We start from the raw sequence: 72,089 nt of genomic DNA, 5'->3' as shown, positions 1-72,089 counted from the left end.
GATATGTTTGCGCGTCGGTTTTTAGTTGGAATCGCATTGTTTTCGTATACGGAGGGATTGTTAAAAAATAATATAGTAAAATAATATAATATATAAAATATTTGTTATTTTAAATTTGTGAGAAAAAATTATGCCCGTGATGGTGTATAAAGAAAGCAAACAGAATACCAACCCCTTCATTCGTCTTCACTTTCGAATCTTCAATTAACAGGCAACATTCAGTGACGCCAACCTTTTGGAAAAAATTGGTTTATGATTTTTTATATTTGTAGGTATTGAAATTGTAAAAGGAGGACAAAATCGTTACGCAGCAACTTATTAAAAGTGAAAGGTACAAGAAGAAGAAAAAATGCGTTTTACAGTTGATGACATTACATGGAAATTGGAAATAGTGGAATAATAAACTAATATTTCAAGGCCAGTCGATGCTGTTGATTCTTAATAAATATATTTAATATATTAATAAATCGTGTATTTGATTGAAGAAAAAATTGCATATAAAGATTTGTCCCGATGAATCAAAAAAGTTCAATAAAATCATTCCATATATGAATTCAATTCAGTTAAATTTTTTCATTCTGTAGTATAAGGGTACATAAATATAGGAAAATGTTAACTAATATATGGAATGTATTCTACCTAATTTCAACGAAAAATCACATCGTTCAAAAAAATAAAAATGTCTTTGGCGCTATACGAAGTTCAAATTTCTTCACAATTAGTTCATTTTAACTTTTTTCTGGGTGAAGGTAACAGCTCGGTTAGAGTGCTTCAAACAGAAAAAATCAACCCTTCCATCAACGCACGGATTAACGCATGGTATTAAATTCAACCTTAAGTTGACGCAAATATTATGAATATACTTATATACAAATTTTTTTATTATTATTATTTTTTTAAGAATTAGTTCAAACATTCTCATTTTATTCTAAAAACAAAGAATTATAACACTGTGACGCAAAATTCAAATTTTTGTCTCCAAACAAAAAATCAATTATCCCAGCCAAAAGTACTCGATGAGAAGAGAAAAGTAATTTCTGGATTTTGCCAGATTGGTTGCCGTTTGTCTTTTATGAGCCTCTAAAGTTTTGTCGCCAAATTAGATTTTGAGCACTTTTTGCAATTTTCGTATGCTGTGAATTTTACCGCTAAAATTATTGTTCATTTTAGCGGCAAAAATCGAATATCTAAAAGCAGAATGACATATCTTTTTTGGCAAATTGTATTATAACTTGATGGGGAATGATCCAAAGCATCAATTGAAAAGGTTTATTTTCTTTAAAATGAATTATGAAAGCAAATTAAACGTGAAAACATGGCCATTTTAGGGCGATAATGTCAACTTAATACCGGCCTTAAATGTAAAAATTAAATTAAGTACAAAATTATTCGTTAATAAAAATTCATATTTATTTGTATTTTTAAATACGATAAATTTTAAATGGATTTAAAATGGTGTTAAACAAAGTTTATATCAGAGAAATGCATCTTCTAAGCTAAGTAAAATTAGCATTCGTATTTTAAGGACATGAAATTTGTGACCTCACGACAACATTTTTTCAGTGTAAAATTGGCAGGAATGTAAGTACCAATTTATCATGAATCCATTTACAGCTTTTAAACCAAGTAAAACAATAAATATATTAATATTTTCTACTACTACTACACACAGAGAAGAGATTGGTTCGAAATCGGTTGAAGCAATGCAATTTCTATCAATTATCCCAATCGATCTAACATATATTTGCAATCACATGAAAGTGCACCTGATGGGAAATGAATACACCAAGTGATGTAGTTTCTACAGCGGAACAATTGCCGTAATGAACCTTTGGTTGCAAAAAATAAATTGGATAAATGGACACGGCGATACGATTATCATTTTTTGGTCTTAGAAATTAGAGGCTTTTTTTAGTGAAAGTCACACTATATGATTATTAAATTACTTAATTTACCAATAAATATTATTTCCTACTGTACGAGTATATCAATCCTATTTCAAAGATCTTAACAAAAAAGAATATACTACCAATGACTACATTCAAATGCAATAATTGGTTGCGTTTCATTAATAGAACGTTTGTGTTCATTTATACAACGTTCGCCTTTCATTAATACAATGAAAAAATTGGGTTCATACAATGAATGATTTTCGTTCATACAACGTATAAGCTGCATCAATACAATGAATAAATTTTCGTTAATACTACGAAATATACTCCATAAAGGGTTTCGTAAATATAACGTAAAATTACGTTGTTATAACGAAATGCTACGTTGGCTGACTTTTAATGAAGAAATTCGTTAATACATCGTAGAAATTCATCGTATTAACGAAACTTTTTCTACCAGTGTGGGGACCAATTTTAGCATGTTTATTAGAGACCATATACCAACACCATGTACCAAATTTCAGCCGGATTGGATTAAATTTGCTTCTCTTTGAAGTTCCGCAAGCCAAATCTGGGAATTTGTTTATATGGGGGCTATATATAATAATGGACCGATGTGGACCAATTTTTGCGTGGTTGTTAGAGATCATATACCAACACCATGTACCAAATTTCAGCCGGATCGGATGAAATATGCTTCTCTTAGAGGCTCCGCAAGCCAAATCTTTTATATACGTAAAAGTGGACCGATATGGCCCATTTGCAATACCATCCGACCTACATCAATAACAACTACTTGTGTTTCAAGTCGACAGCTTGTTTTGATCGGAAGTTAGCGTGATTTCAACAGACGGATGGACGGACACACGGACGTGCTTAGATCGACTCAGAATTTCACCACGACCCAGAATATATATACTTTATGGGGTCTTAGAGCAATATTTCGATGTGTTACAAACGGAATGACAATGTTAATATATCCTGCACTGTTTTTAATCTATTTGAAATAAGAAAAGTTAAAATTATATATTAAAAATATGAAAAGAGAGTGATTTCATATTTTTAATTCTACTCCCTGTGCAAAGTCTCACGTAATTCGGTGTAAAACTTTGACCGATATAGGGTCCATATCTAAATCTGAACCGATTTCAACCAAATTTAGAATGTAAATTATACTCCTTGTGCTAAACTTCATTTTGAAAGATTTACGAGACTTACAAAACATTTAAATATTAGTTTAGTTTAGTTTATTTAATCTTTTCTTTTTGATTTTCAGTTATACAATTAAAAAAACTCATATTTCAATTACAATTTCAAATTAACTGGTAGAAAATGCATATAATAATGTACATCTGAAATTTCAAAATAACAGATTAATGTTTATAAGCATGATTTAGAAGTAAACCGTCTGCTTATTTACTCGCTAAAAATCTATATATATTCTAATAATTAAATTCAGCAATACGACTAGATCTATACTTCAGTGCATATTTAATATACTGATATAAGTTATTCCACCTATCTTCTGTACAACCATTTAAAATAAAAATAATTTCTTGATCTGACAAAATATTACTTTGAAAATACTTTATTCGGTATTCATTTAGGACCGGACATCTTCCTAAAAAATGCTGGATAGTTTCCATTTCTCTTAGATTGCACAGGGAACAATTCCTAGATTCTAAATCTCTATAAGTTCGTCCATTCAAATTCAGTACATCTGCTCTGGCTTTCATAATATAAGAGATCTTTTGTTGATTGAAATAGAATAATCCAAGCTGTTGTAAATCCTACTTTGGCTCTGTCTGGCTGAGTTCATATGTTTCTGTGGAGCATTACTCTCTAGATAATTTAAAAGTTGGTTCGTCATTATTTTCCACTCTAGCTTATTCTCACAAGATTGCTCCATACTTAAATTGATATATTCCACTTGTTCCTTTAGATGCTCATACCAAAATACTTTTTTTGCGACAACTTTTTTTGACAAAATCTGTGGGAGTCTATTGCTTCCATAGTCGAATATTGTTTTTTTAATATAACCCAGGTGCAATTCGTACGGGTAAATATATCCTTCCTGTTGATGTGTCTCCAATGCAATAACGTAATTTGGTGTATTTTCAGGGAGTTTGAGGATTCTCTTCGAGAAATACCGATATAGCTTATTTACTTCTTCGAAGCATGTATATCCCCATATCTGAGCTCCATACGTTTGAATCGATCTGCAAACCGCTAGAAACATTTTCCATTTCGCCATCAAAGATACTTCTGACCTAGATATGTAATTTTTCCATGTTATATTAGGGCAAGTTTTCGCCAATCTATTTCTATTGCAAACATGTTTTGAAAAAGCCAATTTAGGTGTTAATGTTATTCCAAGATATTTGTATTCCGAAACTATTCTTAACTGTTCGTTCCTGAAGTACCATTTCTCATTTGCCGTAATTCTCCCTCCTTTCCGGAATATTAGAATCTCCGATTTTGAGAGGTTAACCTCCATGCCCCATTGTGAACAATAACTTTCTAAATTTTGTATCATACTTTGCAATACTTCTGCATCATCTGCTAACAGCACGATGTCATCTGCATACATCAACAATCTTATATTTGTTTCATCTATCGATAATCCACCTCCAAGACTTTCGTTCATATCATTCAGATATAATGTGAATAAAAGAGGGGATAGAAGGCATCCTTGCTTTACACCCGCAAAAGTTTGAAAATACGGTCCAAATTCGACTCCATTCCACACGGCAGATTGTGTATTTTTATAGACATTGTCAATAAAATTTATAATTTTAGTTGATAATCCTAGTAGGTGTAATTTATAAATTAACAGATGTCTAGGAACTCGATCAAAAGCTGCTCGGAAATCCACAAAAAATGCATAAACTCTTTTTATTTCTGCAAATTTTAAGTGGACAATTGCTGCAATATTGTAAACGTTATCGAGGGTGGAGTATCCCTTCCGAAAGCCTGCTTGGTACTCGTTCAATACATTATTTCTGTGGATCCATTCCGATAATCTCTCTGTAATTATACCCATCATAATTTTTGCCACACAATTCATACACGAAACTCCTCTATAGTTGCTTGGTTCGTTTAGATCTCCTTTTTTATGTATAGGGTATATTACCGCTTTCTTAAAAAGATCGAGGTCTTCCATTCTATTAAGAATTTGGGTATAAGTTTCTGCTAAGGTTTTTTAAAAGTCTTCGGTTGCGTTTTGGAAGAACTCATAAGGAATGCGGTCCTCGCCTGGAGCTTTATTCTCCCTCGCCTTTATTAATTGTGATTTTAATTCCTCCAGTGTAACCGGGGCATCAGTGTAGACATCAAAGCACATGTTTGATGCATATGACACATTTGGGACTGAAAATCTTGGGTTCAGCAAGGTACTAAAGTAACCGGTCAATGTATTTGTATCTAAGCTATAACCAATATTATTCTGTTCCTGTCGTATCTCTCTTGCTATTGACCACCACATTTTACTCTCAGTTACATACTCCAATTTTTGCTCAAGATGTCTGTAGTACTCGATTTTCTTTCTCTTGCAAGTCCCATTGTACTCCTTTCTTGCCAGGATATACATCTTTTTGTCAATCGGAAGATTACTTTTCCTAAACTTCTTCAACATATTCATTGTTTTGCTTCTAGCTTTTTCGCACTGTTTGTCAAACCACCTTTGTTTGTATGTTTTGTCATTTTTCTTCCTGTAAGGCCGCTGTTGCGATTTGTGTATTATGTCGTTGAGATCAGCTAATTTTATCTGCCTAACTCCCGCCTTCAGTTCAAGGTTCTCGTTAAATTTGGCTTGAATATCGCTTTTATTCCATTTCAGTTTTGGTAGAAGTTCCATTTTTCGTGTGGATTGATTCCTTCCCTCAATCTTCATCTTCAAACTTATTGGTAAATGGTCAGACCATATTTGGTTTTCCACTGTGAACTCTTTTACACATTTTAACATTTCTATGGACACTGCACATATATCATTAACAGACGAGCCGTTAGCATTCATAAAAGTGAAACTTCCTTCTTCATCTCCCAATGTTCTGCCGTTGAGAATGATTAACCCATAGTCATCGCATAGCTCCAATAGATTTTTGCCATTAGGATTACATATCTTATCCATCGACCTTCTAACATCGAGACCAGAATTAAACTTTAGTCCTTCTACACACTGCTGCATTTCTCCAATTCGGACATTAAAGTCTCCTATTATTATCGGATTTACAATCTCATCATTTCTCATAATTTCTTTCAACTTATCAAATTCTGAACACCAAGCTGCCGGTCTGAGATATATGGGAATAATATCCAACTCCATCATTTCCGTTTTTACTTCTAACACAAGCATATCTCCATATCTCTTACTTCTGTAACTTATACCATTCCCCAATAATTCTTTCTTCACTCCACATAAGTATCCTCCTGTTGCTCTTCCATACCGACTCACTCTCTCTGCTTCTTTCCAGACTATGTTAAAATTTTTAAATTTGTTGTAAAATCTATTGTAGTTTTTAGGTTCTACGTGCGTTTCCGTTAAAATAAAAATGTCAGATTTCTCTATATATTCAAAAAATTGGTTGTGCAGAAGTTTGTTCTCTAAACCGTGAACATTATAAGCAATAATTTGTATTTCTTTCATTACATTTTCAGAATCATTAATATTATGGAAAGCTACGTTATGATCTATTAGTTTTTTGACAAACACTTATAATCTATATTAACGTCCACAAAATTTTCTCCAAAGACATCACTCAATACTTCCATGCCCGTCTTTTTCTGACATGTTAAGATCTTGTTCCGATCCCAATAAATCATTTTTCCATTGACAGCAAGCTTGTCATTTTTGACAAAAATACGCTTTGATTTTTCGATATTCATTAACTCCCTTTTTAGCTGAAGCATCGCCTTCTTATCTTGTAACCTTTTACTGGGGAGATCACGTTCAATATAAATTTTTGTGCCAGCGAGATTTTTAGCATGCCTAAGTATATCAAGCACAACCGAGGCTGACGCAAATTCCACGATCACGGCCATTTTGCTCCCTTTCTCATTTAATTTTCTCGCATACTCAATTACAACTTCTTTCTCCATCTTTAGGTTTTCCGTAATCAACTTTCTAACTGCTCTATATGGAGACTTGTCGGCATTAAGTCCTCTTATAATAATTTTTCTCCTTCATGTTTCTTCTTCCATTTGACTCATCAGGTGTCTATCCTCCTCCCTTTTCTCTTTCAATTGCTTCAATTCCTCTTTTAAAATTTTATTTTCCTTCTCCAAATTGCTCATATCAGATCTAACTTCCTTCAAGCTGTCTTTGATTTCCTGTAAGTCGCTTCTAGTTGGCAGATTCTTTAGCTTTTCATCCAATAAAGTAGACATAATTGCCGTTAAATCCACAATGGACATATTTCCCACTTGATTACTCCGGTTTCGTTTTTCTGGCGAGCGCTCTGTGTAAGTACGCTTCGCTTTTTGTTCAACGTCCCCCACTGTGTCCCCACTGCTAACCGTCGCTTTACTAGGGGTTCGTAGCATACTTTTAGGCGTCTTTTTATATTAATTCTTATTAGAGTACTATGGCAACACCACCCAGTATTTTTGACAGAAAGGGTCAGCTGATGTTACAAATGTTTACCTTTCTCAGTGTTTTGAGTGAATTTTGTAAGTGCTGTCTTTCCAATAAGAATTTTGGTATTTACCAAATAAGTTTAACTTTCAATCACAAATTCATTCCGAAATAGTGCATACACATATGCTTCCTCACTTCGGTTAACGTAGAAGTTATTACTAATTCGCAGCAAAAGTTTTTTTCCGGAGTAGCAGCCTCTTAACTTGCTTTTGATGTCAATTTTCTGGAGCGATATAGAAACACGTATGTACAGCTGGTTTATTGTTCTTGTCATTTTTACATTTAAATATAAAAAATACTTCATTTATGATCAGATCGGATCGACAAAGCCTTTAAATATAATACTCGTAAATACGTCATTTATGATCAGATCGGATCAACTCAATAGGTCCACGGATCGACTCAATATGTCCACTAAGACGATCGGGATTCCATACAAATGCACAAACTTATTATACCCAGTACAACAGTTGTGGTGAAGGGTATAGATGTATGTTTGTAACCTATTTATATAAACGTTTACTCAGCCATCTACACTTTTTTCAGTAGTTATGCTATGTTCCCACCGACTCGTTTTCCTCATCCCTTTTCCAAAACATTTCACCGTTCACACCGGGTTGAGCAGTGATGCCAACTCCCAAAGGGCAAAAAGCACCAAAATACCACATTCCTTCAATGTTCTACTAAAAAAAACAAAAAAACTTCACACTTTTGTGTATTAATTTCACGCAGTTTTAATTTTCCTCAACCTCTATTTTCTGAACCATAATGGTACATAATTTAATAGTTCTTATTGATAAGAAATTTAATTGGTACAAATTTCATGACTAAAGTTTGCGTATTTCGAATTCATATGTAATGCCTTTCAAATTTCACGAAATTTTTTTCAGGCGAGAAAAACATTTGTTCGACATTAAATTTGGAAATATTAATATTTGGAGGGATTCTATTTCTCATGTCAGTTATGAGTGCTTTGTGAATTTAATATAAACGTTTAAATGACATCTTTATCACGTTCAGAAATTCGTCACTCGTCCTTTGACATTTCTAAAGAATACCCTAAAATATAGTTTCTCAAGCTTTTGAAAGTATATTCTGAATTTTTGTTTGAGAAGATATCGTCAATTAAATTTAATACTTTTCAAAAGAACCAAAAGCACTAAATAAAAATGCCAGAAAGCACCAAGTTGGTGCGTTTTTTGAAAAAGCACTAAAAAGACAATTTGGTGCTTTTTGGAAATCAAAAGGCACTAAATTTGGTGCTAAAAGAACCAAATTGGCATCACTGGGGTTGAGATGTTTTAGTTTGACAGTTACCACACGCAAAGAAAAAAAACGTTTGGAAAACGTGTACCGAAAAGAAGTTTTTCTTTTGTTAGAGTTTTTTGAATTGCTTCGAAAAGTATACACTTTTATCACCAAAAATATTCGTTTGTGACAAAATTTTTATTTTTTCAATAAAAAAGTTATTTTTGAACCAACAACACAGTCCATTTCGTTTATATCAAACACTGTTCTTTTCTGACTTTAGGTCTTTAATAAGACACATTTTACAGTTCATAGTAAAAATTTAATATAGTAGAATGTAATGTTGAACATTTTTTCGGAATCTTCCGACCATATCAGGAATATATGTAAAAACAAACAAAAAATTGGTTGAAGCAGGGATCGAACCCACGACCCTTGGCATGCAAGTCGGACGTAGCAACCACTGTTCCACGGTGCCAAACTAAATGTTTGTTTCTGTTAAATAAACTCTGTTTATTCGGTTCTTGGGCGCCGCAAGCTATGCTATATAAATACAACTTATATGGATATTTATCTATTGATGACCATAACAGGTACATAGCTCAGTGGTTAGTGTGTTGGCTTACAAAGTGCATGGTCCGCGGTTCGATTCTCCGTCCAGGCGAAAGGTAAAAAAATTAAAAATTTATAAAATCGTATAATTTCTTCTACATTGTTGGTATTACAGGAAAAGGTGTTAGGAACTAAAAAACCTCGTGGATGTGAGAAAGATGTGAGGGAAACTGCAATTAGCAAGAAAACAATGTTTTTTAGTTTGTCTTTATGAAATTGTTTCTACATCCTGGAAAAGAATAAACGTTTATCACAAAAAGTATATACTTTTCTTCCAAATACACTTCCTTACAGCGAAAAGCAAATGAGAAACGAACTTTTTTTGTCTAAAATTTCGTTTGGGAGGAAAGAATTATTTTTTTGCGTGTGTAGGCAATGAAGATAACCAGTTGAATATGTGGTGTTAGATAAATTGTATCAAGATAGTTCTAGATGGTTGTAGGCCAGACTATCCAGAATTTTCGAAATCGTCAAATCACGGTATATAAGCCCCTGGCGGAGGGAGCAGTCAAGTCAGTCGTAAGCTAAAGACCAAATAAGTGAAACCAATCAGTTAAACAAATAAATTGTAGATTGTCGTTATTTGAAAAGAACTGTGTTTTTATTACCGGGTAATTAAATACGCCTCAATATAAAAACGTAACAATATTATACCCTATCCTCCGTGTAGACCAACATTTTTGTACCATCTCAAATCCTTTATCCATTGCATAAACGTCTAAATTGGAATACAAATGTATTCCCAAAGAAGGAAGCCGACCCATTTTTATCGGCGGAGGCTGATACTAAAATTTTGCCACCGGCGGCGCCGTCTTGACGGCTAAGTCTATAAAAATTTGTATATTCGGCGGCGGACATTTCTGCATTATAAAATCAAATTGAGGTTATCTGAATGGGTATGAAATTAGTTGTACAACCAATCTCACAATCAAATGCACATATCAGAGAACTTCAACCGGTGTTTTTTTTTTCGTATTGCAATCTTACCCACAAAATGTCGGAGGCAGTGAGTAAGACACCAATTACCGTGCGATCTCTTAAGAAAAAAAAACACCACCAGTATATACCTATGTTCGTTTGCAGTGTTTTGCGGTGTTAAACCAAACGGCATCGTAGGAACAACTACCAGCATTGGCATTAGCTTAAGAGAATTGAGGGAGTACCAACACCCAAAAAAATAATACATTTTATGAATTTTCCAAACACGGGATTCATAAATTATGTGAAACCAATTCATAAAATAAATAAAAATACAGGTTTTCATTTACCAAGAATGTATACATAATATGAATGGAGTTTTTAATATTATAAATGAAGTATACATATTTTTCGTCATTGAAAAACATGTACTTTTACGTAATATATACACAGAAAAAAAATTTCACGATAATTTTTCCAATTAAAATTTTAATTGAATTTTAAATAATATTCAATTAAATATTTAATTGATTCAACAAATTTTTTAATTGAAACAAAAATCAATCACAAAATTAATAGTATCAATTAATTTTTTAATTGGATCAATTAATTTTTTAATTGACCTTCAATTAATATTTTAATTGATAGTATCATTTCCGTGATTGAAGACATTTCAATTAAAAAATTAATTGGATCAATTAATTTCGTGCTTGAATCAGAAAAAAATTTTTTGTGTGTACTAAAAACGTCATGCATTACATCTAACTCAAGTCCAGCCAGTAAAGAACATAATTTTATCATATTTTATATTACTTATGATCACCAACGCTTCCATTTAATATTTTTTCTGTTTTACAGCAATAAATAATCTTCGAATCGCGACGGCGACTCAAACTGTACTGAAAAACTCAAACACACGTATTGCCTTCAATCGTTATGTTTCCTTTTTTGTCTCATATTATATGCTTGTATTGTTACATATGAGAGTAACTCTATGTTGTTGCTCTCTCACGCTAAGAGAAAACCAGTATTTTTTTGATATATTAAGTAAAGTTTCATTAATTTTATGCAACCGTCCATATGCACCCAGAAAAAAGTGCCTTCGAAACTAAAGGAAAAAATTTTCATCAATATAGTTTATCCATTTTATTTCCATGAAGGTAAATTTTTGTGAAAAATAATAAAATTTACTCGTTTCAGTAAAAAAATCCTAAACTGTAAGCAGTTAGGAATAGTTCATTAACTAGAATAAGGCATGGAATTTTACTCATACTATTTTCTTCGTTGGGTATAAGAATTTACTACTGAAAAAGAAAATTGTATTCACCGATAACAAAGCATTCGTAAAAATAAACAAAAACCGAACTAAAACCAAGTTTCCTCAAAATTAGTAAAATTTCTTATAAAATGATAATTGCGACTTCCTTTATAATAGAAAGTTTTTCATGCATACGAACAACACTTGGCATAGAAAAATATTTTAGTTCATTCGTACTAAGAAGTATGCAATCCTTTCAAAACTTAAGGAAACACACTTGTTAGAATATAGGAAATTTTCCTAAATTTCTATTGTCTACCTGTAATCGATAACTGTCATCGTAATCGATGTGTTTGCGCGTGGGTGTAATCGATATATTTGCGCGTCGGTTGTTTTTTTAGTTGGAATCGCGTTGTTTTGGTATACGGAGAGATTGTTAAAAAATAATTTGGTAAAATAATATAATAAATAACAAATAAAATATTTGTTATTTTAAATTAGTGAGAAAAATTTTCGTTTTTTTAAATAAATCTATCAATGTTCGTGATAGTGTATAAAGAAAGAAAACACCAGCAGAATAACAACCCTATCATTTGTCTTCATTTTGGAATCTTCAATTATCAGGTAATATTCAGTGACGCTAACCTTTTGCAACAAAAATGTTTTATGATTTTTTATATTTGTAGGTATTGAAATTGTAAAAGGAGGACAAAATCGTTAGGCAGCAACTTATTAAAAGTGAAAAGTACAAGAAGAAGAAAAAGTGCGTTTTACAGTTGATAATATCACACGGAAAATGGAAATAGTGGAATAATAAACTAATATTTCAAAGAGATTCGATGCTGTTGACTCTTAATAAATATATTCAATATATTAATAAAACATGTCTTTTATTGAAGATAAAATTGCTTATAGAAATAAATAAAATTGTATTTAAAAACGAAGGTAAGCAGTTCTAATTATGAAGTAAAAGTTTTACCACAAATGTGTAAGATTTGTCGAAATGAATAAAAAAATTTCAATAAAATCATTCCATATATGAATTCAAATCAGTTAAATTTTTTCATTCTGTAGTATAGTGGTATATAAATATAGGAAAATGTTAACTAATATATGGAATGCATTATTCCTAATTTCTACGAAAATCACATCGTTCAAACAAATAAAAATGTCTTTGGCGCTATACGAAGTTCAACTTTCTTCACAATGAGTTCATTTTAACTTAAAGAAGGGGTCACTTTTTTCTGGGTGTGTATTAATAAAAAATTCACAATTTCACAACAAGTATTTACGAAAACAATATATTATGTAAGTGTACATATTTATTATGAAAAAGTCCATAAATTTAGAAAAATTTTAAAATTTATGTTCAAATTCATAGTTTATTTTTTTGTGTGAAAGAAGAGAATACCAAACTGCTGAGATATGAGGTAACCACCTTGAGTGAAAATTGGCAAACTACAAAAAGGAAAACGAAAGAGAATGTTATTTTCTTCGTTTATTCTTAATCTTCGGAACTGTCAAACATCGTTTGACACCGATGGATCATCTATATATATTATATTGTCTATGCTAACAACCACCGACAGCCGTCGGTTGCGTTGGATATTGGTGGTTGAAACTCATTTTATCAATTGGTGTTTTAAGATTGCAAATATTGGTGTTTACTAAATACACTGGTCGGTCGCGGTAGATCGCAGCCGTTCTCTGGTACATATAATTCAAATCTTTTGAGCAAGATTTTTGCGGAATTATTATAGAAACCTAATAATGAATAATTGTGGATCGAAAGTTCAAAATTTTGGCAGAAAATATAACAATTATTAAAACATTTTTTCTATTTTTAATAAATATTTTTGATTAATTTGAGTCGACATATTCGGCGGCGGCGTCGAGTGGCAAAAAAGAGTCGGTGGCGACAAAAATCAGCGGCGCGACTCGGCGGCTTCATTCTCTGTGTATTATCAAAAAATAATTATATACAATTGAAATTTAAATAGGATAACACCCTCGGACGAAACACAATGTTATTAAAAAAATGTGAGTGTTTAAGCCAATTTTGTTTTCTCATTTCAGCTACTTAGCAATGGCAATTTTATCGCCAAGATAGGTGGTCAATTGTGGGCTTTGAGACAATATTTGTCCGAATCGGGCGACATTTACACTTGTTGGAGCCTTATCTAAATCTCAACCATTCTGTGGAAAATCCAATTGAAAATGGGTATAAAATATGAAATATTCTATCATATTTCCTAAATCAGTCATCCATATATATGCGAGCTATCGTCTAATTCGCAATTTCACGATCTGTACCCCCAACTGAGTTACAATATCGCTCCAGCGTTATCTACCGTATTTTCATGTCGTGCCACTGGTTTAATTATCCGAGCTAGATGTGGTCTTTTAGATCTGAATGCTAGATGTTTTAGAGATAATACTAACGGACTGTGTTCAATATGTAACATGGATGCGTCTGAAAATACGATTCACTTTATCGGCGTATGTCCAATATATCGCAATTTTAGAAGACAATACTTTGGCCGAAATATCCTTACTGAAAATGAAGTATATACGATACTAAATGGCACGAATTTTAATACCTTATATAAATATCTAAAATCATGCATAAAATATAGAACTTTTCTTATAAATGAATTCAACACTTAGAACAAAATGAGGAAACATTTTTTTTCAAGATATTACATATAAACAAAATACTAACAAATGTACAATATACAAGCCAATCAGGCAAACAGCAATTTTGCTACGCCTAGATAGATTTATAATTGAAATTTATATGTATTTAGTTTATTATATGTTTATATGGTACGGAATAAATAAATCTATTAATAAATAAAAATATATATATGAGAGCTATATGAGAATATTAACAGATTTAAACCAAATTTGACACATATTGCTAAAATGCAAGATATACATGGGTGCTATATCTAAATCTGAACCGATTTTGACCAATCTTGGCCGATTTTGACCAATTTAGTTGAAATCTCAACCGATTTCAACTAAATTTAAAATACTTGACAATACTATCAATCGTACTCCTCATGCACAATTTGAAGCAAATCAATACTGGTATGTGGGACCATATAAATACATATTGGGCGAAAGATATATGGTATAGGAGCTATATCTAAATCTGATTGGTTGATATTTTGCAAGTATTATGGGGCTTATAAAACATTGAGATGTACAAAATTTTAACAAGATCGGTTCATAAACACGTCAATTATGATCAAATCGATGATAAATATATATAGCAGCTATATCTAAATCTGAACAGATTTTTGCCAAATTTGAGGATGATCGGACTTAAACTGCGAGCTGCACACAAAATTACATTTATAGACAGACGGACATCGCTAAATCGAATCGGAATTTATTTCTAAGACGATCGGTATACTAAACGAAGGGTCTAAGGGTCCTATACCACAGTAGTGGTGAAGGGTATAAAAAGCTAAAAAATAGCCACAAAAACGCAAAATATTTCTTGCACCCAAAAGCCACATTTTTTGATTGAAATTCTGAAAAAAAACTTTATTTCACTTAAAATTCATAGTAATTAAATTACATTCTTTTCAGTTGTATTTTTGTAAGACTATGACATCATTTAAGTTAACTCCAAAAAAAAAACCAACAAAAACATAAAATATATACCGATCGACTCAGAATCACCTCCTAAGTTGATCTAGCCCTTGGAGTCCGTCCGTATGTCCATGTATTAGTTGTTCACAGGATTCCGGTCGCAATTATGACCTGATTTTGATGAAAGTTGGTACAGAGTGTTTTTTTTTTAACGAACGCTATTAAATTTGGAAATTTTTCATTAAAATCGGTTAAGATTTAAATATAGGTCACGTATACATATATGTGTCGCACGATTTTCCCAAATTTGGCCATAAAACCCTTATTAAGAAGACTTGATCTAGCCAACTTTAGGTAAGATCGGGTAATAAATCTTACCTAAAGTTGGCTAGATCAAGTCTTCTTTAGTACTTACTGTATGTGCAAAATTTCATCGAAAACGGCCCAGATTTAGATGTAGCTCCCATATATATGTATCGCCCGATTTTCCCAAATATAAGTTTATAAATTTAAAATTTTAAGTCTATAGACTTTGTAGAAGTCTAACAAATTTTATATATATCACAGACGGATTTGATATGGTATCGAAAATGTGGATCTACAAAGTGGTGAAGGGTATAATATAATCGGCCCGCCTAACTTTAGACTTTAATTACTTGCGAATAATTTAATAACTTCAAAACATTATAATCACATAAAATAAAATACTAAAGACAAAAACTATTCAAGCTACAACAAGGTATATTTGCTACAATAATGTGTAAATAGCAGCGGGAATCATTGTTATTGTTTGAATTGAGCATTGAAATATGTGGCAAACTTTATTTTGGCAGCAAGAGTTAGATAAAAAAGCATTTTTCCATATTTCAATAGAAAAATGTCGAAAATAGAAAAGGCTTAACACGCTAAAAGGGCCATGAAAAAGATAGGAAACAAATCTAATTGCAATTTCTCCGCGCTAAACGACTTCAAAAAACGCCAAATCCTGCGGGAAAAAGCCAAATTGACAACGCTACCGAAACATACGAGAAACAGCCGAAAAACAGTAGTAAGTTCGGCCGGGCCGAATCTTAAATACCCACCACCATGAATCAAATATAATATTTTCCTTTGAAAATTTCAGGAAATTTTGCATTCAGTTTCAAGCAATTTTCGTGATCAGTGCGCCTTGTATACCCTCAATAAGTGAAATCGGTCTATATGGAGGCCTCACCAAATGGACAAATAAAACTAAATTATATACAGTTTTTATGGGTCTAAAATGCCAGTATATTTTCAATTTGAGGCAAATCCTATAAAAACTACAATTTCTAGAAACCCTAGGAGTTAAGTACGGAGTTCGGTGTAATGGGGGCTATACCAAAACATAGAAGGATACACACAGTATTCAGCAGTTCTAGAATCTAGACCCCAAATCGGAGGGCCGGTTTATAAGGGGGCTATATCAAAAACTGTACCGATACTCAATATATTCGGCACACCTCTTTATGGTCCTAGAATACCTCTAGAAACTACGGAAAACTACGGATTCAAGACGCCCAAGAAGTAAATCTGGAGATCGGTCTATATGGGGGGTATATCGAAACGTGGTCCGATAATCACCATTTTCGGCACATCTTTTTATTTTCCTAGAATACCTCTATATTTCCAATTTCAGGCAAATTGGATAAAAACTACGGTTTCTAGAAGCCCAAGAAGTAAAATCGGGAGATCGGTTTATATGGAGGCTATATCAAAGCATGGTCCGATAATCACAATTTTCGGCACATCTCTTTATTTTCCTAGAATACCACTGGATTTCCAATTACAGGCAAATTGGGTGAAAATTACGGATTCTAGAAGACCAAGAAGTAAAATCGGGAGATCTGTCTATATGGGGGCTATATCAAAACATGAACCGGTACTCACCATTTTCGACACACGTCTTTAAGGTCCTAGAATACCTCTAGATTTCAAATTTCAGGTAAATTGGATTAAAACTACGGATTCAGGAAGCCCAAGAAGTAAAATCGGGAGATCGGTCTATGTGGGGCTATATCAAAACATGGACCGATACAACCCATTTTCGGCACACCTCTTTATGGTCCTAGAATACCTCTAGATTTCCAATTTCAGGCAAATCGGATAGAAATGAGAACGGAGGATGGTGAACGCAGTGGACGCCCGAAAGAGGTGGTTACCGACGAAAACAAAAAAAACACACAAAATGATTTTGAATGACCGTAAAATGAAGTTGATCGAGATAGCAGAGGCCTTAAAGATATCAAAGGAACGTGTTGGTCATATCATTCATCAATATTTGGATATGCGGAAGCTCTGTGCAAAATGGGTGCCGCGCGAGCTCACATTTGATTAAAAACAACAACGAGTTGATGATTCACCCAGAAAAAAGTGACCCCTTCTTTAAGTTAAAATGAACTCATTGTGAAGAAAGTTGAACTTCGTATAGCGCCAAAGACATTTTTATTTGTTTGAACGATGTGATTTTCGTAGAAATTAGGTATAATGCATTCCATATATTAGTTAACATTTTCCTATATTTATGTACCACTATACTACAGAATGAAAAAATTTAACTGATTTGAATTCATATATGGAATGATTTTATTGAATTTTTTTCATTCACATGGACAAATCTTACACATTTGTGGTAAAACTTTTACTTCATAATTAGAACTGCTTACCTTCGTTTTTAAATACAATTTTATTTATTTATATAAGCAATTTTATCTTCAATAAAAAACATGTTTTATTAATATATTGAATATATTTATTAAGAATCAACAGCATCGAATCTCCTTGAAATATTAGTTTATTATTCCGCTGTTTCCAATTTCCATGTGATATTATCAACTGTAAAACGCACATTTTCTTCTTCTTGTACTTTTCACTTTTAATAAGTTGCTGCCTAACGATTTTGTCCTCCTTTTACAATTTCAATACCTACAATTATAAAAAAATCATAAACCATTTTTGTTACAAAAGGTTAGCGTCACTGAATATTACCTGATAATTGAAGATTCCAAAATGAAGACAAATGAAAGGGTTGTTATTCTGCTGGTGTTTTCTTTCTTTATATACCATCACGAACATTGATAGATTTATTTTCAAAAAAAGAAAATTTTTCTCACTAATTTAAAATAATAAATATTTTATATATTTTATTTGTTATTTATTATATTATTTTACCATATTATTTTTTAACAATCTTTCCGTATACCACAACAACGCGATTCCAACTAAAAAAACAACCCACGCGCAAACATATCGATTGCGATGACAGGTATCGATTACAGGTAGACAATAGAAATATAGGAAAATTTCCTATATTCTAAAAAGTGTGTTTCCTTAAGTTTTGAAAGGATTGCATACTTCTTAGTACGAATGAACTAAAATATTTTTCTATGCCAAGTGTTGTTCGTATGTATGAAAAACTTTCTATTATAAAGGAAGTCGCAATTATCATTTTATAAGAAATTTTACTAATTTTGAGGAAACTTGGTTTTAGTTCGGTTTTTGTTTATTTTTACGAGCGGTGTTTGCAGCTGTTAACTCGTAATACACCCGAGTTTTTCTGTCGATGTGTGACAATGGATGAAACATGGCTCCATCAAAGTAATGGCCTCTGTTTTTTGGGATGCGCATGCAATAATTTTTATCGATTATCTTGAGAAGGGAAAAACCATCAACAGTGACTATTATATGGCGTTATTGGAGCGTTTGTATGTCGAAATCGCGGCAAAACGGCCCAATATGAAGAAGAAAAAAGTGTTGTTCCACCAAGACAACGCACCGTGCCACAAGTCATTGAGAACGATGGCAAAAATTCATGAATTGGGCTTCGAATTGCTTCCCCACTCACCGTATTCTCCAGATCTGGCCCCCAGCGATTTTTTTTTAATGATAGTCAGAAATCGATATTTCGATGTGTTACAAACGGAATGACAAACTTATTATACCCCCGTCACCATTCTATGGTGGTGGGTATAAAAATTAAAGCCTATACCTGCTTATTATTGTACGATATATTTTATATATATATAATTACCTGGTGGTTGAGGTATAGTTCTCAAAAGTCTTCCAGCAGCATTGAATTTCAGAATTCTCTGGTTACAATACCCATCAGCAACGAAAAACTGAAATATATAGGTTAATTTCATCTATTGAACTCGTAGTTTGTTTTGCATTAGAGCTATTTTACTATGATTTCATTTATTTGGTATACCTATTAATATAAATATGAGTAGTGCAAATTATTCATAATTCTGATACTATAAGATTTGTCAAATAACACTAGTTTATAAAATAAATTTTTTTCATGTACATTTGATGAGATGTGACTTATGTATTTTGATCTGCTGAATTCGAAAAAAAAATTAAATTTTTTTATGGAACAGTTTTTGAGACTTAAGTGAAAGGTATTGAGATGACGAACAATCGTGCATAATTGGATCTGTAATAAGTTAAGAGGTTCAAAATATATCGGAGGACAAATTTTCAAAAAAAAAAAAAAATATGTTTTACAGAGACCCTTTTCTGCCGGAAAAGTACAAACCATTGAAAAACAAGTATATACAGAAATAAGTTCGGCCGGGCCGAATCTTAAATACCCACCACCATGAACCAAATATTAGGGTTTCCTTTGAAATTTCAGGAGGGCTTGAGGACACTTCCCGAAGATAAATTTAAAGATTTCACCTATGAGGACTATATCAGATTCTGGATTTATAAGAACCATTTTTGTTTGAGTTTTAGAGGAATCATTAACATCTCTTGTAAGTGTGCAAGAAAATTATAAAATAACGTCTTGATTTGAAATCTTAAATCTGTAGAAGTAAAATCTGGAAATTTTACATTGAGTTTCAAGCAATTTTCATGATCAGTGCACCTTCTACACCCTCAAGAAGTGACGTCGGTCTATATGGAGGCATTACCAAATGGACCGATAAAAACTTAATCCGATACAGGTTTTTGTGAGCCTAAAATACCAGAATATTTACAATTTCAGGCAAATCAGATAAAAACTACGGTTTCTAGAAACCCAAGGAGTTAAATCGGGAGATCGTTCTTATGGGGGCTATACTAAAATATGGACCGATACTCACCGTTTTCGGAACACCTCTTTATGACCCTAAAATACCTCTAGATTTCCAATTTCAGGCAAATCAGATAAAAACTTCGGATTCTAGAAGCCCAAGAAGTAAAATCGGGAAATCGGTCTATATGGGGGCTATACCAAAATATGGACCGATACTCACAATTTTTGGCACACCTTTTTATGGTCCTAAAATACCTTTAGATTTCCAATTTCAGACAAATTGGATAAAAACTACGGTTTCTATAAGCCCAAGACCCAAAATCGGGAGGTCGTTTTATATGGGGACCATACCAAAACATAGACCGATACTCACAATTTTTGGCACCCGTATTTCTGGTCCAACAATACCTCTAGATTTCCAATTTCAGGTAAATTGAATAAAAACTGCGGTTTCTATAAGCCCAAGAAGTAAAATCGGGAGATCGGTCTATATGGGGGCCAAGGCCGTATTCAGGGGGGGGGGGTGAGGGGGATCAACCCCCCCCGAAATGAATGAATATTTTTATATAAATAAATATATATTTTTAGCTGCATAGAAAAAGATGTTGAAGAAAAGCTGGAGGTTTTATTTTGAAAAACGCTTACCTATAAAACTTGCACAAATCATAGAATATTAGTTGAAAAGCCCGTCAAACGACGGTCGAAAAAAACAACTTGTTTTTTATTTCTAATGTTCACAAAAATTTATTATTATTTTTTAATGTAGTCTCTATGGAATTAAAATAAGCAAACCTATTTCATGTATCGAAGCTATTCACGTACAAATTAATGCCAGTTTAGAAATACAAATTATAGCATATACATCAAAGTAAACATTTTTTCTTAATTTCAAATTGAAGCAAAGGCACAAAATCTTCAAAATAAGTCTATATTTGAAGTTTTTTATCTTTAATCCAATTCTTATTTAATTATAATTATCATTTCATTTAAAGATTATTTCTTTAAATCGAAAATGTTTTCTTTAATGTATTTATCATCAGTGATACATATTCAAGACTGTTCGTTCAGTGATACATATTCGAGACTGAATAGGACTGAAAAACAAAAACAGCAATGTTTTCTTCTATTTTAGGAAAATATGCCTCACTTCAAAGACATACAACTTCAATGAAAACCTTTTTATGAAAGGATTATGATCTTTTTGTTAATTTAAATTCTTCATTTTAAAGAAATTTGACCTTATTATTGTGTAAATTGAGTGCCTTAAAATTTAGTTTGCTTATTCTTTCGTTTGAGGTCATAATTTACTTACTTCAAAGACATACGTGTCCTAAAAAATTTAGTTTGCATAGTCTTTCGTTTGGGGTCATAATTTTTTTTCAATAAAAGCAAATTTTTCTCAAATTACACAGAAACAAAAATTTTCACATTCAAACACAAAATTAATTGCTTTTTTTATTGAAATTGCTTCAATCATGAAAATGATAGTATCAATCACACAATTAATTAAAAATATTCTTGATTAAAAAAAATAAGAAAGAAAACAAGAAGAAAAAAATTGAATTTTGCCGCAAGACTCAATTACGTTTTTAAATGGGATTATTTATAATATTATTATTTATTTATTAATTATTATATTACCTGCCATTTTAGTTTTCTTGTAATTTTCATACGATTTAGCGATTTTTATGAATTTTCCGATGATAATTATATTTGAATTCTTCTTTGGATGTAAGCCAAAATGTAATGATTATAGTATGTATATAGAAGCTGTTTCCAAGCAAAATTTCCAATTATATTTTTATTTTGGAATTATTTTTTAATTTAATTAAAATCCTAATTGATATAAATAATATTTTAATAAAAAAGTAAAAATTTTCAATTAATTTCTTAAATGCACAGAAAAAAAATCTGATTTAACATGTTTTTTATAGAAATGGCTTCAATCACGAAAATGATAGGGTCAATCACAGAAATAATTAGGAATTATTAAAATAATGTTGATTAAAAAATTAATTGATTCAATTAAATGTTTAGCTGATTTTTGCAACAAAACTCAATAAATTTTTTAAATGTTTATTTGTATTTTGCATATGTTTTTAAGTTACATGTGTATTATTTTTTAGTTTAATTTAAGTTTTAATTGGGATAATTAATATATTAATTAAAAAAAGAAAAAAATCAATCGTTTTTTTAATTTACTTTTGTTAATTTGATTAAAAAGTTAATTGTATTAGTTAATTTTTTATTTGATTACGGTTTCAACGTTATTTTTTTCTGCGTGTATTTATTTTAGTTTCATTGAAAAGCTAATATCTGAAATATCAGTTAATTTTTTAATTGATTACGTTTCAAATTTTTAATTGGAAATATTTTGGTGATATATTTTTCTGTGTGAGGAATAACAGCCTTTAGGAGCTTCGGATATTATAGAACTGAAATATATTAAAAAAATATTGGGTGTCTTAGAAGTAAGTTTGCATAATCTTTCATATTTGGTCAATAATTTTTGTACGCAAAGTTTAATATGTCACAAAAATTCGAGATATGTGTCGCTAATTTGCAACCTAGATTTAACATTGAATTACTACATAAAATTATATTTATTTTAAAATACCTAAGTGAAGTTCAAAATCTTTATGTTCAACAAACTTTGTTGAGTGTAGTCGAACGACATCATAATTTTTGGAACTAAAGTATCTACCCTCAGGAAAAAGACCACGAAAATTTCTGTAACCCATTTGTCTTTAATATAGTTCATGAAAATTACTTGATTTTAGTTAAATTTTCCAAAATTTGAGATTTTTTTATTAAATTATTGTTTTTAAAACTAAAAATGAGAAAAAAAGTTTTATACAAATGAAGTACACAATTTTAAAAAATTCAAAATTAGCCCAAAATAGTTCATATTCGTTCAAAATAAGCGAGTTTTATTTTGCTTAAATTGTGTCTTCCTTGAACTTGGCATCGCGCTAAAGTCATTTTAATAATTTTTAAATCCAATTTTTTTTCCTTCAAAATAAGAAATTTTCTTAAACAACAGAAAAATAATATATGTTCTACAATTTGACAAAATGTTATTTTTTTTGTATCATATTGCAATTAGTTAATTTTTTTTATTTTAAAGTATTCAACCTTTCAATACTTATTGACTTCTTCCTGGGTATCTCGTAAAAATTATCTTCTCAAAATTTACATTTAAATACTCACGAACGGAATGTACAAAAGGTTTTTATACCCTCCACCATAAGGTGTGGGCTATATTAACTTTGTCATTCAGTTTGTAACACATCGAAATATTGCTCTAAGACCCCATAAAGTATATATATATTCTGGGTCGTGATGAAATTCTGAGTCGACCTAGCCTGTCTGTCTGTTGAAATCACGCTAACTTCCGAACGAAACAAGCTATCGACTTGAAACTTGGCAAAAGTAGTTGTTATTGACGTAGGTCGGATGGTAGTGCAAATGGGCCATATCGGTTCACTTTTACGTTAGCCCCCATATAAACTAACCCCCAGATTTGGCTTGCGGAGCCTCTAAGAGAAGCATATTTCATCCGATCTGGCTGAAATTTGGTACATGGTGTTAGTATATGGCCTCTATCCAAGGCCGTATTCAGGGGGGGTGAGGGGGATCAAACCCCCCCGAAATGAATGAATATTTTTATATAAATAAATATATATTTTTAGCTGCATAGAAAAATATGTTGAAGAAAAGCTGGAGGTTTTATTTTGAAAAACGCTTACCTATAAAACTTGCACAAATCATAGAATATTAGTTGAAAAGCCCGTCAAACGACGGTCGAAAAAAAACAACTTGTTTTTGTTCTCGCACCACAAATTTCATTTTTGGAAAATGCATTTCTGCTTTTTATGTGGGTTTGTTGTTCTTTTTGTGAACATGACTTACTATGTTTGGCCATAGCAACAACAACAAAACAGCCAAACACACATGTGTAAATGAAATGGCGCAAAACCTGCATAATTCAGCGATGGAAGCAATAAAGAGATATTTCCAAACGTGCACATTCTTTTAAAAATGTTGGTCACTTTGCCAGTTACTCAGGGATGGAAAATACAATTTTTAAGAAAGTACAAAAATGGTATTTTTTGAGCGGAAAATTTCACTGGAAAATTATTGTCAAGAGACTGAATTTTAAAGAAAGTAAAATTTTGACAAAATTTTCTATATAAATAAAATTTTGCAAAAATTTTCTATAGAAAAAATATTTTGCAAAATTTTTTCTATAGAAATATAATTTTGCAAAAATTTCCTATAGAAATAAAATTTTTACAAAATTTTCAATTGAAATAAAATTTTGACAAAATTTTCTATAAAAATAAAATTTTGCAAAAATTCGATATAGAAATAAAATTTTGACATTTTCTACCGAAATAAAAAATCGATTGACTATGTCTTTTACAAAATCGAGATTTTCTTCCCACATGAACATGTCTGTTTTGCCATATTTGTAAAAGACTATTAGCAAATAAGGTTGATAAAGACTTTCTCAAAATATTAAAATATTTTGTCAAAGCTATTGTACCATAAATCTGATATCGACTCAAAAATGTATACACAAAAGGTACTAAATCATTCGCGGGGGTACTACGGTACTGACCGGGGTGAAAACGTTTTGAAAAAAGTACTATAGTACTGTATTTTCCATCCCTGCAGTTACTACGTGCTCATCCGAACGTTCATTTTCAACAATGAAGAGATTAAAGACGCATCTTAGAAATTCGACTAGCGAGAGTAGACTCAAAGGATTGGCATTAATGTCGGTTCATCGCCGAATAAATGTGCCGACTGAAGAAGTCATTGAATTTATTTGCTGCCCAAAAAGCCCGTCGGCTCAATTTAATATTATAAAAATATTGTATACATACCTATGCATAAATAAAATTTTCTACACATGAGATTATATGAATATTTTTTTTTTAAGTTTTTTTTAAGCAAATTGGATAAAAACTTAGATTTCTATAAGCCCAAGACCCCAAATCGGGAGGTCGGTTTATATGGGGACTATACCAAAACCTGGAACAATATAGCCCATCTTCGAACTTGACCTGCCTGCAGACAAAAGACGAGTTTGTGCAAAATTTCAGCACGATTGCTTCACTATTGAAGACTGTAGCGTGATTACAACAAACAGACAGACGGACATCGTTATATCGTCTTAGAATTTCTCCCTGATCAAGAATATATATACTTTATATAGTCGGAAATCGATATTTCGATGTGTTACAAACGGAATGACAAACTTATTATACCCCCGTCACCATTCTATGGTGATGGGTATAAAAATTCTCTTCATGGTCGTAAACACGGACGAAAAAGACTGTTTTTCATATTTTTCGGTGCAAAAATAATATGTTTGGAACTCTAATTTTTTAACATAATATTTTTAAGTGCAAAAATATAATGTTCATAAACTAACATTACATATTTGGGTCATATATGTTAATATGTTAGAACATATTATGTTTGGGAAATAAAATGTTTGTAAATATAATATGCTTAGATACAAACATATATTAATTTAGAAATAGCCTATAAACATATATGTGTTTAGAAAGAGAGACCTAGAGAGTATGCTGCTAGTAAAATAATGGAAGTATCCAATTGGCGCTTTTAAAATATATCCACACAAAAAAAATTTCATTAAAATTTTTTTCTAACAGTATGAGCCTAAGGTGAAACATAATAATTTTGAACAATATAAACAAGCATATATATTTTCAGGACCAATCCTGAAAATATATATATGCTTGTTTGGGATATATGTTACAGAAGCGATTTTTTTGAGGGTGTATATGATACGCTAACGTATGTAATAAGACCAGCTGGAAGAAAAACGACCGAAAAATGACACACAATCCATCATTTAAATAAAAAATCATCTAGTATAAGTACTACTAAGTATAAGTAGTACTAATCTTTTAAAATTGTATTTTTTTTACTCCTAGTTTTCTTAAAACCAAGAGCGGTATGGGTACGTTGGAAGATTCACCTTCAAGTTGCGAAGTAGCGTTGACTACATTTATTATTGTTGGTTTATTCTTCAATCATTATTGTTGTTTTTGATTTCAGCTTAAAACCATGCATTGACTAAACTACAAGTGTAGCTTAAAAAACAGAGGAAAATAATGTTTGTCAAATTTATTTGGTCAAAGCCCTATAGACTGCAAGATGATTGCATGGACGCACGTTTCGGAATTACCATATTCCTCATCAGCATCCTCTACTTGCAGCAAAACTATCAACCAATTATCAAAATAAATTCTGGCAGTTCAGTAAACCCAAAGTGAACCACCCTTGAACCTTCCGAAAAAAGGTTTACGATAGCCGGCTTATGCCGAAATATATTGTTTGTACGAAAACCAATCACTGTTTTAATTGATTCAATCACACAATTAATTGATTTCGTGACAAAAGTCAATTACATTTTTAATTAAAAATCGTGTTGGTTTTCAATCAAAATGGGGGATTGATACTATCATTTTCGTGATTGAAGACATTACAATTAAAAACATTATTGAATCCGCGAATTTCGTGATTTAAAACAAACAAAAAGTTTGTGTAGTGAATTAATACTGCAATACTGTCCCTTTTCCAGCAATACTTTGTCGAAGTGGAACAATCAGTCTCAAAGAGAGATTGCATTTTTTTAACTGAGGTTCGATGGTATCCACCATCAATTATTCCTTGCGGTCGGAATACAAACATTTTCATAGTTGTCATAGAAACGATATTTAATGCTGCAATAAATGTGACATATTCAAATTACGCTTTACCAAACTAAATTGAATCATAACTGTTGACATATAATAAGAATTAACGGGCGATAGCTGTTTATCGTTGGTGCGCAATATTCATTTTCTGAATAACACATCTCTTTATAGTGATAACTTCCCTTAAAATTTAAACTTTTGAAAAAGTAGCACAAATTATTTGAAATGTGGCACAAAATTGTAAAAAGTATCACATTTAGTGGTACAAAAGTGGCTGCGCCCAAAAAAAGTGGCAAATTTGCCACTAAAGTGGCACAACGGTAACGCTGGCTTTGATATGAACACATTTTAGCTAACGTACATTACACTCCCTTGATGTCGATATATGCATTTGAATAATCGGGCAAACAATTGGTCATATTGGTTCATAAACTGATATATAGGCTTTCAATCAGAACACCAAAATACATTACAACTTAATCTTAAATACCCACTACCATGAATGAAATAATATAATTGTTTCCTTTGGAAACTCTTCGTCGGGTTACTTGAAAATATATACAATTTCAGGTGGATTTGATGACAGATACTCTGCCAAGTAAACATTTATACATGGAAATTGGGGGACTATACTAAAACATGGACCGATCCACACCACTCGATACTCGATACACCTATTTACAAATCTGCAATACCTCTAAGTTTTGAATGTCAGGCAAATAGAATAGAAATTGCAGTATGAGAAGCCCAAGAAGTTAAATCGGGAAATCGGGAGGTTATAACAAACCATGAACCAATACACAACAAAACATATTCGGCCCAATTATATGTGGACTTAAATTACCTATAGATTTTGAATTTCAGGCAAGTCGGACAAGTCGGGAGATAGGCGGAAATATGCAAATGTGGGGCGAATCACACCATATCCACCACACCTATTTACGAACTCAAAGTATCGCAAAATATCGAATTTCAGGCAAATTGGATAAAAAGTGCGGTGTCTAGAAGCCCCAAATCGTCAACCGAATCACACCATATTCGTCACACTTATTTATGCACCCAAAATACCTATAGATTTCGAAATTCTGGCAAATCGGATAAAAATTGGGTTTATAGACACTAAAGACCCAAAATCGGGGGGTTGGTTTGTATGGTGGCTATATCAAAATCTGGACCGATAGCCCATCATCGAACTTGATCTTCAGCACGATAGCATCATTATGGAAGAATGTAGCGTGATTACAACAGCCAGACAGACGGGCATGGTTATATCGTCTTAGAATTTCTCTCTGATCAAGAATATATATACTTTATATAGTCGGAAATCGATATTTCGATGTGTTATAAACAGAAAGACAAACTTATTATATCCCGGTCACCATTCTATGGTGGTGGGTATAAAAAGGCGATTAAATACTCATATAATTCAGTTCTTGACCGGTATGTATAGGGGAGTCGGTTCGTAATTATTTGAACAGATGTGAATTTTTGCACGGTAAGTAGAGAGCCGGAAGTGAAATATGGGGGCTAAATTGTGAAAAATACAAATACACAGAGCAAAAGTAAACTACATTATGGGAAAAATTAACTATATCATGAGAAAATTTAACTAAATTGTATTCCAAATTTTGAGATTCTTTAACTTGACGAAAATTTTCCTACTTTTTTGGATTTTTAATTACCAGTTACGAAATGAATCTTTCTCGAAAAGAAAAAATTAACTAAAAATAAAGAAAGAATTTAAGCGCCACATCATTCCCATTTTAACAACGCTGTAGTTCATTCTTACTATTTTTGAGAAGTGTACGAAAAACTTTTTCTGTTTTAGTTAGAATTGAACTAATTTATATGTCATTGAAATGTTACTGTCATTTAGTTCATAAAATTTTTGAGACATACTTGGAATAAAGAACAAATAGTTGGGCTGGGGACTCCAACACAATGTACAAAATTTCAGCTGAATCGCATGAACTTTGCTCCTCTAAGAGGCTCCGTAAACCAAATCTGGGGGTCGGTTTATATGGGGGATATATATATATATATATATATATATATATATATATATATATATATATATATATATATATATATATATATATATATATATATATATATATATATATATATATATATATATATATATATATATATATATATATATATATATATATATATATATATATATATATATATATATATATATTAAAAATTATCACCGAAATTTTGTCAATTAAACAATTGAATTTGGAAACGGATTCAATTAATATGTTAATTGATTCAATTAATTATTCAATCAAATCCGATTAAAACCCAATTAAAAAATTATTGATATTTGTTACGTTTCCAATTGAAATATTAATTGATTCAATCAATTTGTTAATCAATTCGGAAACAATTTTCAATTACAAACGTGATTGAAATTTTTTTCCGTTTCCAATTACACATGTGATTGATCCAATCACCTTTGTGATTGAAATTGAATAATTTTGAGCGATGGAAAGAGCGAAAAGAGAACAAGAGAATGGGTATTTATTCAACAACGTATGGTGGAGAGATCAGTCTGTGGAAGTAACTCGTAACGAACGGTTGGGTTTTTGTTTTTCGCGTAAATTGAAAAACGTGATTGGCGACATTCTGTCTGCTGTGTTCGAAATGTGAGCATAAATGTTTTGAACGCAAAAACAAATCATAGCAAAGGGTTGAAATAAATAAAGTGTGCAACAACATATATTTATATATATATATATATATATATATATATATATATATATATATATATATATATATATATATATATATATATATATATATATATATATATATATATATATATATATATATATATATATATATATATATATATATATATATATATATATATATATATTGAAAGAATTCAAAAGAAATTTATGAAGGCTTGTCTTGATTCTCTTAATTTTCAATCACCTTTACCTTCATATGAATCTCGGTGCAAACTTATTCATCTGGATACATTGGTCAATAATCGGTCTCGTTGTTCTGTTTTATTTATATTTAAGCTAGTGTCTGGTTTAATAGATTCTTCTTTTCTTTTAAGTCTTATAAAATTTAAGGTATCTATTCATATTCTTAGATATGAAGAAACTTTTTATATCTCTACTCATACTACAAACTATTCCATAAATGAGCCCATTACGCGTTCGCTATTTGAATATAATGCTGTAAATCCTAAACTTAATTTAGACTTATCAATGTCTTTGAAAAAATTTAATGAAGTACTAGAGGTCTGCATCGAATAACTTTTCATTACATGTATGCAATTCGCTGTCGAATATAGTACATACACTGTCTTTCTCTCAGAGCGCAAGTAGTGAAGTGAGGAGAACACTTGCTTGTCAAATACCACCAAGTACTTATCCGAAGCAATATGTATTCCGAAAAAAAGGAACAATAAAAATGGAAGTACTTGAGCAAAAGTACAACATGGATTCTCTTCACTTCACGTTTTTTTTTTTTTTTTTTTTTATTTTCATCTATGGATTAAACCCTTACAGACTAACAGTAATATATTACATTATATACATATTGTTTGTTAATATATCAAGTATTTAATAATAATGTTATCTTTTTCTTTACATTGTATTTCTCTTCTGACAAATCAAGATAATAATAAAATTTATTGAATTCTTTACAAAGACGGCGAAGTGGATCGTTGTTTTCAAAGTTCGTTCGAAAGTATTCAATGTGGAGCAGTTCAAAGTTGCGGGTAGGTCTAAAGGGTACATTGAATGATATGCTGTTAATAAGGAAGTCAGATTTAAATCTTCCGTTAATTAAATCAACCATAAAACAGATATTCAGCATGGTACGTCTACTTTTCAGTGTAGGTAATTTGATGAGCGATAGTCTTTCTTTGTAAGACGGCAAGGTTTGAGGTGTCCAGTTATTCCGACGTAAACAAAACAGTAAAAATTGTTTCTGAACAGATTCAATACGATTGCAATGAATTTGGTACTGTGGGTCCCAAATTACAGATCCATATTCCAGGATAGGACGCACAAGTGAAGTATATAAGTTTCTTGTAACAAGGGAGCCACCGTGGTGCAATGGTTAGCATGCCCGCCTTGCATACACAAGGTAGTGGGTTCGATTCCTGCTACGACCGAACACCAAAAAGTTTTTCAGCGGTGGATTATCCCACCTCAGTAATGCAGGTGACATTTCTGAGGGTTTCAAAGCTTCTCTAAGTGGTTTCACTGGAATGTGGAACGCCGTTCGGACTCGGCTATAAAAAGGAGGTCCCTTGTCATTGAGCTTAACATGGAATCGGGCAGCACTCAGTGATAAGAGAGAAGTTCACCACTGTGGTATCACAATGGACTGAATAGTCTAAGTGAGCCTGATACATCGGGCTGCCACATAACCTAACCTAACCTTCTTGTAACAAATGGGTCAGAAAATTCCTTACTCCAGCGCTTGACAAATCCAAATGATCCATAGGCCTTATTTACAGTCATAGAAATGTGAGATCTAAAATTTAGCATGCGATCCAAAAGTATTCCAAGATCTTTAAAGGATTCAACAGTTTCAAGCGTTGTGCCATTCAAGTTATAATTCGTGTCGATATAATTTAATCTATAAAAAGAGATATGCTTGCATTTCCTTATGTTCAGTTCCATCATATTTGATGAGCACCATCTGTACATGCTATTCAGATCAGATTGGAGTAAGGATTGGTCATCACTATTCCGAATAACCTTTATAATTTTAACATCGTCAGCATACATGAGAGTGTAACCATATTTAATGGCTGATGGAAGGTCATTTATAAATAGGCAGAACAATAGAGGGCCAAGATGACTGCCTTGTGGAACACCAGAAGGCACATGTATTGATTTTGAAATAATGTTATCAAATACTACAAATTGTGTACGATTCTTTAGATAACTTTCAAACCAGGATACCATTAATTCACTGAAGCCCATGCGATGCAGTTTGTACAGTAAAAGTGAATGGTTTACTTTGTCAAACGCCTTACTAAAATCAGTATAAATGACATCAGTCTGTAAACGATCTCTAAAGCCTTCATTAACCATTGTAGTCAATTCCAAGATATTTGTTATGGTCGAACAAGATTTACGGAAGCCGTGTTGTTTAGGCGATAGAAGAGAGGAGACTTGATGATTCAAACTATCAGAAATAATTTTCTCCAACAGTTTTGGAATAGCACTTAATTTAGCAATGCCTCTATAATTCGTAATATCTGACTTGCTTCCATTTTTAAATAGCGGAATGATAAATGAATTCTTCCACAACGTAGGAAAGTGACCTGTGCGCAAAGATTCATTAAACAGAAATGACAGAGCAGTCGAAAGAGAATGAGCACAATATTTGAGGATGTTACTGGGAATCCCATCAGGGCCCGGGCGATATGAACATTTTATCTTTTCCATATAACTCATCACAATATCAGGAGAAATAAATGGAGTAGTGAATGTCGAGTATTCCTGTATCTTATATGGGTACGCATCAGATTGCTTGAAATCCTTATGGCAGTAAGTTGTTGCAAAAAACTTTGAAAACAAATTACATATAGATTCATTATCATCCCCTTCAACAGCACCATAGTGAAGGGTTCTTGGATACACATTTGATTGACGTTTAGAATTAACAAATCTGTAAAATGACTTTGGATTAAGCTTCAGTTCATTTTTAATTTTCGATAAATAATTGTTATAGGATTGTTTATTCCACAGGTTGTATTCTGAACGAGCAATTGAGTAGTTTGCATAGTCAGTCACAGATCCAGATTTTTTATACTTTTTATAAAGTTTATTCTTTCTATTCTTCAAGTTACGTAATTTACTGTCATTCCAAGGTGGACCAGTGTGAGAAGTTATTCGAATTAATGGCACCACCGCAGACCCTTATCTTCACGTAAGTTGTCAATTGTGCGTGCTGCTAATTGCGCACATTTTGAATGGTAACTTGTTGAACAAATCCAGCACGAAATCATTTGTTCATCCAATTTAGTGATACGACACGATGGTATAGGGCAAGCCATTTTTCAATTTTTCTTAATATGTCAAAGACAAGAATGTGGATGCAAATATATTTCCAACAATTTCGCAATGAATAAATATATGATTCAGACTTGAAATTAAATGTGAAATTTAATACGTAAAATCCAAAGTATACTTCTAGGCATATACAAAATCAGAGTTGAGTTTAGGTTAGCAAATTCAGTACTTAGCTATTTCAACAACCAGTGATTAGTACTTAGCCTGATCAACAACCACAGAAAAACTTTTGAAATGAGCTTTTATCAATCAAAACAGAAGGAGAACAGTGGAATGACGTTTCGCTGGCCAACACTATTGAGTGAGGAGTAAGCTGACGTTTCTAATTTGTGTACTCACAGGTCAAAGCGCCTTTTCTCTTTGTTTACAGAAACCTCGAAACAACAACAAAAACTGAAATATTTGTATTGCTTTCGATGGTTTGCAGTTTTATAAAACTTTATAAAAATACAGCTTTCAACACAAAACAGCTCAAACGAAAATATGTCGAACAGAATGCAAAAGCTTTAGATCACGTTAAGCACCGGTTTTAGCACAAGTTAAGCGAGATATTCACAATGAAATTTTAATTTTAATTGGAGCAACTTGAAAACACGTCCAACAATGTAACAATGTTGTACCATAAGTATTTCTCAGTTATGTACGAAGACAAATTTTCCATTGTTATTAATCATAGATATGTATTTATGTCACATATATCATATATTTATGTATGTCACACACTTACCTTAACATTTGCCGTTCTTTATAACAAACCGAAAACATATTATGGAGAGTAACTGTTTTTTGTATTTCTGAAACTGCACGTGGTACATGGAGTACTCTATGAAGTTTTGTTCTCGCAACATACTCGACGTGATCACTCTGAGTACACTTCAATAAGAGAGAAAGAGGAATATGTGTTTGTTGGTAGTGAAGACATCAGAGTGGCAACAAGAAGTTACTCGTGGCTTTTGGTGTTCATCAAAATGTGTACCAATTGTTTTGCGACTCTCTCAAATAGATGTACTCATGTAGCAAGTACACGTGTACTCTTCATTTACAAATGGAATTGTGCAGACCTCTACTTACTACTTTTAGTTTACGAGCTAGTCTGTAAGGATTTTGTATATCCATAGACCTAAATAAATATGTAGAACGCATTTGAAATTACCTAAGTTTGTGTTTTGTGGTATTGTACAAATGGAAAACAATGGAAGGTAATCAATTGTGAAATGCGAATACCGTTGAAGCCTGTTTACATTAAACGGACCAAACTAATATATTTTTTATTCATTTCTTTTAGTGAGTAATTTTATTACGTGAAATTGACCAAACAATCCCATCAACTCCATCATTTTGTCACACATATAAGAATATAAGAATATGTTTGCAATCAAAAGGTGGGTACCGTATTGATCTTTTAACATTATAAATTTGTTCACTCCTAGTTTTCTTAAAACCATGGGTTTGTTGGAAGATTCACCTTGAAATTGCGAAGTAGCGTTGGCATTAATTTGCATTTTTGTTTTACCTGCCTTTTTCAGTTTGAACCCAAGTAGAGAGCAGTATATCTGATATATAAACTAATGAGCTGAATTATGTAATGGTAAAAAAGTTCTTTCTTTTGGATTTAAAAATATGAAAAATATACGAAAATAATAAAAAAATGTTTTTTCCATTTATATTTCTTTCTATCTCCAGAATTTGCAAAGTATCATTACTATAATCCCAAATAGTACATTGTTTTGCTATTATTTTTGTCTTTGATTGGTTCAAATTTTAATAGACGATTTCAATACACATTTTTATGCTAAAAGACTATAACTCCAAAAGAAGATTATAAATCTGCAACCTGTAGCTAAGAATTGAACTTGATATTCTATGCAGGTAATGTTTGGCAAAATTAACTTTTAATTGAACAAAATTAAATTCGAAACATTTTGTTTACTTTCAGAAAAACTAATAAATCAGCCGGGTGTAAGCTAACGCTGCTGATTTATTGGAAATCCAGGCGCATCTAGAATATTAGAAAGGAACATGCTGACATCGTTAATATGATGAGGAAGATAATGATTTATATAGTTTATTTTTTTTAACCCTTTAGATGTCATTGATCATAATTGTATGTCTAAGTTATGTTAAAACAAAACACACAAATAGCAAAAATCAAATTCTTTAGTCTATAGCATAATTCAGAGAAATAAAATATTGAAGAATTTTTTATAAGAAACGCATATTTTCTTTTATTTAAAATAAAACTAAATAAGATTTTGGGGGCGCAATATATACATTTTTTGATTGATTTATTGTTAATATCAATTAATAATTTAATTGAATCAATCAAATAGTTGATTGAGTTTTGTCGCGAAATTAATTAAAATTTTAATTGATTCAATTTTATGTCAAAAACCAATCACTTTTTAATTGATTCAATCACACAATTAATTGATTCCGTGACAAAATTCAATTAAATTTTTAAGTGAAAATCGAATTGGTTTTCAATCAAATGGGTGATTGATCCGCGATTTTCGTGATTGAAATTTGTGTGTATTCAGCAGAATTCAAAATACATAAGAAAAGTCACTTCTCATCAAATGTACATTTGCAGTGTAAACTATGTTAGTGTAATTCACATTTTTGATAGTTAAAGAGATTTATTCATTCAAATGTGCTCTTTATCCTTTACAAAAATTATTTATTTATTAACGGCCTTTTTCATAAAAAACTTTAAATTGCAGTTTAAATCAGTGATAGCGATCACACTCTTCTTATTTTATAAGCCTTTTACACAAATATGCATTCATTAATCATTGATAGCACTAATATAGTAATCATGGTTTTTTAATAATCTTATAATTTCATGGTAGTGAAAAATTGGTTGGCATTGTCGAAAAATAGCATTTACAATTTTATTAAAGGGTTAAAAAAGCGTACATCTTACAATAAATGTTTGCAACTTACCAAGAGACTTATTAGAGGATTGGTAAGCTATTAATCGTTTATGAATGTTATTTATACCCTAACCCACATAGTGGTCAGGGTATAATAAGTTTGATCGGCCAAAAAATGTGCTTACCAGAAATATTGATTTTAGACCCCGTTGCGCTTTTTTACAAACGGATGGTCACCAAATTTGGCAAAAAATAATCTTTTTCATCGCCCTTCAAGTCCATAAAATTTCATCCAAATCGGTTCAGATTTAGATATAGCTCTTTATATGTTTCGCCCGATTTTCCCAAATGTGGCCACAAAACCCTTATTTATCAACCGATCTTACTCGAAGTTGGCTAAATGTAATCTTCTATAGCACTTACTATATGAGCAAAAAAATCATCGAAATCGGTTCATATTTAGCTATAGCTCCCATATATATGTACACTCAAAAAAAATGAACTCTCTATTTCACTAAAGCCAATTTAACTTTATTTTAGTTCATGGAATTATTATGTTTGGAGAAAGTTTCATTTACTCTAATAATTTTTTGCGTAAGTTAGTTAAATGAACTAAAAAACGGGAAAAAATTATCCTCAAATTAAGAAAAAAGATTTACTAAATTCGCGCTTCCCACAAGATAGTTCATTATTTCTTTAAATTTGTAAATTTTACCAAAAATGCGTTCATCATGAACTTCATATGTCACTAAAGACATTCTTGCATTTTTTAACTCCAAGTTTTTCCTTCAAACTACAAAATTTTCTTTGACAAGTGAAAAAAATTAATTATGCCTAATAAATTTTCTTGCATTTGTCGAAAAATATTTACTTATTTTTGTGATATCGGCGACATGTCAGCGTTTGTAATACTGTTTAGTTAAAATTTTCTAAAAATATTCAAAATTTTCTAAAATTAACCAAAAATGTTCTTCCTGGTGGGTTCACTGTTTTTTCAGTGTACCGTCCGATTTTTCTAAATTTGGCCATAAAACCCTTATTTATCAACCGATCTTACTGAAAGTTGGCTAAATGTAATCTTCTATAGCACAAACTGTATGTGCAAAATAATCATGGAAATCGGTTCAGATTTAGCTATAACTCCCATATATATGTACCGCCCGATTTTTCTAAATTTGGCCATAAAACCCTTATTTATCAACCGATCGTAACCAAGGTTGGCCAAATGTAATCTTCTATAGCACTAACTATATGTGCAAAAAATCATGGAAATCGGTTCAGATTTAGCTATAGCTCCCATATATATGTATAGCCCGATTTTCCCAAATTTGGCCATAGAACCCTTATTTATTAACCGATCTTACTCAAAGTTGGCTAGATGCAGTCCTCCATAGTACTAACGGTATGTGCAAAATTTCATCGAAATCGGTTCAGATGTAGATATAGCTCCCATATATGTATTGCCCGAATTTGAAAACATATATTATGGAGAGTAACTGTTTTTTGTATTTCTGAAACTGCACGTGGTACATGGAGTACTCTATGAAGTTTTGTTCTCGCAACATACTCGACGTGATCACTCTGAGTACACTTCAATAAGAGAGAAAGAGGAATATGTGTTTGTTGGTAGTGAAGACATCAGAGTAGCAACAAGAAGTTACTCGTGGCTTTTGGTGTTCATCAAAATGTGTACCAATTGTTTTGCGACTCTCTCAAATAGATGTACTCATGTAGCAAGTACACGTGTACTCTTCATTTACAAATGGAATTGTGCAGACCTCTACTTACTACTTTTAGTGGGTTCAGATTTAGCTATAGCTCCCATATATATGTATAGCCCGATTTTCCCAAATTTGGCCATAGAACCCTTATTTATTAACCGATCTTACTCAAAGTTGGCTAGATCCAGTCCTCTATAGTACTAACGGTATGTGCAAAAGTTCATCGAAATCGGTTCAGATGTAGATATAGCTCCCATATATTGCCCGAATTTGAAAAAATTGCATCTACTAACCTTATGTTTGACCATAGAGGCCTCATTTCTTAACTGATCTTACTCAAATTTTGCACAAGGTAACCTGTTGTGGTATTAATCAAACCCGCAAAATATTATGCAAATTGGTTCAGATTTTCATATAGCTTCCATATATATGCATCGCTCGGTTTTCCCAAATTTGGCCATATTTAATACTCTTATTTATTAACCCATGTTACTCAAATTTCAAATTTTGATGCACTAGTCGTTCGTATTTTCACGTACCCGTGGCGCTTTTGAATAAGAATATTTCTCGATTTTTACAAATTTGGATTTATTACCCACACTAACCCCGTAGGTGCAATATCAACTATAGCAGTGTTGCTAGAAGTAGGGGAAATTCCCTATATGTAGCTTTTTTTATAATATTTAGCGTCTTGTAGGACGTAGGGCCACAATGTAGGGACATTTTCACTCAACCGGCAAGGCTTGATTTCTAACAATGTGTGGAAACAACAGTTACCACTCGTGCTAAAAAAAAATCCAACAAAATTTGAAGATTACCACAAATTATCACAAATCTACCAAACAAATATTTCTATAGAAATTTTTGTCAAAACTTTATTTCTGTAGAAAATTTTGTCAACATTTTAATTCTATAGAAAATTTTGTCAAAATTGTATTTCTATAGCAATTTTTTTCAAAATATTATTTCTATAAAAATTTTCTCAAAATTTTATTTCTATGGAATATTGTCTCAAAATGTTATTTCTATAGAATTTATTATCATAGTTTTATTTCTATAGAAAAATTTCTCAAAAAAAATTGTTTATAGAAACTTTTTCCAAATTTTTATTTCTATAGAAATTTAACAAAAAAATTGCTATTTTTGGTAGAATTGTACCAACTGTGGCAACCGTGGTGGTAATACAAATTTATTTTCTAGGTTATATACATTGCATTTTCATGTTTTAAGATAATAAAGAACTTAGAACCATTTTTCTTTTGTAAAATTTGTTTAAATTGAACGAAAATAAATTTAACGAAAAATATTGTGGGGAAATTGTTTGGGAATGTATGGGAAAGTAGGGACTTTTTTTTGTCCTTGTATGGTAAACCGAATATTTGCCCTGGCAACACTGACTATGAGCTATAGTCAGATTGAGACAAAGCACCCATAAACATATACCCCTTAATTTTCTTAAATATGCAATTGCGGTTTATCTCCCAGACCTATATCAATGTTACCCCACAAATGCTTATGATTACTAATTCAGTAAGGGTGGTTTAGGGTATGATATAGTCGGCCCCGCCCGACTTTCTACTTTACTTACTTGTTTTCGATTAACTTTTTGTGAATACGGCTGTAAATCTTTTATTTAACTAAACATTTTTTTAATAATTTAGGTGCGGGTAGTTTTAACATTAATATTCACAATATATGTATATATTCTAAAATACTTTTAAAAATGTATGATGTCATCTAAATAGACACTGAGAGTTACCATAGAAATAGTTGAAGCATCCCAGCAAAAAAAATTTGGAAATTCTTCTAAAGGCACGACTTTAAAAGCACTTCCAAAAATGTCCTCCCAAGGGTGTTCTTCATTTTAACTACACCGGAAGATCTTTTAATTCAATTTTTTATAACTCGATTTTTTTCATATTTTAATGCGTAATTTTAACTTTTTTTCTTTTAAATAACATAGTTTAAAATTGCAAGTTTTTTAAAATATTTGAAGACAAACGTTTCACACAAGCGTTAAAATGCATTAAGTCATAAAAAATTATAAAAATAATTTATTTGGCAAAATATCACAACATTTTTTTGTTTACATACAAAACACTGAATTCTAATCACACCTTAAGAAGTGATGCGAATTCAGTGCAACGGCTGTTAAAATGGTGGACATCCATCTTATAACAAGTCCATGTTAAATTCATCGCTTCTGCGCCAATTTTGCACCACTTCCGGATCCAAAAAGAACATTTTCAGTACTTTTTTGGCGACGCTTTTTATGCTGGGATATTTCCTTCTTAATTCACCCAGAGAAGGAATATGATCACCTCAAACATGTTTTAAGAGCAAAGTGTTATTTTTGGGTGGTGACCATGTAACATGGTTTTCGCAACCATGTTATTTTCTCGCAAATCATGTATCTGATTTCGACAAGCAGGTTATATTTGACGAGAAAATAACTTTTTAGTGACAGACATGTTACATGGTCACCATACAAAAATATCATTTTGCTCTTGAAACATGTTTGAGGTGATCATATTCCTTCTCTGCGTGTTCACTCTCGACATTCGTCAAAAATCGATAGGGTTTAGCCAACATTAAATGTCGGTAGCAGATTTTACAAAGGTTACAACAAGAAGTCGAAAAGAAATCCTATATAAGTATGTAGTAGCAGACTTTGTCGAATTGGTTTATTTTTTTTATCATTACAAAAGTAATTGATCCAATTAACTGATCACGGAAATGATAATATCAATCATGTGAGTCGTTTTTTCGATTAAAAAATTAATGAAAACATTTAATTTTTATTTCAATATTTCTTTAATATTCCGTTAAATCCCATTTGCAATGGCCAAACGGCCAATCGTAAACCCGATATTTCTATTCGTTCCTTAATTTGTGTTAATTATAAAAAGGAACTTACGAAAAACGATTCATACCTAACCAACGTAAAATTAGTGCATTAAAATCGATCTTTCAGTGCCAAATATCGCGAGGCTACTATAGTTTAAGGTGGGTACAATGTCCGTGTTTTGGTAATATGCATGGCTTCACATATATTTTTGCAATATGAAGTTTCGGTGCGAAACCCATTTTTAGATATTATTTTATTTGTGGATAGTTCTTGTAACTTACCTCTCCTGTAGTGGCGACAGCAATCGAAGTCGGTTTGCATAGATGCTTTACTGATGTGCCGGGTCTAAAGCGTTTTCCTATTACCAACAGCGGTTTCTCCCCATTTGGCTTGAACTGAAAGTACACATGCTTTTAATTCAAACCCAAGCATGTGTGTCGAATACTAACCTTGAAAGCTTGATGCATAGCCACATCTGTTAGCCAATAATTCCCATGAGTATCTATAGTCATTCCATGTGGCATATAAAAGAAATCTTCACCCCATCCATATTTGATAGCCCCCATTTTTGGGTCCAATGTATAAATGGTTTTTTCCTTGATCGGTCCATTCTCCATCATGTGGTAGATGTGGCTTTCATTGAAGGTGCTACAAAAACACAAGCGATTTTCAATTTGAACATATGGAAGATATGAGACTTGAGTTGGTGACTCACTTTGCATCCCAGTATCTGTCAGCGCGATGGAATATTACTGGATTCCCTTCAGGATCTATAGCAACAGCGCTAATTTGTCCAAAACGGTGGCTAACTGTTGGCCAATTTTCTACTAGCACTGGTGTTGGTACCTGCATGTCCCCCATGGGATTCCCATAAACTGAACGTATACTGCCATCGTTTTCTTTTCTATCACTTACAAAATGTAAATGGCTTATCTACAATGAAACATATGGAACTTATAGTTCTGTAGCGATAACACGTATCCTTACCTCCTCGGTGGAGCCCTCCTTCAAGTGTCTTTTGATGAGTGCTTTAACGTCATCAAAGAAGCGTTCATTGTATTCGGGAAATTCCACATGATTGGGCAAGTGTTTTGCCTGGATGATAGATGCCATCACTGCCAACAATATGACAGCAATGGAAAGCATTGCCCTCAATGGCCGAGGCATATTAAAAATCAAAAAAAAATATATATTTTTGATTTTATCCTTTGCAGTTTCAAATTCTTTCGTGTAGTATATCACAGGAACACTATCTAACTCTGAATGAAATAGAATTTTGAGACAATGTTCTCCTGAATGTTATTTATGGTTTTGTAACATTGTGAGCAAAAGATAACCACCAGCGTAGAGCGCATGTGCCAAAAAAATTGTCTCTGTATTTTATTATGTACACAGATTAAAATTTCCCTTTTTTACAATACAAACAGAGGTGAACACGTGAACATATAATTCGCTGAGTTAGTTATTTAGTTTATTTCTTTTACTTTTTGTATAAACCACCGCTGAGAAACTTTTACTTCCGAAACTGGACACAGCAAACTCTCACTGCCATAGTTTCAATTAAAATTAATTAATGTTGGAATTAAAACATATATCAATTAAAGCAAATGTAGCATATTCAGTAATGAAGTGGGATAACGCCTTTCGGACTCGGCTATAAAAATGATGTTCCTTATCATTGAGCTTAAAACAGAATCGCACAACACTCAGTGATAAGCGAGAAGTTCACCACTGTGGTATCACAATGGGCTGAATAGTCGAAGTGAGGCTGAAAGATCAGGCTGCCACTATACCTAACCTAACCCAACCATGTTCTATGTCTGAACGAAAAAAATAGTAAATAAATAAAAATAGATTTCTATAACATTTCCCCTAAATATTCATGTCACGTGTGATGGATTGGATTGAAGCTTTGGCTTTGTTTTATTTTTTAAGCTCTCTTGTTTGACTTCATAGAACCTTTTATCTCTAATACGCATTCAGATATCTGTGGACTTATGACAAAACCCCATATGTCGAGATAGGACAATTTCTCAAAAATTTATGTTGTGTGTAGTTTTTGAAGGCGCATCTTTCTGTGTTTACAGATTTTTCAATATCTGCCCTAGACAGGGAGATATATTTATAATGATGAAAACAACATAAGTCGCTATTTTTTTAAGTTTAATTTTGACGAAGCAACATATCTCATCCTATGTTGTAAAATAAAATCGAAATACTTGTATGATACTTTTGACAAAACAACATAAGTCGACTTAAAGTTTGTGTAATTGGCCAATTTTTCTTTTTCAAAACAACATATTTCGAGCCATGGTGTTTACAAAACACCAAAAAAATAGAGGCATATTTAACTTCAGTTGTGTTGTTTTTAGTCAGAATATGATTCAATGCGACTAAACACCACTAATAAAGATATGTTATTTTTTAAAATAAAATACCATATGACGAAACAACATAAGTCGGTAATTCCTAATTTTCTCTGAATCGGAGGGTGGTAGGTGGTTGTGGAATAGTCTAAAAATAAGCTATCGAAAAGGTCTATCACATAAATATTAAACATTTTCCAGATCTTTTCTACAGAAGTTTTTGTGACCCCTTAAAGGTGTATTTTCGCTCTCCTGTAATATTAAGTTTTTAGACTTATGGGGTTTTGTCATAAATCCATAGATATATTAACAATGCTGCAAAACGCTTCGCCAAAAAATTAGTGAAAAATTTCTTTTTGGGTATGGGAGTGTAATATGAACTTGTCATAGGGCGGATGTCCACCACTTCAACAACTGTTGCACTGAATTTGCATCACTTCTTAAGGTGTGATCCAAATTCAGTGTTTTGAATGTGAATTAAAAAATTTTGTTATATTTTCATAATAATTTTTAATGCATTCCAATGCTTGTCTGAAACGTTTGACCTGGAATATTTTAAAAAATTAGAGTAATTTGTACCATTATATTAATTCTTTTTAACCTATTTGAAAAACAAAACAAAAATTACCCATTAAAATATGAAAAAAACGAGTTAAAAAACATTGGATTAAAATAACTTCCTGTGTAGTTAAAGTAATTAACAACTCCCAATTTTTTTGCTGGGAAAAATGTGGAACTGCTTTTAGTTGCTTTATTAAAAATTAAATGTCTAGTGATTCAAGTACAAAATGCATGTTATTAATAAAAATAAATATATACAAAATAATATAAAAATATATATTTATGTATTTTTATTTACCAACTCAGCAGTTCTAGTATGGAGAAAATTTGGACGAGGAAGCCAAAAACTCAGAGGAATTCAACTTTTGTCTTTGTTTGCCTCGTCGCTTTGAATTGTAAGTTTTCCTCTACTTATCACATATGTCGGCCAAATCCATTGACGCTCTTTTCAAGTGCTCCTTTAACGCTTAGGGAACGAAATTGTCAATTTGATGACTTCTGATGTTTCGTTTGTTGAACTTTTGGAGGAGCCGCGTCGTCATATTTTCACAAATTTCCGCATGGATTTCCATTGTAAAATAAGAAGTATTATTCCCTATTTAAAACATATTTCAAAACATAAAATAATTATAACGATTATTTCTACAAAATGATGTGACGACTTTAATTTTACTTACCTTTTAAATATTTGTATGCTGCCCCAACTTTTTTTATTCATAATTTATAAAGCAACTTCACTGTCACTTGGGGTCCAAGCACACAATAATACTAAAACAAGTATATACGGCCGTAAGTTCGGCCAGGCCGAAGCTTATGTACCCTCCACCATGGATTGTGTAGAAACTTCTTCTAAACACTGCCATCCACAATCGTATTACTTGGGTTGGGGTAACGCTTGCCGATGGCAAGGTATCTTAAAATCTCCTAACACCGTCTTCTAAATTATATGTAAGTCCATACGTGGTATATATTAAATTAAACAAGTATATACAGAAATAAGTTCGGCCGGTCCGAATCTTAAAAACCCACCACCATGAACCAAATATTAGGGTTTTCTTTGAAATTTCAGGAGGGCTTGAGGACACTTCCCGAAGATAAATTTAAAGATTTCACCTATGAGGACTATATCAGATTCTGGATTTATAAGAACCATTTTTGTTTGAGTTTTAGAGGAATCATTAACATCTCTTGTAAGTGTGCAAGAAAATTATAAAATAACGTCTTGATTTGAAATCTTAAATCTGTAGAAGTAAAATCTGGAAATTTTACATTGAGTTTCAAGCAATTTTCATGATCAGTGCACCTTCTACACCCTCAAGAAGTGAAGTCGGTCTATATGGAGGCATTACCAAATGGACCGATAAAAACTTAATCCGATACACGTTTTTGTGAGCCTAAAATACCAGAATATTTACAATTTCAGGCAAATCAGATAAGAACTACGGTTTCTAGAAACCCAAGGAGTTAAATCGGGAGATCGTTCTTATGGGGGCTATACTAAAATATGGACCGATACTCACCGTTTTCGGCACACCTCTTTATGACCCGAAAATACCTCTAGATTTCCAATTTCAGGCAAATAGGATAAAAACTTCGGATTCTAGAAGCCCAAGAAGTAAAATTGGGAAATAGGTCTATATGGGGGCTATACCAAAATATGGACCGATACTCACCATTTTCTGCACACCTCTTTATGGTCCTAAAATACCTTTAGATTTCCAATTTGAGACAAATTGGATAAAAACTACGGTTTCTATAAGCCCAAGACCTAAAATCGGGAGGTCGTTTTATATGGGGACCATACCAAAACATGGACCGATACTCACAATTTTTGGCACCCGTATTTCTGGTCCAACAATACCTCTAGATTTCCAATTTCAGGTAAATTGAATAAAAACTGCGGTTTCTATAAGCCCAAGAAGTAAAATCGGGAGATCGGTCTATTGGGGGCTATACCAAAATATGGACCGATACTCACAATTTTTGGCACACGTATTTGTGGTCCTACAATACATCTAGATTTCCAATTTCAGGTAAGTTGAATAAAAACTATTCTATAAGCCTAAGAAGTAAAATCGGGAGATCGGTCTATATGGGGGCTATACCAAAACATGGACTGATACTCACCATCTTTGGCACACCTCTTTATGGTCATAAAATACCTCTAGATTTCAAATTTCAGGCAAATTGGATAAAAACTTCGATTTCTATAAGCCCAAGACCTGGACCAATAAGCCCTGCCTGCAGACAAAAGACGAGTTTGTGCAAAATTTCAGCACGATTGCTTCACTATTGAAGACTGTAGCGTGATTACAACAGACAGACAGACAGACAGACAGACGGACATCGTTATATCGTCTTAGAATTTCTCCCTGATCAAGAATATATATACTTTATATAGTCGGAAATCGATATTTCGATATGTTACAAACGGAATGACAAACTTATTATACCCCCGTCACCATTCTATGGTGATGGGTATAAAAAGACCGATTAAATACGTATATAATTTAGTTTGACAAAATTTTCTATAGAAATAAATTTTTGTTGTTGTTTTTTATTTCAGCTTAAAACCATACATTGACTAAACTACAAGAGTAGCTTAACCAACAGAGGAAAAGAATGTTTGTCAAATTTATTTGGGCAAAGCCCTATAGACTGCAAGATGGTTGGATGGACGCACGTTTCGGAATTACCACATTCCTCATCAGCATCCTCTACTTGCAGCAAAACTATCAACCAATTATCAGAATAAATTCAGGCAGTTTATTAAACCCAACATAAACCACACTTGAACCCTCCGAAAAAAGGTTTTACATTGATAGCCGGCTTATGCCGAAATAAATTCGAAACAAACATATCTCTTTTCCTATGCCACTGTCAAATCATCGATTTGAATTCACATGGCTGGGTTTATCTTGAGCGTGCCTCCTCTTCTTTTTCATTTGTTTTGTTTTGTTATTGTTGGTTTTGTTCTTTAAGCATTGTTGTTGTTTTTTATTTCAGCTTAAAACCATACATTGACTAAACTACAAGAGTAGCTTAACCAACAGAGGAAAAGAATGTTTGTCAAATTTATTTGGGCAAAGCCCTATAGACTGCAAGATGGTTGGATGGACGCACGTTTCGGAATTACCACATTCCTCATCAGCATCCTCTACTTGCAGCAAAACTATCAACCAATTATCTGATAGTGATAGTTTTGCTGCAAGTAGAGGATGCTGATGAGGAATGTGGTAATTCCGAAACGTGCGTCCATCCAACCATCTTGCAGTCTATAGGGCTTTGCCCAAATAAATTTGACAAACATTCTTTTCCTCTGTTGGTTAAGCTACTCTTGTAGTTTAGTCAATGTATGGTTTTAAGCTGAAATAAAAAACAACAACAATGCTTAAAGAACAAAACCAACAATAACAAAACAAAACAAATGAAAAAGAAGAGGAGGCACGCTGAATTCAAATCGATGATTTGACAGTGGCATAGGAAAAGAGATATGTTTGTTTCGAATTTATTTCGGCATAAGCCGGCTATCAATGTAAAACCTTTTTTCGGAGGGTTCAAGTGTGGTTTTTGTTGGGTTTAATAAACTGCCTGAATTTATTCTGATAATTGGTTGATAGTTTTGCTGCAAGTAGAGGATGCTGATGAGGAATGTGGTAATTCCGAAACGTGCGTCCATCCAACCATCTTGCAGTCTATAGGGCTTTGCCCAAATAAATTTGACAAACATTCTTTTCCTCTGTTGGTTAAGCTACTCTTGTAGTTTAGTCAATGTATGGTTTTAAGCTGAAATAAAAAACAACAACAATGCTTAAAGAACAAAACCAACAATAACAAAACGAAATAAATTTTTGACAAAATTTTCTATAGAAATAAAATTTTGACAAAATTTTCTATAGAAATAAAGTTTTGGTAGATTATTTTTGGCTCGAGTGGCAACCATGATTATGAACCGATATGGACCAATTTTTGTGTGATTGGGGATCGGCTATATATAACTATAGATCGATATGGACCAATTTTGCAATGGTTGTTAGCGGCCATATACTAACACCACGTTCCAAATTTGAACCGGATCGGATGAATTTTGCTCCTCCAAGAGGCTCCGCAAGCCAAATCTGGGGATCGGTTTATATGGGGGCTATATATAATTATGGACCGATGTGGACCAATTTTTGCATGGTTGTTAGAGACCATATACCAACACCATGTACAAAATTTCAGACGGATTGGATGAAATATGCTTCTCTTAGAGGCTCCGCAAGCCAAATCTGAGGGTCCGCTTATATGGGGGCTATACGTAAAAGTGGACCGATATGGCCCATTTGCAATATCATCCGACCTACATCAATAATAACTACTTGTGCCAAGTTTCAAGTCGATAGCTTGTTTCGTTCGGAAGTTAGCTTGACGGACGGACGCACGGACATGATTAGATCGACTCAGAATTTCACCACGACCCAGAATATATACTTTATGGGGTCTTAGAGCAATATTTCGATGTGTTACAAACGGAATGACAAAGTTAAAATACAAGCGACTACTATAACAAGCAAAACAGTTTTTGGGGGTTGAAAATCGATGAGAGCATCGAGTAGAACAAAACTCTATTTTGTGCTTCCATTAGCTAACTCTCACTGGCATATTAATTAACAATTTTCTTGTTTTAATCCAAAACCAGTTTAATTCAAACTGTAAGTACTTGAATTACACAAATAGGCACACTTTTTACTTAATATGGGTATAACTTAGTATTTGCGTACTTAAAATTTTAAGTGCGAATTCAGGCTAAAAGCAAGTATATAAGGCCGTAAGTTCGGCCAGGCCGAAGCTTATGTACCCTCCACCATGAATTGCGTAGAAACTTCTTCTAAACACTGCCATCCACAATCGAATTACTTGGTTTGCGGTAACGCTTGCCGATGGCAAGGTATCTTAAAACCTCCTAACACCGCGTATCCCAGCAAAAAATATTCATAAATTTGGAAGCAGTACAAAAGATCACTGTATACTATAAGCAGTAATTTTCGGCGCAGTTTATTCGGCGCCAAATTCAACACAGTCTCATGTATATATTTTATCGTCATACATTTTCATGTATGTATTTTATTTTATCGTCATGAAGCATAAAACTTGGAAAGAAAAAATTCTAGAAAGAATATTAAACAAGCGCTGATTTTGACAAATTAAGTAAGCGAGGGACTATTTAGTGCAACCACACTCGCTTACCAAGTTGCACTAAAGTATGCTTTTGCCAAAGCCAACATTTTGTCAGTGCTCGCACATTATTTCAGACACGAAGTCGTTTAGTGCATCCAATTTCATTTACTTAGTTGCACTAAAGTAAGTGAGTAATAATTTCATATTTTTGCGGAGGATTGGACGACGGATAAAATTGAGCGTTGTGAGTTTAGTTACAGTGTGAATGTCGAGTGGATAGGTCGTTACCGCGAGTGTTTGTTGCTTTAATACATAGGAGCATTTATTTATTTGATAAGTAATATATAAACTTTGTGAGCATTGCGTCATTGGTAAATGGGGAAAGCAAAAACAAAGCGAATGGTGTTATAACAGGTTGGCTGATAAGTCCCTGGTCTGACACATAGATGGCGTCGCTAGTATTAAATGCACATTATTTTTATATAGTACCAACCTTCAAATGATTCGTGTCAAAATTTGACGTCTGTAAGTCAATTAGTTTGTGTGATAGAGCGTCTTTTGCGAAGCAACTTTTGTTATTGTGAAAAAAATGAAAAAAAAGGAATTTCGTGTTTTGATAAAATACTGCAACTAGCAAAAACTTGTCTTGATAATGAGTTTCCGGACTCTGCCCCAGGGAAATCAACAATAATTGATTGGTATGCAAAATTCAAGCGTGATGTAATGAGAACGGAGGACGGTTAACGCAGTGGACGCGTTTGAAGGTCGAAATCGCCGCAAAACGGCCCCATATGAAGAACAAAAAAGTGTTGTTCCACCAAGACAACGCACCGTGCCACAAGTCATTGAGAACGATGGCAAAAATTCATGAATTGGGCCCCAGCGACTTTTTCTTGTTCTCAGACGTCAAAAGGGAAAAAATTTGGCTGCAATGAAGAGGTGATCGCCGAAACTGAGGCCTATTTTCTTATGAGTTATAAAAATAAAAAATAAAAATATTGAAATAAGAAAGTATTTCATTACTTCGATTTAGGAAGGAAAATGCGCTTCGGACGACACATGTTTTCCTTACCCATTTTCACTAGTTTCACGAGCTCTTTCAATCACTGCCTTCTTCGCATATAACGATCAGCACTCATGTAAGCGCAAAATAGGATTCATAAAAGAAGAATTTCTTGTAAAATTCACTAATGAATTCCTCACCACTGTAAGTACTGCCAAGATCTAAGCTCCTTTACAAACCCGATGAAAATTCCTCAAGTTTTTTGCTGGGATATATTAAATAAAAAAAGACCGATTAAACACGTATTACATATAATTCAGATTGACAAAATTTTCTATAGAAAAATTTTGACAAAATTTTCTATAGAAATACAATTTTGACAAAATTTTCGACAGAAATAAAGTTTTGACAAAATTTTCGATAGAAATAAAGTTTTGACAAAATTTTCTATAGAAATTGAAATTTTAACAAAATTTTCTATAAAAATAAAATTTAAAAAAAATTTTCTTTGGAATAAAATTTTGACAAAATGTTCTATAGAAATAAAATTTTGGTAGATTATTTTTGACTCGAGTGGCAGCTATGTTTATGAACCGATATGGACCAATTTTTGTGTGGGGATCGGCTATATATAACTATAGACCGATATGGACCAATTTTGGAATGGTTGTTAGCGGCCATATACTAACACCACGTTCCAAGTTTTAACCGGATCGGATGAATCATGCTCCTCCAAGAGGCTCTGGAGGTCAAATCTGGAGAACGGCTTATATGGAGGCTATATATAATTATTGACCGATATGGACCAATTCTGGCACGGTTGTTAGCGGTCATATACTAACCCCACATTCCAAATTTGAACCGGATCGGATGAATTTTGCTCATCCAAGAGGCTCGGCAAGCCAAATCTTGGGATCGGTTTATATGGGGGCTATATATAATTATGAACTGATGTGGACCAATTTTTGCATGGTTGTTAGAGACCATATATCAACACCATGTACGAAATTTCAGCCGGATCGGATTAAATTTGCTTCTCTTTGAGGCTCCGCAAGCCAAATCTGGGGATCGGTGTATATGGGGGCTATATATAATTATGGACCGATGTGGACCAATTGTTGCATAGTTGTTAGAGACCATATACCAAAACTATGTACCAAATTTCATCGGATCGAATGAAATTTGCTTCTCTTTGAGCCGAATCCAAAGCCAAATCTGGGGATCGGTTTATATGGGGGCTATATATAATTATGAACCATATACCAAAACTATGTACCAAATTTCAGCCAGATCGGATGAAATATGCTTCTCATAGAGGCTCCGCAAGCCAAATCTGAGGGTCCGTTTATATGTGTGTTATACGTAAAAGTGGACCGATATGGCCCATTTGCAATACCATCCGACCTACATCAATAACAACTACTTGTGCCAAGTTTCAAGTCGATAAATTGTTTCGTTCGGAAGTTAGCGTGATTTCAACGGACGGACGCACGGACATGCTTAGATCGACTCAGAATTTCACCACGACCCAGAATATATATACTTTATGGGGTCTTAGAGCAATATTTCGATGTGTTACAAACGGAATGGCAAAGTTAATAGTATGTATGATGAGTATGACGAGTATGACTTTTCATTTCGTGAATTTGCGGGTGCGTGAATTCCTACGTGAAATTTCACTCACGCGCACATCTAAGTATATATTTACAGTAACAATAACAACAAATTTAAAAAATCCAATAAAACATGATACGTCTATAATTACAATACAAACTATGTATTTTATAACCACAATTGCCCAACGTTGCCCACAGGCAAATTTCTCTACCGCCCAAACGAATTGGCGTGGCGACCCGAAATTTTGGCTAGACGCTTCTTAAACGATACCGATAAACTTATATGGCTCCAGAAGTCAGGCTTTTTCTCTGATTTACTTCAAATTTTGCACAAGGAGTATATTTGATAGTATCGTCAAGTGTGCCAAGTTTGATTTAAATCGCTTCAGATTTAGGTATAGCTCCCATATAAACGTACATTTACAGAAATGTACTATTTCATCCGAGTTGGCGAGGATTAATGCAAGTTTATGGCATATTTATTATACTATATACACGAACAGAAAAACCATGTTTGGACATGGTTTGTCGCATCCATTTAATGCTTATCTAGAGCATGTAAACTATGTATTTTGTCTTTGTAAAAATAGTTCTCGAGCGGAGAAAAATGTATGGTGGCAATAAGCATTTGAATGGTTATCAAATACCGCAAACATGTTCTATCATTTAAATGATAGAATTTGAGACCATTAAATGGTCGGGAAAATCATGTACCTGACCATTCAATTTTTTTACTTTTTTACAGGGAAAAAAGTATTTTTTATAGGTTAAGTATAGATATGTCTAGAACCATTACATGACCATAAAGACCATTTATTTTTTTTCGTGACCATTTAATTTTTTAACTTTTTTGCAGCGAAAAGAATTTTATAAAAACATTGGGCAGGTACACACGATTTTCATTTTGCGCGTCAGTCGTGTGTTGATTGTTTCTTGGAATGGACGGAGAATACGGATTTACTGTGTTTTGTGTTATTTTATGTGAACACAAAAAAGGAAAGTGTAATTGAAAAAATGTACCTGTTTTTTGTTCTGCATTTTGCTATATGGATCATTTATTTTCATTTGCAGTTACATGATGTCTGCGTTTGTACATTTGATGGGCACGATGTAAATATGGAATAATTACTTATTGTTGAAATTGAAAAAAAAAGAATGTGTAAAAATATATGATATTTGCTTGAACGGCATTATAAATACACATAAACAATGAATTAGTTTATAAATAAATAAAAACAAACAAATAAATGTAATTTTGTGTTTTCTTTTCTCAAGTGGCGTCCTTTTTTCGACGATGAAAAAAGTTTTTTCATAAAGATCAAAACATTTTAGGTTGTGACCATGTTCTTTTAACTAGAAGAAAAACATTTTGAATGAATACCATAACATTTAGAATCGTGACCATTGTCTCTTCATTCAAACAAAATTCTTTTTGTCAATATAATAACATTTTAGATGAGGACAATTATATTTTTCTTAGAACCATGTTCACTGATCCAACATGGTTGCAGGTTAAAATGTTACATGGTCACCGCAAAAATAGCTCCTATCATATTATTTTGCTCTTCGAATATGATTGTGACAATCATGTTTCTTCTCTGCGTGTATAATATATCGTTGGAAAGATATTTCTTTTTTCGGTATCGAGAAAAAAAATTACGAAAATTTAACGTTTTTGGGGCAAGGAACCATTTTTTTTAATTCCATTTTTTTGGGAATTACAAATATGAATTGAAATTTGTATATATTTTAACTAATTATTATATCATTATGATTTTGATTGAGTTTTGCAGAGAAAATTGTGTTATGAAATATTGCTGAAGATACTATTCCCAAAATTCGTACAAAAATCCCAAAAGTGGGAACATATTGTAAAAAAAACGTTATTTTTTGGTAATTTGCTTGTTTCTTAGCTGTTTATCGGTAGGATGTTGAAACCTTTTACACACCCAGAAAAAAGTGACCCCTTCTTTAAGTTAAAATGAACTCATTGTGAAGAAAGTTAAACTTCGTATAGCGCCAAAGACATTTTTATTTGTTTGAACGATGTGATTTTCATAGAAATTAGGTAGAATGCATTCCATATATTAGTTAACATTTTCCTATTTACATGTACAATTATACTGCAGAATGAAAAAATTTAACTGAATTGAATTCATATATGGAATGATTCTATTTAACTTTTTTCATTCATTTGGACAAATCTTACATATTTGTTATAAACCTTTTACTTCAAAATTTGAACTGTTTATCTTCGTTTTTAAATACAATTTTTGGTGTTAGTATATGGCCGCTAACAACCATTCCAAAATTGGTCCATATCGGTCCATAATTATATATAGCCTCCATATAAGCCGTTCTCCAGATTTGACCTCCGGAGCCTCTTGGCCCGTAACGCGCCCGTTATTCTCCATAATTCACAAAAACATTTTCAATAATTGTCACAACTATTGTGCAAAATAAAAGACTGTAAACAAGATTGCGATCTAATTACGATAAAAATATAAACAAACTGCTGATCTCAGTCACTCTTTGTGTCATACAACAGAGCTGCCATACTAACGCATAACTAACTCCTCGGTGTGTTGAGTTGCACTTTACACGGTGAAGACAAGCTACACATCAAAAAAATGAGTCCTGGCACTCCGCCGCCAGGTGGCGGTACGCCATTGAAAGGAAACCGAATGTTAATTATTCAAAATGAAAATTTTAAACTAAAAAAGGAAAATGAAGAACTTAGAATTATTGTTCAAAAAATTCATGATGAATTAGATATAATTAAGAAAGAAAATTCGGAGTTAAGAAGCATATTTTTACAAGAAACATCTGATAAAGGAAAACCAAGCTCGGTTGAGCAACGAATCGTCCATTTTGAAACAGATGAAGACGAACTCGATCGAGAAACAAATTGGATTGTTCAGCGATCCAGAAAAAATAAATCAAAAGCAAAAAACAAGCAAATTCAAATGCAAAATAATAACAATCATGAAAATGCTAGTTCACAAAATTCAGAACAAATACAAAAAACTAATAATGTATCACAAAATTCAGAACATATACAAAAAAACTAATAATATACGTCAAAACAATCATCCGATACAGCATAAACCACCCCCAATAAATATAACAAATATTGGAACATTCTCTGGATTTAAGGAAGTACTAAAATGTGCAAAAATTAACGAATACAAGGTAGTATCCTTAAATAATAATATCTGGAAAGTGAACACAGCTGATGCTGAAAATTACCGATCACTTTCAGCATATCTAAATGCTTCAAAAATTGAATGGAACACTTATGAAAATAAAATTGATAGACCACACATAGTAATGGCTCGGGGTCTCCACCATTCGTGTACTAAAGAAGAAATAATTGAAGATTTAGTGTGTAAATAAAGGGTGATTCTTTTGAGGTTAGGATTTTCATGCATTAGTATTTGACAGATCACGTGGGATTTCAGACATGGTGTCAAAGAGAAAGATGCTCAGTATGCTTTGACATTTCATCATGAATAGACTTACGATCTGCCACAACGTCGAATTTTCAGTGAATGGGCCCTAGAAAAGTTGGCAGAAAATCCGCTTTTTTATCGACAAATTTTGTTCAGCGATGAGGCTCATTTCTGGTTGAATGGCTACGTAAATAAGCAAAATTGCCGCATTTGGAGTGAAGAGCAACCAGAAGCCGTTCAAGAACTGCCCATGCATCCCGAAAAATGCACTGTTTGGTGTGGTTTGTACGCTGGTGGAATCATTGGACCGTATTTTTTCAAAGATGCTGTTGGACGCAACGTTACGGTGAATGGCGATCGCTATCGTTCGATGCTAACAAACTTTTTGTTGCCAAAAATGGAAGAACTGAACTTGGTTGACATGTGGTTTCAACAAGATGGCGCTACATGCCACACAGCTCGCGATTCTATGGCCATTTTGAGGGAAAACTTCGGAGAACAATTCATCTCAAGAAATGGACCGGTAAGTTGGCCACCAAGATCATGCGATTTGACGCCTTTAGACTATTTTTTGTGGGGCTACGTCAAGTCTAAAGTCTACAGAAATAAGCCAGCAACTATTCCAGCTTTGGAAGACAACATTTCCGAAGAAATTCGGGCTATTCCGGCCGAAATGCTCGAAAAAGTTGCCCAAAATTGGACTTTCCGAATGGACCACCTAAGACGCAGCCGCGGTCAACATTTAAATGAAATTATCTTCAAAAAGTAAATGTCATGGACCAATCTAACGTTTCAAATAAAGAACCGATGAGATTTTGCAAATTTTATGCGTTTTTTTTTTAAAAAAAGTTATCAAGCTCTTAACAAATCACCCTTTATAACCATAGCGATAGGCGGTAGGCGAACACTTATTTACGTGTATTTCTTATGGGAAGCCCAAAATCCGCGACGGAATACCGTGACGGCTAGCGGCATGTCGCTAAATTAAAACTTATTCTAACTCCTTGGCGAAAACTGGTATAGTGTTGCCATCGCTTATCAATTTTTTTAACTCACCACTAGGAATTGCTGTTGCCTGGAGACGTGTAGATTATTTTTTCTTGAAATAACTCAACAAATAACAAGCCATTGTATGTTTTTATTCAACTTCGTTGTTTAATATTGTCAAAGCGGTCTGTATTGACAACAAAAACGCTAGGAAACGTGAAAAAGGGAATTATTCGCCGTCAAGCTTATTGTATTTGCCGTTGCGACAAAAATGTTTCGCCTACCGCCTATCGCTATGGTTATATTTACACACTTATGCGCTCAAGGATTCAATCCGATCGATGCGGTAAATATAATAAAAAAAGAAAGAAATGAAAGTGGATATGTCTTTAGAAGGCTACCGCTCTTTAGAATATCATTCTCAAATAAAGATGATATAAATAAAATTAATCAAATTGAGTTTATCAATCAATTAAAAGTTAAAATTGAGCCGCTAAAGCAAAACACAAATCTAATACCGCAATGTAAGCGCTGTCAAGGCTTTAACCATACAAAGCATTATTGCAAAAGAGAACCACGTTGTGTGAAGTGTGCTGGAAAACATAACACAAATGAGTGTACCTTAGATAGGGTCACGAAAAAAAGTTGATGCGGTCACCCCCCAGTTTAGGTAGGTACTATGTTCGGTTTCCGAAGCGAAATCCCATACAAAACCAAAAATGCGAAAAACTACCGAAATATTTTTTCATTTGTGGTACTTTGTTTTTTTTTCGAGTTGAAAAACTGACATAAAGTGCATAGTCCCTAATTAGGTCGGCTTTAAATCCTTCCATATGTTGAGATTAGTTAGTTTCAAAACATGGCGCCATTTGTAATGTGAATTAAGAAATAATTGATTTATTCAAATGATTTGTGTTAAATTAGAATACAAAAGTGGTTCGCGTTGTTATTTAAAAATGCAATTCGATTGACGAAATAAAAATAACGGAGTGCTATATGTATATAACATATATAACAGCATCTGGTTCTGTAGCCGTTTCTGCCACAGTAGCATCTGCCCTCACATCCCTGACTACATCAGCTACAGTGAACAACTCCAACATAGCACCCACAACACCTGCCACGACCACAGTGGCTGTGACCGCAAATATTGTATTGCAACAACCAAATACAACGGCCGCCCAAGTAGTGAGTGGTCCCACTGGGGTGGCAGCAAATACTCCAACATTAGCCACTATTACTAATTCTTCAAATGCAATATCGACTGTTGCTGCCGTTAGTAATACAAATGCAATACTAATGCAATGGTGGTTTCACAATCATCCACAATAGTATCACCAGCAGCTGGATCGAATGTTGTTGTTCCCACCACTACAATGGCTTTAGCAGGAGCTACCGTGGGACTTAAGTCTGGTCCAGATATTACAATGACATTGAACCGTATAAATACGGCGGAGAATGAAGTTGATGTGGAGGAATGTTTACCAGGTGATGTTGTTAAATTGGATTTTGCTGGCGAAGAAATGGTTGGTGAAATTTTACCCCTAAGGAATGTCTTCTAGGAGTTTCCAATCGGCGACCGGTGCCCGTTGGAAACTCCGCCTATTACAACAGTACCATCATCGCTTCAGCCATCAGCAACAATAGCATTCCATCAGCGTCATATTGTAGAGATACAACCAGGCCACCATTTATCATCATCCCCTGATAATTTAGAATTGACTAATGTTATGCAACATAATGTTTGCACAGAACACGAAGAAGTAGAAGAAGCTAATTGTCATAATACTGCAGATGTAATCGATGAAGATTTCTTTTTTAAAATATGCTTAAAAACGATTTCGTCTTATCTCTGTAAACCCAGTGCTTCTACATTCAACACCCATTTTTTACAAAGAAATGAATTGTATTTTTTTTTATTATTTTACCGCTCCTCGTAATTGCTCCCTTTTCTATTTGTTAAGCGAGCTCGTTTTTTGTGTGTAAGAGGCGTAAATGAATGAGAACTGAACAAAAGAAATGTTAATGCAATTTTAATTTTTAATGGAAACAACATGAAAGCTAAATATGAGAAATGATAATTAAAAATTTTTAAATATAACAATATTAATGAAAGAAAGCTGATAATCCAGAAAAGAAAACATTGTGTTCTAGGGTCTTTAAATAGTGTATAAATGTACAAATTAATAAAAAATCATAATAAAATTATAATCGAACTTGTCTCATTTTTATATACCGGGGTATAAGTAATTGGGTGGACTTATACGTTTTATACTTTTTAAATTAAAATTAGTAAATTTTTCTGAACAAAGTTATATCCAAAATAAATGTTTATAGCAAATAATTAAATAATTTTTATTTTAGTAGCAAAATAATTTTCTTGTATTCATCATTTGTCCAAAATGATTGCGATAGGCTGGAATGAAACGATTTAATTTCGTTGTGGCTTTTAAATTTCAGTTAGCGGCATTCTTGCATTTTATCAATTCAAAACACTGGTTGAATTTCATAACGTGACTGAAATAGTTATTGGAACTTATACATTGGGAGAGTATAACATCCTTCAGTAAACCAGCCAATTGCTTCTCAATGTATTAATTTCAGTCAACGAAGAGTGTGGTATAGAACACTAACATCCCTTTGTGACGAAATATAAGTCGGGAACAGTGACTTTGGCTTAGGAACTACCCTTGAACTTGAGTTATGGGCTTAAGTTGGTTGTTCCCCCCGATGTAACAACATTGGCAAATGAAATGGCGTTATTATCCTTTGTGGGAAATGTGGTGGTGACCACTGGAGTTGAAATTGCTAGTGAGGCGGCAACAGCATGTGCATAAGTACACTCTTGGCCACTGTTAATGCAATGCGATTATGTAGATATTGTGGACACCAACGAATTAAGTTTGTTGCTGAACGAATTATGAACCCATTGCTGCGGATGATGTAAAAGATTGCATAACACCGGAATTATATGTTTTTTTGATGTGCGTTACAAATTGACGGTATCCATTTGGAAAAGCTGAAGACGACAATGTACCACATGTTGTAAAAGCTGTTGCAGAATGTGGTAAGACACCAGGAGTAGAGCGGCTGGAGCTTTATTCTTAACAATTATTAGTGTCCAGTGCTGTATGAGATTTTTTTGCAAAACAATCCAAAAACTGGTAGAAAAACACTTTTCAAAACAATTATCATGAATGCGTGTATGTAAACAATCAGCTGCTGCGTATGTATAAGTAAAAATAGTATGACATTTTGCGATGTTGTCAATTAAATTGCGGAGAAATAAACGCGGAATAGCTCCAAAATAGCTGTTTTCTTCGTTCGAAATGTATTGTCAACACTCTCATTTTTCAACGCGAAAGAATGGTTAAGTGAAGTTTTTTTCGTGCCAACAAACATAGTACCCACCTTTTTGTAGCATATTCGAAGACAATTTCAGAACACCAAAACTTTTTTTTTCGTGCACCCTACGACCCCCTGAAATACAATTTATTGTGCTGTGTCGTCATTTGAAGTCCGATCGAAAAGAAACGCATATCGTTATTCATGGTTGATCAGGGGCTATATTTCGTGCATTGGTCATTTTTGACTCCGACGTCAAATGTGGTTTTTAATTTTTTTATTTTGCTTCGTATACCCCTATGATGCCCATTTCTGATAACCATTATAAAGATCTTAACAAAATATGAAACTTTTGCTTTTGAAGTATTTACTTATATTCATAAACCAAAAAGTTACAGAAATTTTAAAAAGTCAATAGGTCACCCTACACACCACCAAATAGTTTTTGCTGTGTTGTCATGATGTCCGATCGAAACCACATGTACATCGTTATTCACATCTACGAAATTAATTTATATGGCATTTAGAACACAAAACCTGTTTATCTGTAAATTTCTAACGGTACCTTATATATATATATAAAGGGTGATTCTTTTGAGGTTAGGATTTTCATGCATTAGTATTTGACAGATCACGTGGGATTTCAGACATGGTGTCAAAGAGAAAGATGCTCAGTATGCTTTGACATTTCATCATGAATAGACTTACTAACGAGCAACGCTTGCAAATCATTGAATTTTATTACCAAAATCAGTGTTCGGTTCGAAATGTGTTTCGCGCTTTACGTCCGATTTATGGTCTACATAATCGACCAAGTGAGCAAACAATTATTGCGATTGTGACCAAGTTTCGCACTCAGTTTACTTTATTGGACATTAAACCAACCACACGAATGCGTACAGTGCGTACAGAAGAGAATATTGCGTCTGTTTCTGAGAGTGTTGCTGAAGACCGTGAAATGTTGATTCGTCGCCGTTCGCAGCAATTGGGTTTGTGTTATTCGACCACATGGAAGATTTTACGCAAAGATCTTGGTGTAAAACCGTATAAAATACAGCTCGTGCAAGAACTGAAGCCGAACGATCTGCCACAACGTCGAATTTTCAGTGAATGGGCCCTAGAAAAGTTGGCAGAAAATCCGCTTTTTTATCGACAAATTTTGTTCAGCGATGAGGCTCATTTCTGGTTGAATGGCTACGTAAATAAGCAAAATTGCCGCATTTGGAGTGAAGAACAACCAGAAGCCGTTCAAGAACTGCCCATGCATCCCGAAAAATGCACTGTTTGGTGTGGTTTGTACGCTGGTGGAATCATTGGACCGTATTTTTTCAAAGATGCTGTTGGACGCAACGTTACGGTGAATGGCGATCGCTATCGTTCGATGCTAACAAACTTTTTGTTGCCAAAAATGGAAGAACTGAGCTTGGTTGACATGTGGTTTCAACAAGATGGCGCTACATGCCACACAGCTCGCGATTCTATGGCCATTTTGAGGGAAAACTTCGGAGAACAATTCATCTCAAGAAATGGACCGGTAAGTTGGCCACCAAGATCATGCGATTTGACGCCTTTAGACTATTTTTTGTGGGGCTACGTCAAGTCTAAAGTCTACAGAAATAAGCCAGCAACTATTCCAGCTTTGGAAGACAACATTTCCGAAGAAATTCGGGCTATTCCGGCCGAAATGCTCGAAAAAGTTGCCCAAAATTGGACTTTCCGAATGGACCACCCAAGACGCAGCCGCGGTCAACATTTAAATGAAATTATCTTCAAAAAGTAAATGTCATGGACCAATCTAACGTTTCAAATAAAGAACCGATGAGATTTTGCAAATTTTAGGCGTTTTTTTTTTTTAAAAAGTTATCAAGCTCTTAACAAATCACCCTTATATATATATATATATATATATATATATATATATATATATATATATATATATATATATATATATATATATATATATATATATATATATATATATATATATATATATATATATATATATATATATATATATATATCGACTCAGGAGATGATTCTGAGTCGTTCGGTATATATTTTATGGGGTCTAAAATCAATATTTCTGGTAGGCACATTTTTGGGCCGATCAAAGTTATTATATATAAAAGAGGTCTCATGTTATTGAGCTAAACATAGAATCGGGCAACACTCAGTGATAGTCGAGAAATTGACCATCACTGATATCGCAATGGACGGAATAGTCTGAATGAGCCTAAAATAACGGGATATCGCTACACCTGGAGTAAAATTAACCCTGGACAATACTCCAACACTCTATTTATTTCACATATTTTATTAATGTAGAACTTCTGTATTTAATGACTTATTTTATTTCATAATGTCGATTAAAATGACAAAGTTTGTTGCTAGGACAACAAACATATGTAGTTGTTATTGCAGAAAAAAAATTCAACTAATACAGTTTGCTATTTCAGCAGAGATATTTGTTAAAAACTTTTAGCAAACACTTTTGCTAATTCAGCACCATTTGTTTGCTATTTCAGCTGTAACAAATGTTTGCTGTTTCAACTAACGAATGTTTGCAAACAAAAACTCCTGTTTTAGCAAACTTTTTTGCTGTTATGAATAACAAAATTTTTTGGGTGTAGTGAAACAAACTCACGATTTTATAATTCTTTCTGAGACACACTTAACAACTGATGTCAATGATAATGAAGTAGAAATAGCCACATGTAATCATATACATAACAGGTTGGCTGATAAGTCCCCGGTCTAACAAAGAAAAACACATTTTTTGGTCAAAATTCGTTTTTATTTTTCAACATAGATCCCTTCAAGAGCGATACAACGATTATAACGACCTTCCAATTTATTGATACCATTTTGGTAGCACTCCTTTGGTTTTGCCTCAAAACAGGCCTCAGTTTCGGCGATCACCTCTTCATTGCAGCCAAATTTTTTCCCTTTTGAGGTCTGAGAACAAGAAAAAGTCGCTGGGGGTCAGATCTGGAGAATACGGTAGGTGGGGAAGCAATTCGAAGCCCAATTCATGAATTTTTGCCATTGTTCTCAATGACTTGTGGCACGGTGCGTTGTCTTGGTGGAACAACACTTTTTTCTTCTTGATATGGGGCCGTTTTGCTGCGATTTCGACCTTCAAACGCTCCAATAACGCCATATAATAGTCACTGTTGATAGTTTTTCCCTTCTCAAGATAATCGATAAAAATTATTCCATGCGCATCCTAAAAAACAGAGACCATTTCTTCGCCAGCGGACTTTTGAGTCTTTCAGGGCTTCGGAGACGGTTCACCGGTCGCTGCCCACTCAGCCGACTGTCGATTGGACTCAGGAGTGTTTCATCCATTGTCACATACCTCGGGTGTATTACGAGTTAACAGCTGCAAACACCGCTCAGAATCATCAACACGTTGTTGTTTTTGGTCAAATGTGAGCTCGCGCGGCACCCATTTTGCACAGAGCTTCCGCATATCCAAATATTGATGAATGATATGACCAACACGTTCCTTTGATATCTTTAAGGCCTCTGCTATCTCGATCAACTTCATTTTACGCTCATTCAAAATCATTTTGTGGATTTGTTTGATGTTTTCGTCGGTAACCACCTCTTTCGGGTTAGGTTAGGTTATGTGGCAGCCCGATGTATCAGGCTCACTTAGACTATTCAGTCCATTGTGATACCACATTGGTGAACTTCTCTCTTATCACTGAGTGCTGCCCGATTCCATGTTAAGCTCAATGACAAGGAACCTCCTTTTTATAGCCGAGTCCGAACGGCGTTCCACATTCCAGTGAAACCACTTAGAGAAGCTTTGAAACCCTCAGAAATGTCACCAGCATTACTGAGGTGGGATAATCCACTGCTGAAAAACTTTTTGGTGTTCGGTCGTAGCAGGAATCGAACCCGCGACCTTGTGTATGCAAGGCGGGCATGCTAACCATTGCACCACGGTGGCTCCCAATCATATACATACACCAAGAAAAAAGTGCCTTCGGAACTAAAGGAAAAAATGTGCATCAATTTAGTTTAGCCAATTTATTTCCATTAAGTTAAATTTTTGTCTAAAATAATAAAATTTGCTTGCTTCAGTAAAAAAAAAATCTTAACCTTAAAGCAGTTAGGAATAGATCATTAGCTAGAATAAGGCATGGAATTTTACTAATACTGTTTTCTTCGCTGGGTATAAGAATTTACTACTGAACAAGAAAATTTTATTCACTGATAACAAAGCATTCGTAAAAATAAACAAAATATGAACTAAAACCAAGTTTCCTCAAATTTAGTAAAATTTCTTATAAAATGATAATTCTGACTTCCTTTATTATAGAAAGCTTATAATTTAGTTCATTCGTACTAAGAAGTATTCAATCCTTTTAAAACTTAAGGAGACACACTTGTTAGAATGTAGGAATTTTTCCTATATTTCTTTTATCTACCTGTAATCGATAACTGTCATCGATGTAATCGGTATGTTTGCGCGTGGGTTGTTTTTTACTTGGAATAGCGTTGTTATGGTATACGGAGGGATTGTTAAAAAATAATATAGTAAAATAATATAATAAATAAAATATATAAAATATTGGTTATATTAAATTAGTGAGAAAAAACTATGTTCGTGATGGTGTATAAAGAAAGAAAACAGAATAACAACCCCTTCATTCGTCTTCATTTTGGAATCTTCAATTAACAGGTAACATTCAGTGACGCTAACCTTTTGTGAAAAAATTGGTATAGGATTTTTTTGTTGTTTGTGTTTGTAGGTATTGAAATTGTAAAAGGTGGACAAAATTGCTAGGCAACAACTTATTAAAAGTGAATGGTACAAGAATATGGAGAAATGCGTTTTACAGTTGATGACATTACATGAAATTGGAAGTAGTGGAATAATAAACTAATATTTCAAGGCCAGTCGAAGCTATTGATTCTTAATACATATATTAAATATATTGATAAACCGTGTATTTTATTGAGGAAAAAATTGCCTTTTTAAATAAATAAAATTGTATTTAAAAACGAAGGTAAGCAGTTCTAAGTTTGAAGTAAAAAGTTTACCACAAATATGTAAGATTTGTCCCAAGGAAAAAGTTCAATAAAATCATTCCATATATGAATTCAATTCAGTTAAATTTTTTCATTCTGTAGTATAGTGGTACCTAAATATAGGAAAATGTTAACTAATATATGGAATGCATTCTACCTAATTTCAACGAAAATCACATCGTTCAAAAAAATAAAAATGTTTTTGGCGCTATACGAAGTTCAACTTTCTTCACAATTAGTTCATTTTAACTTAAAGAGGCGTCACTTTTTTCTGGATGTATGTATATCTTTTTTCAAATTCAAACAAAACTGATGGAGTGTCATTATACTACAGAAAATATTGGAAAGTTCATAGAAAACTTGAAAAAGAGAGTGTTAGAGAGACTAACTCATCGTAATAAGTACCTACTACGAATTTCAAGTGTGGTGGGATATTAAGCCACCATGCAGCGAAATTCAAAGTCATCCACTGGGTTGCTAACTTCAGGGCTCAGTGGACGGGTATCGACTGAAGTTATGAATTTGGGCAGTGTCCAAGAGTCAGGCCCAATTAGTCGACACTTTGGCAAGTCGAACCTTTTCTAAGGTAACGACATCAAAAGGAGGTAATCCATCACGAAAGAGATTCAAGGAACGCAGAAATGCTTTGTTTATCCTAAAGAAATTAGGATCAGTCGACCCAAGCACGTTGTCGACCAAACAAAGCGATTCCTTAAAATGGGCTCAAGGAATTCTTGAAGCTGGAAAAAGGGAACGATCACCGGACGAGCTGCCATCCTCCAAAAGGAATCAAAGATAGTTTGCCTCAGTTGCTAAAGACAGCCTTGTCATGGCTATCATTAATAAAGGAGCATTGGACGGTATGGTTCCAAAGCAAAAATGGGGGGAATGCTTTGTCTGGCGTCTACTCACAGGTGTTGGAAAAGTTTCCCGGCCCAAATCCTCGACACCAAGAGGCTGGTTGGTATCAAGGACGATTTAAGCTAGTCGCATTTGAGGGCCAGGGGTCTATAGAATGTTTTAAAGCTGCTTTGATACTAATTGGTGAAGTTTGGGAAGGAGCTGTTCTACAGTTAGTCGAGAAGAAAGACATACCGGCTAGACCAAGAGCACATGCGTGGATACCTGCAAACCCTCCTGACCCTGAATCTATTTTAAATAGTCTGAAACAATGCAATCCAGATCTTCCAACAGCTGATTGGAAGGTTGGCACTTTGGATGACCAAGACGGCATGCAGTGTTTATATTGAACACTCAGTCTTTGCCACATCTAGCAAAGTCCCAGGGCCGTGTATGTTATGGCTTTCATTATATCCAAGGTTAGGTTAGGTTAAAGTGGCAGCCCGATTAAGATTCAGGCTCACTTAGACTATTCAGTACATTGTGATACCACATTAACTAAAAGTACCTATTACATATGGGCACTACTAGTTTTAACCGCTGAACCTACTTGATTATTTTTCTTTGTTGAACCAACCAGATTGTTCCAAAAACATTAGCAGACTGCTTAAGTTAACGTTTTCCAGATCCGCCAGTAATCTGAAGCTATATGCTCCTAAAAGTTGCTTGCGCTTTACACAAAATGCAGGACACTCACATAAGAGGTGTTTAATTGATTCCTTTTCCTCCGCATCATGACAGCTCATACAATAGTCATTATACATCGCGCCTATAGTTTTTGCAAAATCGCCTATCAGGCAGCGACCCGTTATAGCAGATATCAGGAGTGATATCTGATGTCTCGAGAACACTAGCATATCTAGTGTGCGGTTTAAGTTTAAATGGGGCCATATTTGCTTGGTGTCGTTACAGCCCTTGCAATTCTCCCATCGAACATTTGCATCATAACAGCCTTCTCACGCAGCATGAGCTTGCAGGTAGCCAGGGGCATACCAACAGATTCTAGTTCCACTGGAATATGTAAGGTAGTTCCTAGCCTTGCAAACTCATCCGCTTCGAAGTTCCCCGGTATGTTCCTATGGCCAGGCACCCATATTAGGTGAATATTGTACTGCTCAGCCATCTCGTTGAGAGATTTGCGGCAGTCTATGGCCGTTTTCGAGTTAAGGAACACAGAGTCCAAGGATTTTATTGCAGGTTGACTGTCTGAGTATATATTAATGCCAATATTTGTTGGAACATTACTTCTCAACCAATTCATCACCTCTCTTATTGCCAATATTTCAGCCTGAAAAACACTACAGTGATTAGGTAATCTTTTCGCTATTCGAATTTCCAGATCTTTAGAATATACTCCGAACCCCACTTGTCCATTCCATTTGGAGCCATCAGTATAGAAATCTATATATCTTTTATTCCCCGGGGTCTGTGTACACCACGCCTCACTGTTGGGAATTAGAGTTTCAAACTTTTTGTCGAAAAGTGGTTTTGCTAGGGTGTAATCCACTACGTTAGGCACATCGGGCATTACTTTGAGGACCGAACTATGCCGTACATTTTTTCCGACCACAGCGATAGCTCGCGCAACCGCACAGCCGTTGTTGCAGCTGACTGTTTGGCCAAAATGTCTAAAGGCAATAGATGTAGCATGACATTAAGGGAGTCTGTTCCTGTCTTACTAAATGCGCCTGAGATACATAAGCTCGCCATACGCTGAACTTTATCTAAACAAGTCGGTTTCTGAAGTGCCGGCCATCAGACTACAACACCATATAGCATTATAGGTCTAACTACTGCCGTGTATAGCCAATGCACAATTTTTGGTTTTAGTCCCCACTTTTCTCCTATTGCCTTTTTGCACGAGTACAAATCTACCGTGGCTTTTCTCGCCCTCTCTTCAATATTAAGCCTAAAATTCAGCTTCCTGTCCAAAATAACGCCAAGGTATTGTGCACACTCACCAAAGGGAATTTCTGTACCCCCTAAGGAAATGGGCCTAACCGTGGGAGTTTTGCTATCTTTGCAGTACATGACTAGTTCTGTCTTTGCTGGATTTACACCAAGACCATTATCTTTCGCCCATTTCTGAGTCATCCGGAGAGCTCTCTGTATAATATCTCTGATTGTGGATGGGAATTTTCCCCTGACTGCTAGCGCCACATCATCTGCGTATGCCACCACTTTTATCCTTTCTTTTTCTAGGGAAACCAGAAGGTTGTTTATAGCAACATTCCAAAGAAGAGGTGATAGAACTCCTCCGTGGGGAGTGCCTCTGTTCACTACCTTTGTATGTTCGCTTGCCCTAGTGTGGCTGAAATACGTCTCTTTGTTAGAAGTTCGTCTAACAGCCTAAGTATACCTGGATCAACATTCAGAGTTGTCAGTCCATTTAATATCGAGCTCGGATGGACATTATTGAACGCCCCTTCGATGTCTAGAAACGCCACGATTGTGTATTCTTTGACAGATAGTGAGCTTTCAATAAAGCTGAATAGTTCATGCAATGCGGTCTCAGTAGACCTGCCCTTCGAGTATGCATGCTGTCGTTTCGAGAGCAAACTTGAATCCACGCTAGTTCTAAGATACATGTCTGTCATCCTCTCCAGGGTCTTAAGTAGGAATGAGGATAAGCTGATTGGTCGGAAATCCTTCGCACTCGAGTGAGAGGCTTTTCCTGCTTTAGGTATGAAGACGACTTTTGTTTCCCTCCACTTTTCTGGAATATATGCTAAGTTTACACATCGTTTATATATCACCGTCAACCAGGGGATAATTCTTTCAGCCACTGCTTGTAATTCCGCCGGAGTAATTCCATCTGGTCCGGGGGATTTGAATGGTCAAAGCTATTTAAAGCCCATTTTATTCTAGATTCCGACACAATTTCCTCGATAGGAAATGACCGCTGAGCCTCTGTTACACTCCAACGTCTCCTCACTGGACGTTGTCCAATTTCCCTCCGATGTTTTAATGAAACCTGGAGCGGTGTTAGTGGATGCTAGTACCTTCCGTAGTCTGGAAGCCTCTGACGTATTCTCAATACTGCTACCGTAATCATCCCAAGAGTTTTGTTGAGACCTTCTCAGTTCTCGTTTATATGCTCTCAGATTCATCTTGTAAGTGTCCCATTCTTCCGGAGCTCTTGTGGACTTTGCTTTGTTAAAGAGCTTCCTGCAGGATTTCCTCATATTACTTAACTCCGTAGTCCACCATGGCGGCCGATTTTCCCCCTTGGCTTTCCTCTAGGACATGCAGCTTTCAACGATTCCCTATACCTATTCCAATCAGCTTTGCTAACATTTGGCGGAAATATGGTCTTTGAAGTACGAACAGCCAATCTGAAACTGATGTAGCGATGATCTGAGAAGCTATGTTCCCTGGCATACGCAGATGATGTGTATGCAATCAGGGGAAAATTCCCATCCACAATCAGAGATATTATACAGAGATCCCTCCGGATAACTGAGAAATGGGCGAAAGATAATGGTCTTGGGGTAAATCCTGCAAAGACAGAACTATTCATGAACTGCAAAGATCGCAAAACTCTGGAGGCCGGCACTTCACCAGCCGACAAGTTTAGACAAAGTTCAACGTATGGCGTGCGTGTGTATCTCAGGCGCATTTACCAAGACAGGAACAAATTCCCTGAATGTCATGCTGCATCTATTGCCTTTAGACATTTTGGCCAAACAGTCAGCTGCAACAACGGCTGTGCGGTTGCGCGAGCTATCGCTGTCGATTACGACTCCTGATATCTGCTATAACGGGTCGCTGCCTGATAGGCGATTTTGCAAAAACTATTGTATGAGCTGTCATGATGCGGAGGAAAAGGAATCAATTAAACACCTCTTGTGTGAGTGTCCTGCATTTTGTATAAGGCAATTTTTAGAGGCATATAGCTTTGGATTACTGGCGGACCTGGAAAACGTTAACTTAAGCAGTCTGCTAATGTTTTTGGAACAATCTGTTTGGTTCGACAGAAGAAAATACACGACAAGGTTCAGCGGTTTAAACTAGAAGTACTCATATGTAATAGGTACTTTTATTTAATGTGGTATCACAATGGACTGAATAGTCTAAGTGAGCCTGAATCCATTCATCCATTATCATCACAATATCGTCAATCTTAATTGGTTGAATTTTTTGTCCATTTTGGTATTTGTATAAGTTGAGGAAGAAATTCAATAACCCTTCTTTTCCACATTCGATTTTTTTTAGATTTTGTGCAATTTTCCATTGCTTTCGTAGACAAATGTGTTCTTCTGTCTCACTTGGTGTATGAGTTGCATTAAGGCGACCTAGAAGAAAGTGGTTAGGTTTTATGGGTATCTGTTAATGGTCGGCTATTTATTATATTTTCGGATTCAATAAGAATGCTTCGTAATGTTTCCAGTCGTGGTTTTTCTTTCTTAAATGTATTGGCCAATAAGCATTTATTGTTCTTATGAGCCTTTTCAACCACCGGAGCTAGAATTTGCTGGACAATTAAAAATCCATTCGATGTTCAATTTAGTGGCTTAGTAGTTAACTCATCCATATTTAAGGTGGGTATTAAAATCACTGAAGTGAAAACTAAATCAGTAAAAAAGGCATAAAATTATACATATTTGTTGCAAATTTTATTATAACTTGATAGAGAATAGCCCAAAGCAATTTTCACAAAGTTTGAATTCCTTAAAGTGGATTAATTAAGAAAAGTAATCATGAAAAAATGGCGATTTTACGGGTTAAACTCAAACTTAATAGCCACTTTAGAATGCGATCTTCTTTCTTCAAACATTTTTGAGCACAAATAAAATTTGTTCCATTATCGCTACGTAAGCGTATAGCGGTTCCACGACGATATATAAAGTTTTTTAGACAAAGTATAAAAGAATCAGCAGAAAGATCACAAGCCAACTCTATATGTGCCGCTCGGACTGTTAGACAGGTGAAAATTACGGTCCACCGTTAAAGTGGGTATTAAGTTCGAGTTTAGCCACTAAAATCGCTAAAGTGAAAACTAAATCAGTAAAAAAGGCATAAAATTATACATATTTGTTGCAAATTTTATTATAACTTGATAGGGAATAGCCCAAAGCAAATTTTCACAAAGTTTGAATTCCTTAAAGTGGATTAATTAAGAAAAGTAATCATGGCGATTTAGCGGTTAAAATCGAACTTAATAGCCACTTTAGAATACGATCTTCTTTCTTCAAACATTTTTTGAGCAGAAATAAAATTTGTTCCATTATCACTACGTAAGCGTATAGCGGTCCACCGTTTCTCTGTACGACGTCCAATGGTTAATGGACCGAAAAGGTCTATCCCTGTGTAAGTAAAGGGTCGTACGAAGGGCGTGACTCTGTCTGGCGGAAGTTGTCCCATAAGCGGTTGTTTCTGTTTAGCTTTGACTTGATTGAAAATAGTCCATTTTTTGACAATACAGTTATACAAAGACTTAATTTTTGGTATCCAAAATTTTTGACGGACGTCATTAATTGTTGTAGCCATGTTTTGGTGGTAATTTCATTGATGGTGGTAACGAAGAATTAACTCAGATACATAATCATTTTGTGGCAAGATTATGGGTCTTCTTGCATCAACAGTCATATAAATGGCTTCATATATTCGTCCACTAACTCTTAGGAGACTATATGAATATATAGGACTTGAGTTCGGAATTGGTTGACAGTTTTCGACGGATTTTATTTCATCTTCGTAGCATTCATATTGCACAAGACGACATAGCTTCTTTAAGTTCACTTGCACTTATTTCCTCGGGAATTCGTGTCTTCTTAATAAAAAGTATAAGCCATGCTATAGTTCTCTGTTTTAGAATGGATGAAAATCTATCAAATTCAATGACTTGGGCTTTGTTTTTGTTACTGGATATTATTAGGCATGGTTTAATTTCTTCTTTTTGTAAATCACTACGTTGCAATTGTAAGTTTGGCCACGAAGATTCATCTTTCCTAAAGATTCTGTACCATTCAACCATATATTATGGACAAATTTGGGAGGAGCCAACGTGTGAGTTCCAGCGTCATTTTAGGTGTGTTTGAATCCATTCCCATTGAGGTGGTTCTGAGTTTTTCGGAATTTCTCAATTCGATAGTTAACGAATGCTTTGAAACGAGGTTCTATACACCGAAAAAAAAGTTTAGTATTTTTTATGAAAAAATGAACTAACCCATAGTAAGAATGACCATGATTTGGCGCCAAAGATTTTTTTCATCTAGACAAGTTCATTATTTTCTTATAAAGTAGTTCATGTATTGCATCGTACTTTAGTTCATTATTACTACGCTGTGGAAAGAATGCACTTAGGTTAGGTTAGGTTAGGTTAAAGTGGCAGCCCGATTAAGATTCAGGCTCACTTAGACTATTCAGTCCATTGTAATACCACATTAACTAAAAGTACCTATTACATATGGGCACTTCTAGTTTTAACCGCTGAACCTTCTCGATTATTTTCTTCTGTTGAACCAACCAGATTGTTCCAAAAACATTAGCAGACTGCTTAAGTTAACATTCTCCAGGTCCGCCAGTAATCTGAAGCTATATGCCCCTAAAATTTGCTTACGCCTTACACATAATGCAGGACACTCACACAAGAAGTGTTTTATTGATTCCTTTTCCTCCGCATCATGACAGCTCATACAATAGTCATTATACTTCGCGCCTATAGTTTTTGCAAAATCGCCTATCAGGCAGCGACCCGTTATAGCAGATATCAGGAGTGATATCTGGCGTATCGAGAACACTAGCATATCTAGTGTGCGGTTTAAGTTTAAATGGGGCCATATTTGCTTGGTGTCGTTACCACCCTTGCAATTCTCCCATCGAACATTTGTCATCATGACAGCCTTCTCACGCAGTAAGAGCTTGCTGGTAGCCGGAGGCATACCAACAGATTCTAGTTCCCCTGGAATATGTAAGGTAGTTCCTAGCCTTGCTAGCTCATCTGCTTCGCAGTTCCCCTATATGTTCCTATGGCCAGGCATCCATATTAGGTGAATATTGTGCTGCTCAGCCATCTCATTGAGAGATTTGCGGCAGTCGATGGCCGTTTTCGAGTTGAGGAACACAGAGTCCAAGGATTTTATTGCTTGGAGCATTACTTCTCAGCCAATTCACCACTTCTCTTATTGCTAATATTTCAGCCTGAAAAACACTACAGTGATCAGGTAATCTTTTTGCTATTCGAAGTTCCAGATCTTTAGAATATACTCCGA

At 33.7% G+C, this 72,089-nt stretch overlaps 1 protein-coding gene and 4 long non-coding RNA genes across 5 annotated transcripts; 3 read left to right on the top strand and 2 right to left on the bottom strand.

The window, feature by feature from the left end:
• Positions 1–7,468: 7,468 nt before the first annotated feature.
• On the top strand, positions 7,469–14,440 carry LOC142238653 (uncharacterized). The gene is made up of 2 exons (XR_012722780.1): positions 7,469–7,770; positions 13,640–14,440. It is a non-coding gene; the product is annotated as an uncharacterized LOC142238653 (long non-coding RNA).
• Positions 14,441–17,971: 3,531 nt separating this feature from the next.
• Positions 17,972–18,397, bottom strand: LOC142238655 (uncharacterized). The gene is made up of 3 exons (XR_012722781.1): positions 18,356–18,397; positions 18,173–18,296; positions 17,972–18,109 (listed from the first exon to the last, which is right to left on the bottom strand). It is a non-coding gene; the product is annotated as an uncharacterized LOC142238655 (long non-coding RNA).
• A 4,116-nt stretch (positions 18,398–22,513) lies between these two features.
• On the bottom strand, positions 22,514–50,396 carry Pal2 (Peptidyl-alpha-hydroxyglycine-alpha-amidating lyase 2). The gene is made up of 6 exons (XM_075310352.1): positions 50,375–50,396; positions 41,430–41,701; positions 41,158–41,375; positions 40,892–41,090; positions 40,724–40,837; positions 22,514–22,639 (listed from the first exon to the last, which is right to left on the bottom strand). The coding sequence occupies exons 1-6, from the start codon at positions 50,379–50,381 to the stop codon at positions 22,616–22,618; spliced, it is 834 nt and encodes a 277-aa protein (XP_075166467.1). The 5' UTR covers positions 50,382–50,396; the 3' UTR covers positions 22,514–22,615.
• LOC142238656 (uncharacterized) lies at positions 34,693–35,212 on the top strand. The gene is made up of 2 exons (XR_012722782.1): positions 34,693–34,869; positions 34,937–35,212. It is a non-coding gene; the product is annotated as an uncharacterized LOC142238656 (long non-coding RNA).
• Positions 50,397–63,450: 13,054 nt separating the features above from the next.
• LOC142241749 (uncharacterized) lies at positions 63,451–64,051 on the top strand. Its single transcript, XR_012723791.1, has 2 exons — positions 63,451–63,625; positions 63,696–64,051. It is a non-coding gene; the product is annotated as an uncharacterized LOC142241749 (long non-coding RNA).
• The last annotated feature ends 8,038 nt before the right edge of the window (positions 64,052–72,089 follow it).

Source organism: Haematobia irritans, chromosome 5 (genome assembly GCF_050003625.1).
Source record: "Haematobia irritans isolate KBUSLIRL chromosome 5, ASM5000362v1, whole genome shotgun sequence".
NCBI lineage: Eukaryota > Metazoa > Arthropoda > Insecta > Diptera > Muscidae > Haematobia > Haematobia irritans.
The sequence above is the reverse complement of the archived record's forward strand: the minus strand, read 5'-3'. Positions and strand labels throughout refer to the sequence as shown.

Coding starts and splice junctions, on each gene's coding strand:
- Pal2 (XM_075310352.1), bottom strand. Junction 41,091..41,157: donor GACAGATACTGGGATGCAAA/GTGAGTCACCAA, acceptor GTGTTTTTGTAG/CACCTTCAATGAAAGCCACA. Junction 40,838..40,891: donor CTATGCATCAAGCTTTCAAG/GTTAGTATTCGA, acceptor GTGTACTTTCAG/TTCAAGCCAAATGGGGAGAA.